This window comes from Tenrec ecaudatus, chromosome 18 (assembly GCF_050624435.1).
Source record: "Tenrec ecaudatus isolate mTenEca1 chromosome 18, mTenEca1.hap1, whole genome shotgun sequence".
NCBI classification, from domain to species: domain Eukaryota; kingdom Metazoa; phylum Chordata; class Mammalia; order Afrosoricida; family Tenrecidae; genus Tenrec; species Tenrec ecaudatus.
In genome coordinates, this window is record NC_134547.1 from 13771313 (window position 1) to 13843401 (window position 72089).

Sequence of the window (72089 nt, forward strand, 5' to 3'; positions counted from 1 at the left end):
AAACTTTTGCTTCATCTGCTGCAAGAGTGGGTTATGTGCTTGGCTGCTGACTGCGGGCTCAGCCGTTGGAAACCACCATGACTTCCGTTTCAGAAAGATGAGGTTTTCTACTCCTGTAAAAACTCACTGCTGTGGAAACCCCAAAAGACATTTTCACTCTATCATACCAGGTTTTTATGAATTTGAGTGTCATGAAGGGCAGTGTGTGAGTGAGCATGCTTAATGATGTTCTTAATATCATCCTACGACGTCTGTGGTCTTCAGCCCCTGGTGTCCAGTGCATAAAAACTAGTCTTTATATGGCTTTTGAAATCACTTGGCACGTGCTCCAAGTTGTATATGGGTTGCCGTGAACTTTCTTTTATTTTGTATCTTGAATTTGCATAAACCAATTCAGGTGTGTCATGCAGTTGGCCCCAGGCCTTGTTCTCACTGAAGATATTGACTTTCTCCCTTGTGTTTTTCCACATATCTGTGGTTAATCTGATTCCAGTCTGTTCTGTCTGGTGAGGTTCACAAGAATAGTCACTCTTTGTGTGACTGAGGAAGTATTTCCAGTGAATAAGTCATGTGATCTCTGGTGTTGTTCTATCAAGGCTTTATTTTCCAATTATTAATGCTTGGTTTTTTCCTCTAAATTTCGCATTGCAATCACCAGTAATTTCCAATGGCTTTTCCCAAATTATTTTATTAGAAGCTAATCCACACATCACACCATTTCATTGTGCAATCATATCAAGCAGTGTTGTAAAATCACTACCACAATCCATTTCAAAGCATTTTGTTTTTTCTTGACCTCTCTGATATCAGTTTCCCCGTACTGCCCTCCACCTCTCACTTGGCTTCCAGGAACCCTCATTCCAGTTGATGTCCCTACAGGGTCCCCTATGCTGGGTTTCATATGCCGAAAAACAGAAGAAAACACAGTGACATAGTACAACAGAGACAAACTTACCCTAGCACCAGAGCCCATGCCCGATGTAAATAGAGATCCGTCCATTTAGAAACCGATTTGTACAAAGCAATAACTCATAATTGCAGCTTGAAGTTGGACTATATTCATATATGCTCCTCATAGCAACAGTATCATAAAATCTATGCCATTGGATAAATTATTGATCTTATCAATGCAATTGCCTTAAACCCCAGGGTGATGATTTAGAAACAGCTTTACTATTAGATAGAGATTATGATAAAAGTGGTTATGGTGATCAAACCACAGAATGATATGATACTTGGCATGATCACCTAATCTGGTGTCAATTTAAGGATTAAGAACGTAGGGGTGGAATCTTGGCTGTCAATCTGGAGATAGCAATGGGACTTCTGTGGGCATGGTCTTCTCTTGAGAATTCTGGGAAATCTGGTACTTCTTTCTTGGAGGCAGAAGATCTCTCTCTCTCTCTCTCTCTCTCTCTCTCTCTCTCTCTCTCTCTCTCTCTCTCTCTCTCTCTCTCTCTCTCTGCTACTCCTTGAGAGACATTACAGAAGACAAGCCACATGGACACAACCAGACCTTGGAAGCCAGAGAAGCCACAGAAAGACCCCTGTCAGCACTGAGATGCTTACAACGCCACTGGACTCAAAGACTTTCTACCCACTGGGTTGTGATCTTCCTGCATTTGGCTTCATTGCATGTGTTTCATGAGTCTAAAGAGGACTTTATAGATTGGTATCGGACATATGAGCTAATATCAGACTTACGGCATTGGACAGGACTGGGTTGGGATGTTTTCTCAATGTTCAAGTCCTCTTGTATGTATCTTGTATGTAAAACTCTTTCTTATACACTTATGTGTGTCCATGGATTGGTTTCTCTAGTCTACCCAGACTAACACACTTGGTTAGGTGACTTCCCTTATGCCAACTGAATTTGTTCTAGATTTAAATATTTCTTCTCATTTGTTCCATGACAGAAATTTCTTCTCTGACTTTAAACATATTGTTGTGGTCTTTCTTACTCTTTGGTTTTATCTTTATATTATTATTTCATCTTTTAGTTTCATTGGCTTTAGTAGTTTGCTTGGTTTATGAAGCACAGAAGAAGTAGATGCATAGGGACAATAAGTGATATAATGTTTTTTCATAAATGGGGAATATGGAGGGTGAGTGGAATTGGGGTGCAAACAGTGAATGCGAGAGTGGGTGGGAGCATTAGAATTGCTGTGGTGGTGTATATAGAACTCTCTTTAAAAGCAACTTAATGATGGGAGCGTATGATATTGGAATTTTATATCAAGAAAAAGAACGAAAATAAAAGAAACCAAAGTTCACCAATGATTACCTCAGGTGAAAGAGGAAAGGGTTTACCTTAGGGGGAATTGAGTTAATGGTGGTGGAATAATTTGCTAAAGGATATCAATAATCGTTTCACAACACAAAGAATGTAATCAATGACTTGGAGTTATATTGTTGAACTGGAGAAAATTTTGTTGTCTAAATGTTGCCACAGTTGAAAAATTTAATTACACGAATAGCAGTGAGTACAAGGAAGAAGAAATGGTTCCAATATTGATTGTGGTGATGATTGTACAACTCTTATTAATATGATTAAACTTATGAATTTTATGATATTGTGGATCAATGACAATGAAACTGTTAGAAAGCAAACTGAGAAAACACTATGTGAAAACACAGAAAATATTAAAATAAAACAGACAGAGTGTATCACAGCACAAAGAGTATCATAAGGGAGATCAAGTGACAAGATTTTCACTCTTGTAGCCGGATTCATCATCCTTTTACTCCACTGTATTCACCTCAGCAATACTCTCTGTGTGATAACCAGGTTATTCCCATCCTTCAATGACGGTTAGAGGGAAATCGCAGGAGGCTTATTCTCTATGTAGATCCTGTGAATGTTTTGGGCTTCCACTCTCATCCATACCATTCTGCACATAAGAATCTCACAATCTAAGCTCTGATAATATTCCATGCTTCCGATTTGGTTTAGGTATATAATTTACAATCCTTGGATCACAGATGTTGGTGTGTTTCCTCCTTGTTAGCTTTGTTGGGATCTCTTTTAGATGGCTACTTATTTTAAAACAAGCTTCTAGAACCCAGTTGCTCTGTTTCTGATAGCTGAGCATGATCTAATGTCTTCACCATACTTTGCTATAACACATATATCGTCTGGGCCATTAGGGCACGTATTGAGCACAGCTGTTACCCCACATATATTTAATAATAGAAATTGAACTTCTCCTTTTGACTGTGCATGGGCTGCGATTATTCTTCAATTTGCCCTCCCTGGCACAGTTGGTCATATGATTATCCTGTTCGAAATGGCCACCCAGTCCATTTCCAACTCAATGCCTACAGAAGAGTCTGAGGCTGTGACCCCCAAACTATGTGTTGGAATCTGCATTAAATGGCATGGGAAGTTTGGGGAGGGCTGCTCTAGACAAAAGACTGTATCCTTACTATAATTTGCTTCTGCATAATGGCTACCTCTTAAATTCCCTAGTAAACTCCCATAATCTTGATTATTGTCCATGTGTTCTGTGTGGTCATTGCAATAGGTTATTGATCCCAGTAACTTAGCAGAGTTCCATGGAAGGAATGTATGGTGTACAAATACAGTAAAAGAAGAAAGGAAGTCGGTGACATATAGGACCTGTGCCTGGTCATGATCCACTTTGGCTGATGTGGAGATGGGCTCTCCTTCCCACTGGAGCTGGAAACGGTAAGACGTGTCCCCTACACCATCGTTACCCTCTGATATGGTTAAAGTTTATTGTGTCAACCTGACCGATAAACACATGTGGGGTTACTTGAGGGGTGGGGCGATAAATGGCTCGGAGAGCATCTCCTATCGAGTTCTTGGGGCTCTTGCTTACTGATGGTCAGACCAGGGTGTAGCTGCCTTCACCAGTTTCCTGCATCAGCTGGCAAGGCTCACTTCCTACATTACATCCCCGAGGAGAAGCCACATCGATCTACCTGGATGCAGCCCTGAGTGCTGAAGCAGCCACGTGGAGACCACTGTCAGGGCTGAGATGCTTACACACTCACTGATTTGGCTTTCCGCCTGTAATCGGCATCATAGTGTGTTTTTTGAGATGGAGGAGGACTTTGTGGATTGGAGTCGGACATATGGGCTAATGTTGAAATTGTGAGCTAGGGAAGCACTGGGTTGGGATGTTTTCTTGATGTGCACTTAACCTTTATATAAAACTCTCTCTTATACATATGAGTTTCTGTGCATCTGTGTCTCTAAAGTACCCAGACTAACACACTCTCCAACCCCAGGCTACTTCAAAGTTAGTTGCAGACTTCAGACCATGTTCCCTAACTATTTCAGCCTGCTTATCACTAATTACATTTCACGATCTATTGATTGTACGTGTACGTTATCATTGCTGCTATTAAATTTCAAGTCATGCTTAGACTCACACATTTCCAAGGTAGAGTGGGAAAGAAAACCAGGAAGAGGGTGCATGAGGACAAATTTCCCCCTCTTATAAGTTAAGGAGTTTGGGAAGCCAGCGCTCGCATACAGGGAGACCAGCAAGCTTGTAGGGTGCAGACGCGTTCCAGTCACATTCTCATCAGTAAAGGTTATTCCCCAAGGTGGGTGAGGACATACTGCCCATTTTAAGGTGCTGATGCAAGTACTTGGTCACTACTATATGCACTTGAAGGCTAACTGCTTGAAGGCTATTTGCCTGGTGGTTGCTGACCATCAAAAGGAGTCAGACCAACAAATCCTAAGGAGTCCCACTCCTTTCTGATAAGGATCATAGATTGTTCCCCCTGCAGAAGAGCTCTGTTGCAGGTAAGGTCGGGGACAAGCAAGGTTAGGCCGCTATTTTAACTCTCCAACCCACCCATCTTGTTAAGAAGGTGCCTTCCTGTCACATGGATGCATCTAGTGCCTACACTTCCAATTGTTCGTATGCCCCTAGCATGTTCCCCTCATGCTCTGAGTGTGTCTCTAACACAACCCCTTCCTGTTACATATATCCTCACCTTGGCTTGCACACCCGAGATGAGATAAGCCCTTGAGGGAACCTCATTCTGGTTCAGGTGCGCTTGGAAGAGGGGAGCCCTGGGAAGTGGTGTCTTGTCTGACTCAGCTTTCCATTACATAACCGACCCTTTTGAACCCATTGCATGGTGGAGGCTGGTCCCCACGAATAGCACTCTCAATGGAGACTAGGGGACGTTCTTCCCAAAGGAGAAATTAACCCACAAAAGGATGGTGTAACCCCATCCAATGGTGGAGTAAATCACGGAAATTGTTTTGAAGTGGGAATCAGGTTGGGTGATTAGCAGACAAACACGGATAAATAATATCAATAATTATAAATAACTATATTCAACAGGACAATGGGGACAAGGTGAAAGGAGGTCTAAAACTGCCTCTATCACTCTCACCCACTTCTTAGAAAAACACGGTGTGACAGTAACAAAGAAAAAGAGGCAAAGTGTTCTACACGTAGTTACACAGTGTAATCCATGGTTGCCTAAGGGTGGAACTTTTGATCTAGAGGCCTGAGAGAAGGTCCTAGTAAACTTAAAGTTCAAAGAGAAGGGCAGTTTGTCCCGATGGAGCCCTGGGCTCTACGGGCACGAGTTACAATGATTTTGGAATCTCTACGGACAGAGCAGGCGAGGGAAGAAGAGGATCTGAGGAAGGGAGAGTCTGAAAGAAGCTACCCACCCTTACAAAAGCAAAATGGGTATGAAGTAGTTGAAAGTTATTAGAACAAACTGAAGAAACGAATGAGGATTCAGCAGAAAGCTTCCTTGTAAATGCCCTCGCCCCATGCAGGAACGCAGCTGGGAGAGGCCCGATAGCCTTGAAACAACAGAAGGAGAGAAGGGAAAGGGGAATACTAAGCAGAGCACAGCGCCTTTACTCTGAGGATGAATAAAGGAGCTGCAGAGGAAGGACACGTGGAGACCAGACGAGCTTTCCCTGTTCCTGTCATTGAAAGACAACCCAATGCAGACAGCCCACGAGGATATCAGGAAGGCCATTACGGTGCCTTCCCCTTTAAGCTGCCAAAAGACATCAAGAAGGAAGTCGGAAACGCTCTAGATCAAGCTCCACTTTCGCGATTAGCTTGACTCCATTCCCAGCTGAAGCTGTGCATTCGATCTCCACACCCTGGAAGGATTTAACTAAGGCTGGTTTTCTCCATCAGAGGACAGACACTACTGAACCTGGTGGTGAAACGGAACCACAAGCCACCACAGCACGCAACAGGGTGAGCCCACGGGGTAGACCAGTTAACGGTGAGTGGGAATTTTTATTACAGCCGAGGGGTAATTGCAGATTGCTGAACGAGTATTCTCCCAAGTACATGAACGGCCCAGCTACACGGCTAACCCCCATTGTAATCATGAGCCACATGTAAATTGTGTATGTCATTTACCGGAAGCAGTTCATAAGAAAGTCAACAGTGCCTAAATAGCAGATAATCTCATACACACTCTAGTTTATGGTCATGCTAACCATAACTGTCAGCTATCTGCCCACATATAGAACAGGGCTTGCTTTAGACTCCAGTTTTGCAGAAAACATGGGTCTGAGGCACATAAAGTGGACCTCCTAGGGGCCACAATGGTCAACTACAGGCCTAAAGGGAAATGTTTTAGCTGCGGAAGGGTTGGGTATTTTCAGAGGGCTGTCAGCATCCACCAGGCAGCCAGGCAGCTAAAAGTGAGCTGCTGTAATAATGGAAATCAGTGGGCAAATCAGCCTCCCTCAAGATTCAAGAGGGAAGGAGTCCTCTTGTTGAGCACTTTCTAGCCGGGAAATGGGGAGTGAGGCATGCTCCTTGTCCACACCATGCCCTTGTGGAAATCCGATCCTACTCAGCTTGGCACATGTGTGCAACCCCAGACAGCCCTATCATTCAGTCCCACCACCAGAGGGAGCAGTTGAGTAGATTTAACCACTGGAGAAGAAGTCTAACTTATACCAGGTGTTCCTCCAGCAATTATTAAGAATGGTATTTCTGTGCCGCTACCTAAATGAACAAAAGGGCTTCTATTAGGAAGGCTAATTTGAATACTCAGGGCATTCAGATTGTTACGGAAATTATTGATCATGAGTATGAAGGGGCATGGATAGCTGTCATTAAATCAGAAGCCCCGTGGGTTTTAGAAAGGGAGGTGTCTCCGAAAACAATTAGCCTTGCTCCCTTATGTTCCAGCTGATAAAATTAACAGCGCTCGAGCAAAGGCAGCAGAAGAATCAGATCTGCCTGTAGGTCATGGGGGGTTTGGAACGCCATGATGGATCAACAAGAGCACCCCTATATGGGAGTGAAGATTGAAGGAAAGGGATTTTCTGGACTTTTAGACTCTGGGGCCGACCTCACTGTTATGAGCCATCAGCTAAGGCCCAGAGCCTGGCCACTAAGAGCCCCTCGTTTTCCCATGATGGAAAGAGGTGAGATTAACCAGGAATAGGTGTGGGAGTGTGGCAGGATCTTAATATGCACAAGGCCTGAAGGACAGCAGGCTTACTTAAACCTGGGATGACTCTTGTCCCAATTAATTTACAGGGGAGGGGTCTGTTACAGCAGTGGGGAGCCAGACTGTATGTCCCCTCACAAACTCCCACAGGAAAGACTTGATGAAAACGATGGGTTATAAATGGCGTAGCCTTGGAAAGAATGGACGAGGAGATCCTTTCCCAATAGAGGTCATTCCTAATTGAAATGTGTTCCTTTCTTTGCTTAGGTTTGCCAGTGGTTTGTCGGTTCTGGTCATCTTTTCAAAGAACCAACTTTTACCCCATTAATTTTTTTATACTTCTCTTGTTTTCCCTCTCTTGAATCTCAACCATGATTTTTATTTCTTTTATTTTTATATTTGTCCAATTGTCCTGTTGACTATGCTCCAATTGTAAGTTTTGTGCCACCATATCGATCATAAGTTGCTCTTCCTTTTTTCTGTGTGCATGTATTGCTATAAAATTTCTATCAAACTTCCTGTGCTAACTGCCTTTGTATGGTCCCAAAGGTTTTGGTACATTGTATTCTCATTCTTGTCACTTTCTAGAAACTTCCCAATTTCATCTCATATCTGCGTCAATACCCACTCCTTTTTCAATACAGTTATTCAGCCTCTAATTGTTTGCCCTTGTTTTCTTAATCATACTTTTGTTGATTACCTGCCTTATGGCATAGTGATCAGAGAGAAGTATGCATGTTCTGTATGTGCTTGAATTTTCACTGACTCGACCTGTGGTCTATCGTCAAGTATGTGCCATGTGGATTTGGAAAAAAGGTGAAATCCTTTGGATTGGGGTGGAGAGATCTGAAAAGATCTATCAGGTCAAGTCGTCTAAATGTAACGTGTCATCTGTAGCCTCCTTTATGGTTCTTTCCTGTGATCGATCTCCCTGGGAGAGTGGAGTATTAAAGTCATCTATAATAATTGTTGAGTCTGTGATTTCTTTCTTCATCATTTGGAGCGTTTGATGAACAAATTTTATGGGTCTCTCATTGGACACTTATATATGTACTATGCTCACTGTTTCTTGGCCTACTCTTCCCTTGAGCATTATATAGTTTATACATTGCCTCTCCTTATCTCTTCTTAGGGCTTGTACCATGAGATCAATTTTATCTGAGATTAGGATTGCAATCCCCACTTTTTAAAAATTGCCAATTGCTGGGGGACTGGCCCCATTACCAAATACTAAGTGGATGCCTGCCCCTCCCCCCAGAAGAATTTATTTCAATGGATGGCAGTGAATCTGCAGCTCCGGGAGAGGGTCATATCTGATTGGAGCACACAGGAGCATATGAAGGGGGAGGAGGAGAAAGTAGAGCACATCCTGGCCCACAGGACCTTGAGGACAATGACCCCAATTAGAGCAGCCAGTCCACACAGAGGACCACATGGCCAGCGCCACTATGAGACATAACATCCCTCACTGACCCATGGCCCTTTGGGGGACAGCATCAGAGACACAGTGTGGGAATTTTGCCGAACTTGACCCGAACACACCGAGGCAAAACACTGGGGGAGTGCAGCAGAACAGCAAGGGAATGGAGGGGCAAGGTCCCCAGGGAATGCTGAAGGTGGACTTTGGGACCAGGGTGTGGTGCCCCAATAGACTGGATTGGAAAATACTGTTAAAGGCCAACAAACGATCCTTGAACTAAATTTTAAAAATAAAAATTGCCAATTGCTAGCTATATTTTTCTCCAGTCTTTAATTCTCAGCTTATTTTTGTCTGTAATCTTGAGAGGTGTCTTCTGGAGGGAGCAGATCAAAGGGTTGTGTTTTCTGCTAACCTCTGCCTTTTAATGCCTCGGTTCAGTCTCTTGATATTGGGAGTTATTGCATCCATCTCTGGACACTGTCTTAGGTGTTTTCCTAAGTCCCTTTCTTAGCAATGCATTGTACATGTGTGTTCATTCTTGCCTTCTTTCCACCATTGGGCCATTGCTATCTTGGGGGTGATTTTCTCTTTGTTGAACACTGGGTGGAGTTGTTCTATGTGGTGGTCTCTTATTGTGCTTAGTGATTGTTGTTCTTCTGCACATACTGAGTCCACAAGGATCTTTTGTAGGGCTGTGTTTCTTTTAACATATTCTTTGAGTTTTCCCTTGTCTAGGAAGACACTTCTCCATCCAGCTTGATAGGTAATTTGGCTGGATAGAGGATGCTGGGGTTATGTTATTTTCCTTCAGCTTTTGGTACAAGTTACTCTACTCTCTCCTCTTCTTCGGTGTCCACTAATAGATCTGAGCCAATTCTTATTTGGGTGCCTTTATAGTTGACTGCATTTTTCCCCTAGTTGCTCTTATGAGTTCTTCCTTTTCCTCAAAGTTGGATAGTTTAACTGCCTCCTCAATGGTTGTCTGATTTTCATTCATTAAGCTGGAGAGGTTTCCCTCTAAGAATTCCCTCCCTGTTTTTACCATTGACTCCTTTATTGTGTCTTATTCTGCTGGGACAATTATTCTGGTGTTTTTCCTCTTCATAACATCATACGTGGCTCTCAGGGTTTCTTTACCTTCTCCGATTATCTTACTTGACTGTCTTTCCCATTTGATGAAGTCTGTCTGACAATCCTCTAGGTCACTGGTACAGCTCTCTGCCTCCTCAAGTCTATTGGCAAAGTCTGTGAATTTGTTACTGGCTATTGTTGTCTCCAACCTAGCTCTTGTATTTCCCTTTGGTGCATGGTCTTTATCTCCTCTATCATTTATCCTCTTTCTGTATTTCTTCCATCATAACCAGTATGACTCCAAGCAGCATTCTGAAAATTTCTTTCTGTGGCAGGTCAACGTCTGCCTCCTGAATGACTGCTGTTAGGGCCAGGTCATCCTTTGTCATTGGTTTTATTTCTTTTGTTTTTTTTTAGGAGGGGGGGGGTTGAGGCTGCTAAGGCAGATTGTTGATTACATGTCATTTTGGACATACTAGGTGCTATTCCTGGGATCCAGAGTGCCCTGGGGTCTCTTAGGGAGGTTTGTATGAATGTTTGTGCAAGCTGCCTTTAGCCAACTTCCCTGAGAGAGTGCGTTACACCTTTGTCCCACTGGGATTTCCCTCTGACTCTGGCCTTTTGGGGACCTGTTGTTTGGAGGGCAGATTTGGTGGCTCTCAGTAGACAGGCTCTGAAGTAAGCTGGGGTTGCACTTCAGCGACCCAAAGGACTTCATAAGAAAGTGCTGGCATGGATTCGGGAGCACCCAGCTATGGCAGTCGGAATGGGATTGGGTTGTGCTCTTCTGTTCCCAACCAGAGGCACTGCAGACAGGTAGGGGTGCATGAAATAGGGCCCAGCTGCGTGTGTTAGAGGGGCAGGGAACACCGGGCAGGGCAGGGAAAAGATAGGAGAGTACTGTTATTGAAGAAGGGCTCTCCCAACTGGCAGGGGAAGTGCTTTGTGCTGTTTTGGGTATCAAACTGGGGATGTACAGGTGGGCTTCTGCTAGTGCTCGTGATGTTCTGCTAGTGCTCAGCTGGCTGAGGCACAGTGGTCCACAACAGCACGTCAATTTTAACCAATTCCTGCAGGTGCAGGTAATGGGGTGGGAGTCAGCTCCTAGTGCAGGGAAGCACCCTGAACTGTCCCAGGAATTGACCAACAGCCTCAGAACCCCTACTCAACCTCCAGATCTCCCGACTCACTGATCTCCACAAAGCTCCCAGTACGACCTGCCTACCTGGTTGCCATCTTGCCCGGAAGCCCTTGTGGAACCATAGCTCAGTGCCTTCTCTCAAAAAAAATGTTTTCTAATTGTACTTTTCCATGAACTTTTTGTAAAAAGGAAATATATATTATATATACATAAATAGAATCATACTAAGTACCATAGTGTCTATCCCAATTCATAATAAGCTAAAAGGGAGATTAAAATGTCTTCTATCTCTCTAGCCGATTGGGTGGTTATCTCAAATCACTGACCTTTTTGTTACCAGTTCACTATATAGCCCACTAAATCATTTGTGTGTGTGTGTGTGTGTATCCCGGTGTTGATATTGGGAAGTGCTGACAGCTAACTTCAAGGGTGATGATTCAAACCCATCAGCTGCTCTGAGGAATGTTGAAACTATGTAAAACCTGTAAAAAATGAAGCTTTAGACATCCTATGGAGGATACTTATGAGTTGAAATAGATGAAGTCACAGTGGGCTGGTTTTGTTTTCAGGTATAGATATACTTATTGTGTCACACCTGTGGCTTGGATTAGAAAAAATTGTTCCAAATACAACTATACAAATCCATACATCCCAAATGTTCCTCAATGGCCTTCCATGCAGGTAAATCAAGCTGCTTCCATTGAGTCAATTCCCACTCATTCTAACTGCCCTCATGTCTAATTCTCAGGAATGCTATTTGAGGTAAAAAATCCTTTTAATTAAAATTTTGAAAACAGAGTTAAAAGGACAACAGAGAATTGGGTGAAGGGTGGGAGATCTCAGAAAGTATAAGACATGACAAAATAATAGTAATTTATAAATTATCAAGTGTTCATGAGAGAGGGGGTGATAGGGAAGGAGGTGAAATAATCAGAGCTGATATCAGTGGCTCGAGTAGAAAGCAAATGTTTTGAGAAAGCTGAGGGCAACGAATGTACAAATGTGCTTGACATACGATGGATGGATGGATGGATTGTGATAAGAGTTGTATGAGCACACAATGAAATGATTTTTAAAAGAAAACAAAAAACTGTCGTTCTCCCAAAGGTCTAAATGTCAATTGCCGGCATCCAGTTTGGCTGCACTGGTCGGTCTGCAAAGTTATTCCAAAATCCACAGTCCTGGGCCAGGATGTTGAAAACAGGAGCGGGCAGACCAGCCCCCACGTCTCCGTCACGCCTTCCCCTAGGCTTTTTCTTTGTAAGATGCCAGGAGTTTCAACATTTCTGACGCCCAGCGAGTGTGAAAATACCAGGAGGGAAGGAGCCCAATCAGGAAGCTCTAGGAAGGAGAAGGGACAGGGATCAGGACTCGCCTCCCTCTTTGGCATCTCAGCTCGCCCACTCCCTGCCCAGCCCAGGGCGGGGGCTTGTTACACCCCCTCCACCCCCAAGGCCAGAGGACTCAGTGCAGGGATCATTCCCCAAGCCCTGCAGCCAGGAACGCACCTGCACCTCGTGACTGAGACACCCAGAGACGTGCGAGGAGAGGCCGAGGGTGTGCACCGCCTGCTCAGCCCAGTCTTGGGGACCTTTCACCAGTAACCCAGTTTCGGGGTTCTTAGTCAAGTTTGTGGAAACCACACCTGGGCTCACGGTCTGCAGGAAGGAGGAGGGTAAAGAAAAGGCGCTTCCCCTTCCTTCCTCTGGGGAGTCCCACCCCACTGGAAGCATCTCACCCACTGGGTCTCTGAGCTTCTTCCCACGAGGCCCCACCCTCTCTGAGACCACGCCCTCCAACTCCCTGCCCACTAGGAGTCCCCGCCCTCTGCTCCACCCGCACCTGTATGGTGACCCCTTCAGAGAGGTACTCAGCGCCCACTGCAGCAGAGAATCTTTGCACAAAGGCCTGTGGAGGAGGAGAGAGAGGGAGGGTCACAGAATGTAAAGCGCCCTCCCCCCTCCCGTACTATCCCTTTTCAGAGCACCCTGCAGGTCAGGAAGCCCCAGGGTCCTGACCACACTGGTCTTGGGGACACCAGATGTCTGCAGGTGGTGACCCCTCCCCCAATCCCACAGACCCACCCCTTTCCCAGCTACATCTGTCTCCTTGTCTTGTCAACCCCACGTCTCCGTCCACTCCCCAGGGACTCCTTGGATCCACTCTGTCCCTTCTCCTGACTCCCAGCCCCTGTTTCTCTTCAAATGCACAGTCCCGGCTCTGCCCTTGACATCTCCACAAGAGTGGGTGACTAGGTGGACTAATAACCACAAGGCCTTCAGTTCAAGCCCACCAGCTGCTCCTGGGAAGACATAGAGCTGTCTGCTCCTTTAAAGAGTGACAGTCTCAGAAACCCACAAGGGCAGTTCTCTCCATACCATAGGGTGGCTGTGGGTCAGAATCCATCCCATGACAGTATCTTTTTGTCTCGATGAATAACCCATAATCAAGGCCCCCTAACCTTCCCTTCTCAAGGTGCTTGCAGTCTACCCTTCAAGGCCTGAGGGAGGTGCTAATGGGAACATTCGGGTGTGGACAGCCCAGGCCTGGACTGGGTATGTGGGCTTTGGTACCTTTGTGGCTGGGTAGATGGCAAGGAATGGCCAGGGGTGGTTTTCGGTTATGCAAGAGACATTGATGATGATCCCTCTGTGCCTGGAGGAGAGAGCATTCTCTGGAGAGGAGTGACAGGCAGGCAAAGGGCAGGGGACAGGGCTTTCCCACCCCCACTCTTGGGCAGAGCCCTTTAACTGAGACACATGGGAGGGAGGGGTGGAGACATGGGCGGGGCAGCTGGAGAATGGAAACAGTCTCCAGGTTGGCAAAGGAAGTGGCCGGCTCCTACCTGGAGACCATCTGGGGCAGGACGATTCTGGTCTTCTGAGGAAAGGGGATGAAGGGCACATCTTCTCCTTTCCAGCCCCCTCACCCTGTTCCCTCCCAGGAGGTCCTCCCCCCAGCAGCTCTAGTGCAGGGTGTTCTGGAAGCCCCCCTGGGTTCTCAGGGTAGTCCCTGAGCCACCCATCGTGGCCAGGCTTCACCTGGACCACCGACATCATGTTGCGGTTCACAGTATTCTAGAGCCCCTGGGGGGAGGGTACAGGAAGTTCGCTCAATCCCTCCCTCCCTTTCAGACCCACCTCCCCTTTCCAGATTTCCTAACTTAGCATTGTTACATGGACATTACTGATTGTGTTGTCATTGTTGAAACTAGACACAATGACACTTACATGACTTCAGTAATTTCTACCCCTGGTGACCTGCCCGACATTCTCCCAACTGTCCAATAATTCTCAACCTCCTTCTAAAGAGACCCCCAAGGATGTAAGGCTCATTTTTAGAGAAACCAGTTCTTAGAAGAAGGAGCCCCGTGGCATAGTGGGTTAAGGATGATTCTGCTAGCCGCATGGTCAGCGGCTTCAAATCCCTCCATGGGAGAAAGCTGCGGCTCCTTGCTCCGGTACCAACTGACATCAACACCCACCCACAGGGGCAGTTCTACTCTGTTTGGAAGGGTCGCTGAGTTGGAATCAACTCGATGACAAAAAGTTTTAATTTCTTAAAAGTTGCACCTCCTTGAGGTAACAAAAAAAGCAGTAATATGTTTTATAGAATCTCCAGTGGACCTTTAGTATTACCATCTTCCTGTGTAATCCCATTTTAAAATGACCAGTAATCATATTTGAATATATATCAGCACTCACACTAGCAACCCCATTGGGTAAGGCTTGAACTGCTAACTGCAAGGTTGGTGATTCAAAGACAGAAGCTGCTCTAAGGAAGAAAGGTGAGGCTGTCAGGTCCCATCAAGATTCTCAGGCTCATAAACCTGATGTCGGGTCCCTATGAATTGGCATAGAATTGATGGCAGCAGGTTGGTTTTGTATTGGGTGACATGTCCATACATGGAGGCTCATACCTATGCGCATATACATACACATGGACTCAAGTAGGAAAAGAATGTCTTCTGCATAAAAATGCACACATGTAAGTTTGTACATCCTAAGTGGGCCGCACTGGCCTTCCTATGCAGGTAAGCCACATCTCTGTCCTCCCGTCAACTCACACTCACACCCACTGCCATCTGTTCTGCTCATAGCGACCTCAGGGAAGGGCTCTGAGACTGTGCATCTTTATGGGAGCAGACAGCCTCATCTTCCTCCCGTGGAGCTGCTGGTGGGTTTGAACCCCTGACTGATGTTTAGCAGTCCTGTGCTTTCCCCAACGTGCCACCAGGTCTCGCTATTCACATACACATTTATATTCCTGGAATCTGAAAGGGCAGATGCATTGTTGGCATTGAGTACATGTGACCAGGAGTAGAATGATTTGGGAAGAATTCTCAGAGAATAAAATTCGTCACTGTCACTGAATTCAACGTGTGGAAATGCCTGCTAAAGTGGTGAGGTCTTTGTTGTGTATACTCTTATTAGGACTGCAACTAAAAAAGATAAAAATTTAAAGGGTTAGAACAGGGCCAACAGTGGTCCTGGTTGCGCACTGCAGAAGCGCATCTGCTACACAGGGTGGTCGGTATCCTCGAGGTCATCACAGGCTTGGAGTTTCCAAAACAGACTTCCTGCAGATGGCGGTAGATAGTATGGTCCTAACAAAGCAAGGGCATTGCGCCTGCTTTCCAACAGAGGGCAGTGACGAGTCAGAGGACCAGGTGATTCTGGGAAGCCAGGGCCAGGTGTCACTCACCTGGGCTGGGTTCTCACAGTCCAATAGTTTCCCAGGTAGTTTAGAGTGATTCATGCCCATGTTGTTCACTGAACCAGAGGAAACACATGGTTTCTGTCACTCCAGCACTCCAGTAAGTGGGGCCATGAGATGACCCAGAATCTGCCTGAGCCTGGGGGTGGTTGAAGACTGGCTTCCCCACTGCCCCCGCCTCACCCAAGCCGCAGAACATACCCAGTACTCCAATATCCAGGCCTTTCAGCCCTTCCTCAATGGCCCCTTAGATCTCGAAACCCCCGTGAAGTCAGCATGGATGACACGCGTGTTGGTACCATGAAGCTGCTCTAGGAAGGGAGAGAGGGAGCAAATCAGACCCTAAGCTGGTTTCTGGCCCCACCCTTGCTGTAGCCCTTGACCCTACCCAGTCCCTGTCCTCATTCATTGTCCATTGCAGACCATATCTGGCCCACCCCCCACTGCTGCCCCAACCCCTCTGCCTCCTGGGTCCCACCAATCTCCTTTGCCACCTTCTCCAACTTGTTCATGTTTCAACTGATGTGGACGATGTCCAGACCTTTCTTGGCAAACTACAGGGGGTGATGGAAGGGTGCATGCATGCAACCTGTGAAACTCTTTCAAAAAACATACTTTTCTACAAATGTTCTTGTTCTAATCCAATCCCTGGTCACTATCAATGCATCTTGGGTACATGTTTGATCAATTTCAGACTGGAAATATTCATCCAAATTAATGAATTTGCTCATCCATAGTTTTAGAGGAAGGAGCCTTGGTGGGGTAGTGGTTGGGGGTCGGGCTGCTAAGTTCAAGGTTGAAACTACCAGCCGAAAACCAGCACACAGACAAGGCTTTCTAATCCTGTGCACAGCTAGTCTCAGAAACTCACTGGGAGCAGCCCTGTCCTGTCCTATGGGGGTGCGGGGAGTCAACATCTACTGTAAGGCAGTGAGTGTTTGAGAGCTTCAGTGGTTGGTGCATAAACTTGAAGAAAGCTTGTGGTAGAGTGGGATTTCAAAATATATTTGTTCTATCCGCGTTTCTATAATGGCCGCTGTGGGTTTGGTGGTGCCAGGCCATGCAAATAGGGTGTGTACACCACTAATAGTGAGGGTTAGACAATTTCAGGACCACTCCTCTAGCTATAAGGATGAGCCATTCTTTGAAAGAATAGCAGAGATAAGAGAACCTCCAGGACCTTGGAAAAGCACATTCAAGGTCTCTGTCTCAATCAACAGACGCTGCCGAGACCAGACACCCTGGGACTCTGGTGCAGAGACTCAGTGCAGCAAGGAGTCTATGGGGCACCTTCCCCTCATGTGGACTGAGACTATGGACTGTGAGACGCAGTAACAAGCAAACTGGCTTCCTGGCTCATGGAGGAAGGGCCAAGGGACCACGTGTCTATGAGACTGAGGACCACAGAGAGAATTGGCTCCCACATGGCTGAGAGGCTGAGAACTAGACAGAGATTGGTTACTGGCAGAGGAGCCCAATGACTGTATCCTTACTGCCTGCTGATCCTGACTTAGTATGCCCTGTTTAATTCCCTAATAGCCCCACTTGTGAATACAGTCTGTGAGATCTGTGTCGCCATTGCAGTGAATTCTCATACCCAGCAGAGATGGAGAGTGGCATGTGTGGAAGAGTTGGTGTCAGAATAGATAAAGGCAGATGGAACATGGAGGCTTGTGTGATCCTCATGGAGCCTCGCGGCAGTAAGGAAGCCAGAGGACGTCAGATGTGTCCCTTAATGGCTGATTATCACAGTTGCATCGACTGGATCTCCTTGCACGTGGATAGGTATTCTGCTATCACACCCACCGAGTCACAATCCAGATTATCGACTGCAATCCTTGACCTTCATCTGCAAATACTTCAAGTCCTCCTCATTTTCAGCAAGCAACGTTGTGTCATCTGCATATCGAAGTCTGTTAATAATCCTTCCTCCAATCCTGATGACACATTCTTGTTCACATAATACGGCTTCTCTGATGATTTGCTTAATATACAGATTGGGTAAGTATGGTGACAGGATAGAACCCTGAAACGCACCTTTGCTGATTCTCAACTGAGCAAAATGCTGTTGTTTGCACAACTGCCTCTTGATCCATATTCAGGTTCCGAATGAGCACAATGTAGTGTTCTGGGGTCCTCGTTCTTCTCAAGGCCATCCATAGTTTGTTGTGATCCACACAGTAGAATGCCTTGGCATAGTCAATAAAAGACAAGCAATCATCTTTCTGATATTCTTGGCTTCAGCCAAAATCCATCTAAGATCACCAATGATATTTCTTGTTCCAAGTCCTCTTCTGAGTCCAGCCTGACATTTGACTAAGTCTGTGAATGTGCTGCCCCGGAAGTTGTTGAGAGATCCTCAGCAATCATGGATGGGCATGTGATAACTATGGCACTATTCAATCATCTGAGCATCATGTTGGGTCGATTTCTTTGGAATGGGTACAAATATAAATGTCTTTCCTTCAGACCAAGAGATTATCTTCCAAATTCTCTGCCATAGACCAATCAATGCTTCCTGCTCTTCCGTCAGCGTGTTGAAACATTGTAATGTGCATTCCATCAGTTTCTGGAATCTGGTGTTTCTTCTTTTCTTTTTCTTTTCTCTCTTTTTTAAAAAAAATCATTTTACTGGGGACTCGTACAATTCTTATCACAATCCAAGCATCCATCCATTGTGTCAAGCACATTCTCAAAGCATTTGCTTTTCCGCTGGAGCCCTTGGGATCAGCTCAGCTCCTCATTTTGTCCCCTCCATCATTGCTCCCTCTCTCCCTCAAGAACCCTTAATAATTTATAAATTATTATTTTGTCAAAACTTACACTGTCCAAAGTCTCCTTTCACCGACTTTTCTATTGTCCATCCCCAGTGAGGTTATACGTAGATCCTTGTAATCGGTTCCCCTTTCCACCCCACCCTCCTGTTGTTTCTCTTTCTTTCTGGGTTTTTCCCCTAATACTTTTACTGGGGGCTCTTACATCTCTTATCCTAAGCCATACATTCATCCAGTGTCAAGCACATTTTCACATATGCTGCCATCATCATTTTCAAAGCATTATCTTCCCACTGGAGGTCCTCGTATCAGCTCCCCATTTCTTCTCCCTCCCTCACAAACCTTGATAACTCATAGATTATTTTTCCATATCTTACATTGTCCAATGTCATCCCTTACCCAATTTTCCCTTATTCTTCCCCACTGAGAGGGGATTCTAGGTTGACCCTTGTAATCAATTACCTCACCCTCCCCTAATCCTCCTAGTATCTTTACTCTCATTGTTGGCCCTGAGTATTTTATCTCCTTCTTTCAGCACCGTTGCTCCTTGCTCAGGTGCTGCCCCCTGAAATGTGGAACGTTGACTAGTTCTGTGTGGTACAGAGACCCTTGTATTATTCCATCTTCTTTTAGTGCTCCTTGCATCGATCAATATTTCTGCCCATACGGTCTTTCAATAATGCTGCTTGAGATTTGAAATGTTTCTTTAGTGCTTTCAATTAAGATATGCTGAGCATGCTCTTTCTTTTTGGTTTTTCTCTCTTCACACATTTCATGATAAAACTTGACAGTCTCTTGAGCTTCCCTTAGAAATGTTCTGTTCAGCTCTTCAACTTTATAATTTATCCCATTTGTCTTAGCTACTCTACGATTATATTAGGGCTTTATATCAAAGAGTAATTGGATATTAAGAAAACATTCAATCCCAGTCCAGATCAAGTACATAAGTCCAATCTTAGCCTACAAATTCCTCTTCAGACTCACAGAACATATGCAGTGATGCCGAGTGCAGGAAGATCACAGGCCAGTGGAAAGTCTTGTGGATCCAGTGGTGATGGAAACATCTCAGCGTTAGCACAGGTCTCCAAGTGGATCCTCCAGCATTCTGAGTGTAGCTCTTCCATAGGGAGGTGAAGCAGAGAGAGGGGAGATTCCTAGAACCCTCATGAGAAAGCCATGCCCACAAGGACGCTATATAAGGCTGTGACCTGATTGACAGACTAGACTCCAGTCTTGCATTCTTAATACCCTCAAGTTGACATGTGATTATGTAACTTACCAGAGTAGCCACTAAAAAAAAGCGACCTGACAGAATGTGCAAGTTACAGAACAGTATCATGGATTCACGTGCAAGTGAAATTTTGCTAAATATCATCCAACTACATCAGCAGTACGTTTACTGGAGCTTGCAGAGGATCGGGCCCGATTCAGAAGAGTACTTGGGACAAGGAATACCATTGCTGATGTCAGATGAGTCATGATGGAAAACAGAGAATATCAGAAAGATGTCTGGTAGCATTTTATTGACTTTGCCAAGGCATTCAACTCTGCTGAACCTAGCAATGGTTAGCCTTGAGAAAGAATGGGAATTCCCAAAACACTTTATTGTGCTCATGAAGAATACGTACAATTTTTTACTGAAGATGTCGGTGGAATTCTTCAGTGTCTTCATCACTCTTTCCACTCCATCATGTTTTCATGGCTTTGATCATGACATGAAGTCTGCCACCATTTTCTTGCAAGACGCCTCAGAAATGGCCCCCTCTCAGGTGGGTCCCAACAGCCCACTATCCAGCTAATAATAGCTCAGCTTTTAACCTTTTGCACCACCCAGAGGCCCGCCACTGAAACCGAGCCACTGAGTAGACTCCATTGAGAGAGCCTACTGGAAAGGGTAGAGCTGTACCTTTGGGGGCTCCAAGGCTGTACATCTTTAAGGGCGCTGACAGAGTGTGGTTCACAGCCCAACACAACCCACTGTGCCACCTGGGCTCCTGGGACCAGCTTGGCAGGTTCAACCCAATTCACAACCATCAAAGAGAATGGAGGGAGGGAGGGAGGGGAGGAGAGTGGAGGATGGGAAAAACACCCCCACATGATGTGTGTTTTGAAGCGGTCTTATTGCCGATTTGATTTGATGAGATCGGCTGTACAACTATAAAGAATATATTTTATTTAAAAACCAGAATAGTAAATATGTTTTTGTTCTTTAAAAAAAAAGGAAAAGAATGAACGTTCACAGACTTAAAGCCTCCCCCGAGACCTTACCTCTCAGGCCTAGTTATTGTTCTGGGTGACTATGAAAGGGGGAAAAGTCAACTGCAGTGGACTTGTGTCCTTTTTTTTTTTAACAGTTTTCACAGAATCCACATATCATATGACTCATAGCTCAATGACATGAAGAAGAATTACACAATCGGTACTACAATCAACCTTAAAAATTTTGGTTTTGTTTTCTTTATGGTTAACCCACCTTTAAAATGAGTTGTGTAACACAATCAGTTCTGGTGTTCTCAAATTCTTTGTTTACTCCTGAAATCCCCCCACCCTCTCCATCTCCCACCCTCACCCCAAATTCCCCTGGAAACCTTTGTTTCAGTTAATATTTCTACTCCTTCTGTGCTTCACTTATTGGAAAACCCAACAGAAACATTAGAAAACAAAAACGTAATAAAAAGGTAAGAATATAATCATAACAATATCAAGATAAAAATATAAAGAATAAGTTTAAAAAATCCCACCATCAATATTTTAAAAGCCAAGAAAGAACATTTTGTCATGGAACAAGCAAGAGATACTTGCACCTAGAACAAATTCAGGTTTTGTCAAGAGGGAGGTCAACTGACCTAGTACCTAGTTCGGTCCAGCAGAACTGAGATTACAATGACCACTGTCTGAGAGTAAGGAAGTTGCAGACCCTTGCTCGGGGCTAGAGGGGCTCTGCCAGCGGCTTCATCTGACTAGATTTGCTGTAGATGGGTTTTGAACTTCGATTCCTTAGTGATGTACAAGTTCATCTCAAACAAATGAGGGGAAAGTATCAGTAATAACCCTAGATGAGCAAGTGACACAGGCTTGCCTGCTGAAAATTAGGAAGACTTGAAATGCGAAAGTGGGTGAGGGAGAGTCTAAGACAGCAGTGTGTAGCGTGAAGTCACAGGGGCAGTGGAAGCCCCAGGCCCCAGCAGAGGGGGCAGAAAGGAGGCTTGCAGGAGCTGTTGGTACAGAGAGGCAGGCAGTCTGCCTTACAAAGGCTCATGCTAGTTGGCGTGGCTGCTGGACCCCAGAAGCTCCCACCTCTCCCAGCTCCGCGCCAATCCCAGCTCACCTGGTGCGCGTAGGCCCTGCCTATGCCATCCGTGGCTCCTGTCACCACTGCGGAGAGAAGGAAGCATGGTCTCAGTGACACCAGCTCGGGCTGCTCCAATTCGGGATGGGGGGGCGCGAGGGACGCTCAGCTCACCCCAGCCAGCTCCCAACGCCCACCCTGTCCCTCCTTATTCCCAGCCTCCTCCGCACCTCAACCCTTATTTCCCACACAAGCTCCAAAAACCGAAAATGGAATGCTCTGGATTCCTAGTGGCACATTGAGTGACAATTTGGACCCTTAACCTGAAGATGGGCACGTCAAACCCAGCAGCTGGTCCTCCACGGGAGAATGATGGGCTTCCAGTCTGGGAAGCCCCACAGAAGCACTTCTGCTGTGCCCCATAGAGTGACCGTGAGGCAGGAGCGACTCCTGCTGGGGAGTTTGATGTGGACTAATTTGCTGTGGGGTCATTTCCATTCAGACTCCGCAATCCCACAGGATGTAGGAGAACTGCTCCCAAGGCTTTCCATGGCTGTCACTTTGTGCTGCTGTTCCTCCCTGTAAGTCTGGGACACTAGGCACTCCACAGGAGAAAGATGAGGCTATCTGTTCCCATAAAGATTTTACCCTTGGAAGCCCCATATAGAGTCACTCTGAGTCGGAATCAACTGGATGGCAGTGGATTGGGCTGTGGGGATTGCCTAATGGAAGGAGAGAATGACTTGCTACAAACCTACAAATCTCCCTGCTTGGGAAAAAGAGTAGGCCCCTGCTCCTGTGAAGACTTACAATCCCAGAAACCCCACCTACCGTTGCTACAAGGCACAATCAACTCAGTACTAGGAGGGCTGGATTGGAGACTAGAAATCTTTACAGAATAGGCCGGTGGCCACATGGGTTGTTAACAACAAGGTCAGTAGTTCAAACCCACCAGCTTACTCAGGGGAAGAATAATGAGGGCTGTGGAAGGGCTCCCCTAAGGATGCCCAGTCTCAGAAACCCTCAGAGCCAGCCTTCGCTGTCCTACAGGGACGGCAGTGGGTGTGTGGGAGTCTGTACAGAAATAGACATCCACTCCTTGGTTCTGCTCAACAGTGAGTGGATTAAAAACCCACCTGTGTGGGTAGCAAAATGCTTGATCCACTACAACACACCTGCTGCTCTCACCTGTCCAGGTTCAGGTTAGGTGGAAGGGGTTGGTGCCTCCTTGCAGAGGGCGGGCCAGCCTTCATTCCTCTTGCTTCATGGCAGCTCCTTCCAACCTTGCCCCCATTCTAGCTCTCCTATTGCCTCATCCCTACATCCACTCTCCCAGCACCAAACTCTCACCTACCTGCCCAGGCTCCATATTCCCGGTACCACTGGTTCCCCCGACGAGCCCAGGGCAGTAGGTAGATGTAGACCACGCGGCACACTCTCCACACTGCTCCAAACAGAAGCCACACAGCTGTGAGAGTGCCCAGTGCGCTGAGTGGGTCCCACATTGCAGCTGCTGTGGCCAGCAGAGCCGGAATCTAGTGGGAAGTCTGTCCTACAGGGCCAGATTCTATTAGGGGAGTGAGTTTCTTTGTGATTAGTTTGCTATCAGCTGTAGGTAAGCCACCTACAGGAATGCCTCATGCTTTCTGCAAGCACACCCTCTGGTGTCACTAAACCCTGAAGTAGCTAAGCCACAGCACCGTGGCTCAGGGCAAAGTCCAGAGCAAGGCCCCCCTGATCTGGGTCACTGTATTCAACCTTGCTCCCCACGGAGGCAGATTTGATACGACCTATCACAGAAGGTTGGGAAAGCAACATTCCAGGAATTGACAGAACCTTTGAAATGTGGAACAGGCACATGGCACCCTAAAATCTTAATTATTAAACAGAAGGGGGGAGACAAAGGGCAATTCTGTACCTGCCAAGCTTCCTTTAAATTTTATGAACTCAGAAAACCCTCTCTCCCCAAAGCTTCCATCAATAAGTCAAATAACAAGTGTCTATTTTTATGGAGAAAATTGATCCAGAGAAGACCTGGTGGAAAGACAAAGGTGTATGTGATCTGGGTTTGCTCACCGCCCTTGGGAGGGGCTATTTGCTTTGTATCTTTTCAGGTGAGGGATAGAGTACATGGCTTCCCCCTAGCCGCAAGTTCGGCCAGGCCCAGGAAGGAAGGACCAGGTGACCCTGTGTCAGGGAGGAAGAGAACGCAAAGCAAAGACTTTGCTTCCTGTTGCTGAAGTTCTCAAAACATGAAGATGACCTTGAAGATTCATGAGAATTAGGGGCTGGGACGTCCATTATGCATGCTCAGAGGTCTCAGCTATCGGCCCATGAAGGAGTGGTATGCCAAGCATGCTCAGAAGTGCAGGTTTCCGGCCAGGAAGGGGTGGTACACCTGGGTGGGTGCTGCACTTGGATTGGCCCAGCTAAGCCAGGTTAATACAATTCAGTCGATGGTGTCGACCGGTGTCATCCAGTGCGCCTCCCCGCAGAATAATTGAAAAAGGCGGGAGCCCTGGGTCGAGTGAGGCTTTCTGAGCAGCTTCTGGGGAGGATACGTGGAGTGCCTGTGTAAACCTGAAACTTCTTCTAACTCTCATAAAACCCACTTGGATCACAAACCAGGCTTCAGAATGAATTCTTACTGGTGTGGAGTCAAGGACCGAGGTCAATCTGTCCCCTGAGAGATCTAACATTCCTGCCATGGCTGATGTTGCCAGAGTGTCACTTTGGGGCTCTATCATAACTGAACATTTTTATACTAATATGATTGGACTATGACAACAGACTGCTCACTCACTAGAAGATCAGAGTGTGGACTTGCAATTTCATTAGTTGCTAAACATTGCTGGTTTATGTAACCCCTTATCCATAGAATGTAACCTTACAAGATTGGGCTTTTAATTAGAAACCATTGGCAGGGATTTAAGTGGAACATTGCATTTGATGTCAATCAACCAAAAAGGAAATTTGCAATCAATGTCTTCAGTGTAGTTAAGATTCAGGAAATATCCCATTAGATATCTGACAGCTCAAAACAGAGATCTTCAATATTTTAGATTTTCAATCATCCCCTAGCTTTGGCACAATAATTATAGAAATTATGCCTTTATATGTATATAATATATAACACAATGGGGCAAAGTGAAAGTAAACTTAAAACTCATCCACTTACTGAAAAAACAAGGTGTAGCAGTAACCAACAAAGAAATGCAATGGTTGTTTTTTTTTAATCAGTGTAAAACAATTTAATCCATTATTCCCTGAGGAAGGAACTTTTGCAGAGGAAGAGGAACATCAAAGTAATGAAAAGTCTGATTTGGGAATCTCTACCAACAGAGCAAGGGAGGAAAGAGGAGGCTTAGAGGAAGGAAGGGTCTGAAAGAAGCTGCCCACCCTTACTGACTGAAACAGGCAAACGTCATGCAGAATCAGTCCACAAGAGCTGAAAAGTTTCAGAAACAACTGAAGAAAGAAGTAGGATCCTAAAGAAAGCCTTATGGTAAGTGCTCGCGCCCATCTAGGGAATGCCGGGAGCAGAGAAGGAGAGAATGTCCCCGAGAATGCTAAGCAGAGCAAGCTCCTTTACGGTCAAGGATAGAAAGAGGAATAGCAGAGGAGACCAGATTCGCTTTCCCTCATCCTGGAATGGGAAGACACTCCAATGCAGACAACCCACAAGGACCTCAGGAACGCCAGTATGGAGCCTCCCCCTTTTAGCTGCTCAAAGACATCAAGCAGGCAGTTGAAAGGGATGGCTCACAGCCCCCTTTCGTGATGACCATGATGAACTTTCTAGCTGAGCGGTTCATCTCTGTGGACTAGAATGCTGTAACTAAGGCTGGCCTTTCTCTATCAGATTACTTGCAATACCGAATCTGGTGGTCTGAATCTGAAGCACAGTCTCATTAGACCCCAGAGCAGGGTGTCCCCCTAGGGGTAGATCAGTTCATGGGGAGTGGGAATTTTATTATGGTGGAAGTGCAATGGCAGATGACTGAGTAATCATAGCAGCCTTTTGGTGTCCTCTTCTTAATCCTTTCACACTTGTTACACCTCTGCTCAGAAAACAGAAATATTCGCTCCCTTTCTACTATTCAAAGGTGTAAAGCAGCCTATCAATATAATCAGTGATTCAGTGTACGGCACAAGTGTGGCCTTTCATTGAAACAGCAAAGCTGAAGCCAGATTGGCATGCGCATGTTGGTAAGTTGTCCATCACCCTACAAAATCAAATAAGTCCACCTCCATTCATTCTCCACTGGGCACACACACACAGGTGCCCGAGCCAATTTCTATGGGAAATGCTGAAGCAGATGGGTTAACTCCAAAGGCATTCACTACTTTTACACTCCAAAAAGGTAAACATCAAAGTCTGCACAACAATGCTGCTAGCTTAAGACAAAGATATCCTATCCTCCAACGTGGGCCCAAACCTGACAGATTGTCAGCAAATGCAATCACGGGCAGCAAACCTCACTTCAGGAGGGTCCTGATGGAGTTAACCCTGTGGAGATCAGTCAAATACACTCTGACAAAAGGATGTCACATACACACCCTCTTTTGGCCGCCTAGGAGCTGTACTCATTACAATACAATAGATACTTTCTCAGGATTTTTATGGGCATCAGGGATGACTGGCGAATGCACCAACCATGCCATCAGCCCTTTACCAACACGGCTCGCTGTGATGGTCATTCCAACATATGTGAAAACCGGCATGGCCCCGCTTACACCAGAAAAAGTTTTTCATAGATTTTATCATGATTGGAAGAATCATCATATAACAGGCATCCTTTACAACCCCTGGGGACAGGCCCTAATTGAATGGGCACAAGGCATTCTAAAATTTCAATTACTAAACAGAAGGGGGGAGACAATAGGCAATTCTGTACATGACACGCTTCATTTAGCTTTATTAATTGAAACCGTTTTGTCCTCCCCCAAACCTTCTAACATGAGGACAGATGAACACGTTCCTATTGTCACAGAGAAAGCTGATCCATTTTTTGTGTGAGTAAATGGATTCTCCCTTGGGGTAAGTTCGGCCAGGCTCAAGAAGGAAGGACCAAATGACAGTGTGACATGGAGGGTGATAAGGCAACCCAATGATCTTGCTTCCTGTTGCAAGAATTACCCAAAACATCAAGAAGACCTGGCAGATGTATGAGAATGGCAATTGGTGCCTTCCTGGCTCTCATAATCGTTCCTACCATTGCTGATGTTCCCAGGGGGACATTCTAGGACTCTGTTGTAACTGAACATTTTTATACAAAGATGATCAGACTGCAATGACTGTTCACTTACTAGAGGATCAGATTCTGGACATTCGATTTCATTTGATGCTAAATGTTTCATTTTTCACCTCTTATCTATATAATGTAAACTTACAGGATTGGACTTTTAATAAGGAACCATTGGAAGAGATTCAAGGGCAACATCTCATTAGAGGTCAATCAGTTGAGCAATCAGTCTTTCGCATAGCTTTAGTTAGGGAAATATCCCATTAGATATTAGACAATTAAAAGCAGATTTTCAATCCATTTAGATTTTCAATCATCCCTTATCATTGGCACAATTAAACAATTGGTGAGGGACTGGCAGAGGTGGGAGGGTGGGGGTGGGGCTCGCTTATTCCCTGGGCCTGAATTCAAAGTATTTCCTGTAGCCTAAGTTATGGTATGCCCATGCCACGATTTTGCTCTTGGTGGTCAGGTTTCTGCTATTTAGAAAACGACTATGTTGCCTCAGTGACCCTTTTGAATTTAAAAAATAAAACCAAGGGGGAAATGTGGGCAACAGGACTGGGAAGAGAATGTGTGTGGACAAGTTCTCTCCTCTCATATGGTAAGTGTAAGGAAGTCGAGAGGCGCCAGAGACCAAATCAGTCAAATTAGAGCAAACAGGTTTTATTGGGGAGAAAGACCCAGCCTAGGCAAAGTCCCACGGTCCACAGCATCTGGGCCAGAGGAGTCGCACTGCAGTCTACAGGGGTGATGCTTATATATGGACAGGTACGTCCGGGTTTCTGGAATGTAAGGTGTCTTCCTGGTTCCGGGTGTATTCGTGCTGAGTGCAGAGCGGTGGGCAAGAACAAAGCAGGCACTGAGGCAAATGCAGGCACTGAGGCCGTACACAAAATGGGCCATGAGTGAAAGGAAGAAAAAAACTGGCAAAGCTGCTGACAGGTTACATAGCCAGCTCTGGTCAGCTCCGCAGGTGTGTGTGGGAGATTCAAGGCCACTTGCTGCTAGTTGTGTCAGCCAGTTCTGGTCAGCTCCGCAAGGATGGGGGAGATTCAAGGTCACTTGCTGCTAGAAGCCAGCCTGTCATTGACCCGGCCATACAGTAAAGAGTCTGGGAAACCTTTGTGGAGGAAGCTAGCTCCCTACAACTAATCATCAGTTAGGTAAGCACAATTGTACAGTTGAGTTCTATAAAGATTATGGTAAAGTCATAGAGAATAGGAAGAGATGGGAGAGAGAGAGAGTAAGATAAAGGAGTCAGTCACATTTCATAGTAGCCTGCTCACCTCCTAGATGGCCATGATCTCAACACCAAGTACACAGACAACTCGGGCAGAGAGGGCAGGAGAGAGGAGAGAGTGATGTATTGCTAACCAAGGCTTATATCTCTAGGGTCAGCATGCCCCCTAATTACATGTAAAGACATACATCATAGGAAGGGGTTGTACAATAGGCAATACAAGCGATAGGAGGGGGGTATACAATGGGCATAAGTGTAACAGGAAGGGGATGAGCTAGGGTGTGCATATAACAGGAAGGGGAGGGTCTATGGGTATGCATGTGACAAGAAGGCCAGGCCCAAGATTCCATATGGCAACCTTACTAACCTTGGTCACCTTTGAGTGGGCTTGACCTCCCTGGGCTCTCCTTAGGGAAACAATCTACTACTATCCTTACCAGAAGGGAGTGGGCCCTACTTATGGTGGGACAGACTATAGAGTTTGATTGCTCTAGAAGACTGACAATCCTTAGGGAGAATAGCCTCTGACTTACTATCGTTTACCTCTAAGTTTCACCTATATTTGTGGAAGACAACTTGGGAGAAATCTTTCTGTTTCCCACAGACTTTCACATGCATAGGTTGGCGATGTGTTACTGTCATATTCTCCTAAGTAAATGCTATTCCCCATCATGTCCCCCCAGAATAATGCCAATTTTAAGGTCAAAAGCAGTCCCACCATGTAACCTTAAGGTTACACTCCCTTCTGATAAAGGTCATAGAGTATTCCCCTGGGGAAGAGCTAAGTGCCACCTAAGGTCAGCCAGCTCAGAGACAACCAAGTTTAGGCAGCCATTGTAAATCTAGAAGCTGCCCATCTTGTTATGTATGTGCCTTCCTGTCACATGTATGCCTCTAGTACGCCCTCTTCCTATTGATTGTACACCCCTAGCTCATCCCCCTCACGTTTCATATATGCCTCAGCCCTTCCTGTTATGTATGTATTTACCATGGCTTGCATGCCCTAGATTATATAAGCTTGTAAGAGAATACATTACTGCTTCATTCTTGTTCCCATCTTCTGGTATGCTTTGTCTTTTTTTTTAATTGCCAATACCATTTATTGCTATTACTTGTTAAAATTTTTGCTTTCTTCTGATGGTGCTTGGCTATCAAAAGAGATAGTGTCTGGGGTCTTAAAGGCTTGAAGGTGAACAAGTGGCCATCTTGCTCTGAAGCAACAAAGCCCACATGGAAGAAGCACACCAGCCTGTGGGATCACGAGGTGCAAAAGGGATCAGGGATAAGGCATCATCAAAAAAAAAAATCTTACCATAGTGAATGAAGGGGGAAGTGCAGAGTGGAGACCCAAAGCCCATTTGTCGGCCAATGGAGATCCCCTCACAGAGAGGTCTAGGGGAGATGAGTCAGTCAGGGTGCGATGTAGCACCGATGAAGAATACAGCTTTCCCCCCAGATCCTGGATGCTTCCTCCCCCCACCCACCCCAACTACCATGATCCAAATTCTACCTTGCAAGTCTGGATAGAGCAGAGGTTGTACACTGGTGCATAAAGGAGCTGGAGGCACAGGGAATCCAGGGTGGGTGATACCTTCAGAACCAGGGGTGAAGGGCGATACTGGGAGAGTAGAGGGTGAGTGGGTTGGAAAGGGGGAACTGATTACAAGGATCTACATGTGACCTCCTCCCTGGGGGACGGACAACAGAGAAGGGGGTGAAGGGAGACACCGGATGGGGCAAGATATGACAAAATAATAATCTATAAATTATCAAGGGCTCATGAGGGAGGGGGGAGCAGGGAGGGAGTGGGGGGAAAGAGGACCTGATGCAAAGGGCTTAAGTGGAGAGAAAATGCTTTGAAAATGATGAGGCCAAAGAATGTACAGATGTGCTTTATACAATTGATGCATGTATATGTATGAATTGTGGTAAGAGTTGTATGAGCCCTAAAATGTTTTTAAAATTTTTTTGCTTTCTTTACATTGATTTCTTTTTTTTTTTTATCCTTGAGGCTTTATTTTATTTTATTTTTTAACATTTTATTAGGGACTCATACAACGCTTATCACAATCCATACATACATCAATTGTGTAAAGCACATCTGTACATTCTTTGCCCTCATCATTTTCAAAGCATTTGCTCTCCAATTAAGCCCTTTGCATCAAGTCCTCTTTTTCCCCCTCCCTCCATGCTCCCCCCACGTTGTCTTGTCTGATGTCTCTTTAATGTACTCCTCAATTGTGGAGGATGGTCTCTATAAGATCAAAAGGAATTCACCCACCTCATTATCTCTCCTTGTGTGTCTCTTTAATTACACAGGAATTTCTGATTCGCTGGGAGGTTTGAGTTGGTGTATGGGGTGAGCAATGGTTTGGCAGCAAGTGGCATAGAGTGGCTACATCTGACTTGTCTCTTCCTTATTGCCATAGGCAGAGGTCAGACATGCCTCCACCCTCCAACTACTTCTAGACGGGGTTTGGAAATTCATCGACTTTCCTCGCAGACAACATGCATAATTCAAGGGGTTTAGTAGGGAAGTTGGCAGGTTACCACAAACTAGGATTAGTAAGCAGTAAGAATGGTTATTGGTCACTGTCTAACTCCTTTACTTAGACAGCAGCCAAGTCTCTTTCTAGTTCGTGGATTCTCAACCACGTGGTCCCTTGACCTCTGCCTCTATGGGACAGAACCCAGGCTACTGTTCCGCCACTCAGTCTCATAGTCTTGGCCTTGCTCCTCTCTGTTCCCTTGCCTCAGCCTCTTGCACCTCTGTTCTCAACTTCTGATACTTCAGAGATCTTGACCATGCTGTTCATCCAATGGTGCTGGGCCTTCTCTCTGTGCCCGAGATGGCTCTTACACATAAAGTACTGGCTTTGATAGAGGATCATTTTATCTTTTACCTGACAACATGCCCAAGGAAACAAATGGGTGAATCGGTTCACAGCCTCTACTATGATCAAGTCCAAAAGCCACCTTAATCCTGTCCAGTAGCATTGCAGGCAGCTCTCACCAAAACAGGATTATAGCCACAGGCATAGAGTTATAACACATTGCATAAGTTATTGTTGCTAGAGGGGCCATATGAATTGATTGCGTCCTTAGTTTCAATTTTATCCTGCTGGGTGTTTGTTATTTTAAAATTATTTTTATTGGTCCTCAGCAAGGCTCCAACAACCAGGAGACAGAAACCTCCCCGGACCTCCAAGGTCACCTCCAGGGACGCCCCTCAGCTCACCCACTGTGAGCCCCTCACCCCCTTTCCTCCATCTCCAGACTCTGTTCTCAGCATGGCAGACGAGAGCAACGATGCGGTGGGGACTCGCGGCCCCCACCCGCCCCGTCTGACGTCGCTCCTCTGCCAACTACCGAGCCTACGCTACCAAACACCATGCCAAGAAAAAGTCTAAGATCTCTGCCTCCAGAAAACTGCAGTTGAAGATCCTGATGCTGCAGACTGAGAAGCAAGAGCTGGAACAGGAGGCGGAGGAGCAACACGGGGAGAAGGGGCGAGCCCTGAGTACCCGGTGCCAGCCTCTGGAGGTGGCCGGGCTAAGCTTCGCAGAGCTGCAGGATTTGCACGCGTGGATAAGGCGGATGAAGAAAGATACGACGTGGAGGCAAAAGTCGCCAAGAACATCACGGGGAGATCGCCGATCTGACCCAGAAGATCTACGACCTTCGGGGCAAGTTTAAGCAGCCCACTCTGCGGAGAGTACGGATTTCTGCAGACGCTATGATGCAGGCGCTGCTGGGGACTCGGTCTAAGGAGTCGCTGGACTTGCAGGCCCACCTCAAGAAAGTTAAGAAGGAGGACACTGAGAAGGAAAACCAGGAGGTGGGAGACTGGCTCAAGAACATCGATGCTCTGAGCGGCATGGAAGGCCGTAAGAAAAAGTTCGAGGGCTGAGCCCACGGGCCCTCTACCCTGGCCTCGAGGATGGCCCCCTGAGAAGTAAAGTCACTTCTCTCTGGAAAAAAAAATTATTTTTATTGAGAAATGACTCCAGGCTCTATAGCTCATGCTTTGAAAGTGTACACCATGGCCTTTTTATTAAAATCACAAAGTTGCGTGTGTAAATAGCTATAGTTATATACATTCCCCTCCAAAGAGCTATGTCCTTGACTCGCTGTCACATGTGAAATGAGGGGTTGAATGATCAATTATCAGGCATCAAAGAACAAATAGTCATACCATTGTGTGCCCACCTCCCTGATATGATCGCTGAAGACAAATGTGTACATAAGCAAATGTGGTGAAGAAAGTTGATGATGGTGTCCAGCTATCAAAAGCTATAGCGTCTGGGGTCTTAAAGGCTTGAAGGTAAACAAGCAGCCACCTAGCTCAGAAGCAACAAAGCCCACATGGAAGAAGCACACCAGCCTGTGTAAACACAGGGGGTCAAAGGGATCAGGTATCAAGCATCAAAGAACAAAAAATCACATCATTGTAAATGAGGGGGAGTGCAGAGTGGGGATCCAAAGCTCATCTGTAGGTAAGGGGACATCACTTTACAGAAGGGTCGCCTGGAGACCAGCCTGTCAGCGTGCAGTGTAGCAATGATGAAACATACAACTTTCCTCTAGTTCTTAAATGCTTCTACACACACACACACACACTATCATGTTCCCAATTCTACCTTACAAATCTGGCTAGACCATAGCATGTAGTGGTACAGATAGGAACCAGAAGCACAGGGAATCCAGAACAGATGATCTTTTCAGGACCAGTGGTGAGAGTGGTGATACCGGGGGTAGGTTCAATGCAAGATAAGGTAGAAAGGAAGAACCGATTATAAGATCTAAATATAACCTCCTCCCTGGGGGATGGACAACCAAAAAACGGGTGAAGGGAGGGAGACATTGGACAGTGTAAGACATGATGAAATAATACTAATTTATAAATTATCAAGTGTTCATGAGTAAGGAGGTCACGGGGAGGGAGGGGAAAAATCGGAGCTGATATCAGTGGCTCGAGTAGAAAGCAAATGTTTTGAGGATGATGAGGGCAACGAATGTACACATGTGCTTGACATATGATGGATGGATGGATGGATGGATTGTGATAAGAGTTGTATGAGCACACAATGAAATGATTTTTAAAAGAAAACAAAAAACTGTCGTTCTCCCAAAGGTCTAAATGTCAATTCCCAGCATCCAGTTTGGCTGCACTGGTCGGTCTGCACAGTTATTCCAAAATCCACAGTCCTGGGCCAGGATGTTGAAAACAGGAGCGGGCAGACCAGCCCCTACGTCTCCGTCACGCCTTCCCCTAGGCTTTTTCTTTGTAAGATGCCAGGAGTTTCAACATTTCTGACGCCCAGCGAGTGTGAAAATACCAGGAGGGAAGGAGCCTAATCAGGAAGCTCTAGGAAGGAGAAGGGACAGGGATCAGGACCCGCCTCCCTCTTTGGCATCTCAGCTCACCCACTCCCTGCCCAGCCCAGGGCGGGGGCTTGTTACACCCCCTCCACCCCCAAGGCCAGAGGACTCAGTACAGGGGCCATTCCCCAAGCCCTGCAGCCAGGAACGCACCTGCACCTCGTGACTGAGACACCCAGAGACGTGCGAGGAGAGGCCGAGGGTGTGCACCGCCTGCTCAGCCCAGTCTTGGGGATCTTTCACCAGTAATCCGGTTTCAGGGTTCTTAGTCAAGTTTGTGGAAACCACACCTGGGCTCACGGTCTGCAGGAAGGAGGAGGGTAAAGAAAAGGCGCTTCCCCTTCCTTCCTCTGGGGAGTCCCACCCCACTGGAAGCATCTCACCCACTGGGTCTCTGAGCTTCTTCCCATGAGGCCCCACCCTCTCTGAGACCACGCCCTCCAACTCCCTGCCCACTAGGAGTCCCCGCCCTCTGCTCCACCCACACCTGTATGGTGACCCCTTCAGAGAGGTACTCAGCGCCCACTGCAGCAGAGAATCTTTGCACAAAGGCCTGTGGAGGAGGAGAGAGAGGGAGGGTAATAAAATGTAAAGAGCCCTCCCCCCTCCCGTACTATCCTTTTTCAGAGCACCCTGCTGGTCAGGAAGCCCCAGGGTCCTGACCACACTGGTCATGGGGACACCAGATGTCTGCAGGTGGTGACCCATCCCACAGACCCACCCCCTTCCCTGTTACATCTGTCTCCTTGTCTCTTCAACCCTGGGTCTCCGTCCACTCTCCAGGGGCTCCTTGGATCCACTCTGTCTCTTCTCTTGACTACCAGCCCCAGTTTCTCGTCAAATACACAGTCCCGGCTCTGCCCTAGACATCTCCGTGATAGTGGGTGACAAGCTGCTAACTACACAGTGGTCAGTTCAAGCCCACCTGCTGCTCCTGGGGAGATGTAGCGCTGTCTGCTCCTTTAAAGAGTGACAGTCTCAGAAACCCGCAGGGGCAGTTCTCTCCATACTATAGGGTGGCTCTGGGTCAGAATCCATCCCCTGACAGGATGTTTTTGTCTGGATGAATAACCCGGAATCAAGGCCCAACTAACCCTCCCTTCTCAAGGTGCTTGCAGTCTACCCTTCAAGGCCTGAGGGAGGTGCTAATGGGAACATTCGGGTGTGGACAGCCCAGGTCTGGACTGGGTGTGTGGGCTCTGGTACCTTTGTGGCTGAGTAGACAGCAAGTAATGGCCAGGGGTGGTTTTCTGTTATGGAAGAGACATTGACAATGATCCCTCTGTGCCTGGAGAGAGAGCATTCTCTGTAGAGGAGTGACAGGCAGGCAGAGGGCAGGGGACAGGGCTTTCCCATCCCCACTCCTTGGGCAGAGTCCTTTAACTGGGACACATGGGAGGGAGGGGTGGAGCCGTGGGCAGGGCAGCTGGAGAATGGAAACAGTCTCGAGGTTGGCAGGGGAAGTGGCCGCCTCCTACCTGGAGACCATCTGGGGCAGGACAATTCTGGTCATCTGAGGAAAAGAGGGGTAGGGTGTGTCTTCCCCATTCCAGCCCCCTCACCCTGTACCCCCCCAGGAGATCCTCCCCCCACCCCTCTACTCAGGGTATTCTGGAAGCCCCCTTGGGTTCTCAGGATGGTCCTAGAACCACCCATCGTGGTCGGGCCTCACCTGCACCACGGACATCATGTTGCAGTTCACAGTATCCAAGAGCCTCTGAGGGATGGGAACGGGAAGTTCACTCAATCCCTTCCTCCCTTTGAGACCCACCTTTGCAAATTTCCTAACTTAGCATGGTTACATGACTGATTGTGTTGTCATGGCTGAGACTAGACACTTACATGACTTCAACAATTTCTACTCCTAGTGTCGTCCACGACATTCTCCTGGCTGTGTGGTTGTTCTCACCCTCATTCTGAAGAAGGGTCCCTCCCCCTGGGTTGTAAGGCTCATTTTTAAGATAAACCATTTTAGGAGGGGAGTGCGGAGTGGAGACCCAAAGCCCATTTGTAGACCCCTGGACATCCCCTTACAGAAGGGTCACGGGAAGGAGACTAGCCAGTCAGAGTGCGACGTAGCAACGATGAAACATACAATTTTCCTCTAGTTCCTAAGTGCTACCCCCCACTCCCACAATCATGATCCCATTTCTACCTTACAAATCTGGCTAGATCAGAGGATGTACACTGGTACAGATAGGAATTGGAAACACAGGGAATTCAGGACGGATGATCCCTTCAGGACCAGTGGTGAGAGTGGTGATACCCGGAGGATGGAGGGAGCATGGGGTAGAAAGGGCAAACTGATTATAAGGATCTACAAATAACCTCCTCCCTTGGGGACAGACAACTGAATAGTGGGTAAAGAGAGGGAGACCTCAGACAGTGTAAGACATGACAAAATAATAATTTATAAATTATTCAGAGTTCAAGAAGGAGGGGAGAGCAGCGAGGGAGAGGAAAAAATGAGGTGCTGATGCCCAGGCCTTAGGTGGAGAGCAAATGTTTTGAGAATGATGAGGTCAATGAATGTACAAATGTGCTTGGCACAATTGATGTGTGTATGGATTGTGATAAGAGTTATAAGAGCCTCGTATCTGAGTCACGGCACCTCTATAAAGATTTTTTTTAAAAGAGTTATAGGAGCCCCTAATAAAATGATTTTTTTTTATAAAAGAGAAAAACCAGTTCTTAGAAGAGGGAACCCTGGTGGCATAGTGGGGGAAGCGTTCAGCTGTTAACCACAAGGTCAGCAGTTTGAAATTCCTGCTCCTGTGAAGACTGACAGCCTCAGAAACCCACAGCCACAACTCTCCTCTGTTCTGAGGGTCCCCCTGAGTTGGCATCAACTCTAGGGCTAAAAATCACAACAACAAACCACCCACTGCCATCAAGTCCATGACGTCTCATCTTGACCTTAAGACAAGGTCGAACTGCCCCTGTGGGTTTCTGAGACTGTTACTCTTAACAGGAGTTGAGAGCCTCGTCTTTGTCCCTCAGAGCAGCTGATGGTATCAAACGTTGGAACGTGTAGTTAGAAGCCCAGTGCCTCAGTATCACGCCAGGGAGCTCCTTTCACTCAATGGCAGTGCGTTTTAATTTCTCCAAGGTAGCGCTTCCTTGAATTTTTTTAAAAGTAGTGTTGTATTGAATACTCAGAATTCTAACATCATCGCGTTTTAAAGTTAAGAATCTTTTTGTGCGCTTTCAGTGCAAGTGTGCTTGGCATAGGAGGTTCCCTTTCTTTGATGGTTTCTGTACAGCTCGCTCAGTGATGAGGGCTCCCATTTTCACAATCTGCGAGCCACAGTCTCTCCCTATGAGCGAGACATCAAGTGAGGAAACTCACCGACATCACACAACCTTGTGTAGAAGCAATCGACTGGGAATATGTTTTGCTCTGTATTCTTTCCCTAAAATGCAATTACACACACACACACACCAGGGGTCTTAACATTATTTTTAATTGCATTTTCCCATGAATTTTCTTGCAAAAAGGAAATATGTAAACAACCTCATGGTCATAGAGTGTGTCCTAATTAATAACTAGCCCAAAGGGAGAGTAGAAAGTCTTATTTCTCTCTAGTCGATTGGGTGGTGAGTTCAAACCACTGACTTTGTGGTTAAGCAGTTCAGTATAGTGTTCACTAAACCGTTAATGACATATATGTGTATATACATATTTATATTGAAAGCACATCCTGGTGTTGCCATTGGGAAGGGTTGAAGAGCTAACCTCAAGGTTGATTGTTCAAATCCATCAGCTGATCTGAGGAAGAATGTTGAGGCTGTCTGTTACCAGTAAGATTTTGCAGCCTAAGGAATGCTATGTGGGATATCTATGAGTTGAAACAGACTCAGTCGTAGTAGGCTGGTTTTGTTTTTACTTATATGAGAATTTATACACATGGAGCCACATATATGGATTTAACTAGAAAAATATGGTTCCAAATAAAGGTGTATAAATCCACACGTCCCAAATGGCACTCACTGACCTTCCCTGCAGGTAATTCAAGCCAGTGCCACTGAGTCACCTCCCACTCATACTCCCTGCTGTCAACTTCATTCCAATTCATCAGCAACCCTATGTGAGACAATAAATCCTTTTTTAATTAAAATTTTAAGAACAGCTTCTATTCAATTTAAGTCACATATCATACAATTCAATAGGTCAGAGATTGTACATCTTTACAGGAGCACACAGCCTCATTTTCCACCAGTGGAGCTGATGGTGGGTTTGAACCTTACTGTTAGCCTTCCAACGATTACCTCACAGTGTCCCTAGGCTTCCATGTGCATATAAATGTTTACATTCAGAAAGTAAAATTAAAAGGGGCAGAATCATTACTGGGCAATGAGTTGATGTGAATAGTGGTAGAATAATTTGCACAGGATTCCCACGACACGAGAATGTGATCAACGTCACTGAATTAGAAGTGTTGAAGTGGTGAAGGTGTTGTGGTGTACACAAGCACTTTCACTGCTATTAAGAAGATAAAAATGGGAATGGCAGAACCAGGCCCAAACTGAACAGTGGTACGGGCTTCACACTGCAGAAGCACTTCCCCCTCAGAGGGCCCTCAGTCACACCTCCAGCATCATAGACATGGACCTTCTACCACCACCTTCCCGCAGCTCCCCTTTTAACCAAGAGTGGGCATTGCCCAGGATTTCCAACAGAGGGCAGGACCGGGAGGACCAGGTGCGCCTGGGGAGCCAGGTGTCACTCACCTGGGCTGGGTTCTCGCGGTCCAGCAGTTTCCCCAAGCGCAGAGAGTAATTCATGCCCACATTGTTCACTGAACCAGAGGAAACCCATGGTTTTTGTCACTCCAGCAGTTCAGGAAGTGCAGTCCCCGGGAAGACTCAGGATCCAGCTGAACTTGGGGGTGATTGAGGGCTGCCTTCCCCTCTGCCCCTGACCCACCCAAACCATAGGACATACCCAGTACTCCAATCTCCAGGTCCTTCAGCCCTTCCTCAATGGCCCTGTAGATCTCCAAGCCCCCGGTGAAGTCAGCCTGGATGACACGCGTGTCCGTGCCATGAAGCCGCTCTAGGATGGAGACATGGAGCAAACCAGACCTTAAGCTTGTGCTGATCCCACCCTTGCTGCAGCCCCTTAACCTCCCGAGCCCCTGCCCCATCCATTGTCCCTACAGGGCTCTAGCTCCTGCCCCATTCCAACCTAGGTCTGGCCCATCCCCCACTGCTGCCCCAGCCTCCTGCCCCCTGGGTCTCACCAATCTCCTTTGCCTCCTTCTCCAGCTTGTTCATGTTTCTGCTGATGAGGACGATGTTCAGACCTCTCTTGGCGAACTACAGGGGGTGAAGGACGGGTTGATTAGTCGTGCAGTCATATGGACTGTGAGTCGTTGTGCTTACCATGTGGCAGGGACCCTGGGTCTGGAGTGGGCAAACGAAAGAATCACCAGCCTGCGGGCATTGAGAAGAACAGAACTGCATTGAGGAGAACAGAACTGGAGGCAGTGGAAGCAGCAGTGCAGAGAGCTTCCTGCGGAGTGAAGTGGCCAACAGAATCGCAGCTCAGGAAGTTCATGGGGTCTGGCTAGGCTCCCAATGCCCATGACAGACTTGGGTTTTAGTTCTCAAGGTCTCCATTAACTTCAAATATCCCTCAGCTCTATCTTTCCTTCATACCTTGATTCATTCAAAATGAGGTTCCCATGCACCTGCTTCTTGGGCAGTGTGGAGGACCACACTCTTGTCAATTTGTCAAAATGTGGTGGCTTGTGTGTTTGTGGACTTGGGCAGTATGACACTGGTATGTCGCACTCATGAAGGATGGGTGTCAGCTGAGCTTCCAGAGAGAACGGATCATGCAGAATGAATAGTTTGTCCGCTTCTGAGGACCTTATGAGTCCACAAAGTGATGAATTCAGCTGAATCCCCTTAGAGTGAGTGCCAGAGAGGAGCCCTCAGAATAAGACTGAGGAAGAGCTGCCGCCTCAAAGCCGAGTTGATCATCATGACGTGGATGGAGGGAAGCTTTCAGGACTTTCATTTGCTGATGAGGCACAACTCAAAATGAGAGGAAGCAGCTGCAAGTGTCCACTAATAATCAGAACATGGCAAAGATCTAGGAAAATCAGATCACCAAGAAGGAAAAGAAATGCAGAAAGATCTGCACAGTAGGCACTGTGAGCGGACAGGGACTGGTAGTGGCCATTCTGAATCAAACAGGCCTGGGTATTATTCTGCTGACAGTGACCAATGGAAGAGAAGTGGGGCCACGCATAAAATCAAGTGAATAAAAAAAAGAATAAAATATATATGTATAAAAAAAGAATTAAAAATCAAGTGAATATTTCAAGATCTGTTTGGAGATAATGATATCAGTGTTAATTTAATGTCTACACACCCCCAAGACACTCTGGTAAACACAATACAACTATCTTTAAACTTTGTACAAGATCCGGTCAAGCTAGTAGTGAACAAATCCGAGCATTCCACTTGAAATCCATCAAACGTACAATCAGGATGCAATAGTAAATATCGGTGATTAGCATGCAAACAGTGGAAACAAAGAGGAAGGGAAAGTGATGAGAAAGTATGGCTTCCATGACAAAAACATGAAGCTGGAGAAGGCAGAGAAAAATTTGCAAACCAACAATGTATTCCTTTCATTGACCTTTTACAACAACATGTACAGGAACTGTCCATGTGGAGTTGGCCAGGTGTAATACAGAAATCGAATGGACGCGTCTGTGGGAGAGACAATACCTCCAGAGTCTGATAATGTCACCTCTACAGTAGGCCATAGAGATATATACACTTTCATTATGAAGGGATTTTAAGCTCTCACTTAATCATAGCCCTAATCTAGGAGCAATTTGTTCTTGTGTTGTGGCCCCTGCTCGATATTAACCCTCACGAAGAAAACACTGAAGATATGGGCATAGAACACAGTGTGGTGAAGAAATCGGATGGTGCCCGGCTATCAGAAAGGATAGTGTCTTATGACTTGTCTTAAAACACGCAGCCATGTCAAGTGAGGTTTTGGCTAAGTCCACATGGAAGAAGCACAAAAGCTTCTTCCAGAGATCAAAGAAATGTTAATAATAATAATGGATGACCAGAGGAGGGATTGTATTAGAGATTGACCCGTGAGCACCTCATTTAAAAGGCAAAGGTTAGCAGTGACAGCCCAGAACCCATTTATTTGCAGGGTCCCCGAGTAGATGAAGCCTCCACTGAATGCCTTCTGATCTCTGACCAAGGATGGAGACAATCTTGTCCTCAGGCAGAGTTTCTGGGACAGTAGATTGCTTCTCTACCTTGCTGGTCAGCCCAGGGAGAGGCAGTCTCACCCTTAGGCACTGACCTAGATGGATTCTTGTGGAGGGCCCTGTACTGGGGACAGTAGAGGGGTCTAATTCTCCTGAGTCATGAGTTGAAAGTGCTTGGTTGAAATACCATGGACCAATCTTCTCAGCCCTCTGTTTCATGTTGTGTGTAATGTTCCTGCCTCTGTAATCCCACCTGTCATTGTGAGGCCTTGGTTGGGCACCAATCGTGCTTTTGTGACAGGTTGCTTTGCCCTCCCGTTCCCTATTGACCTGTCTTTCCAATTGTGACCCCTCCGGTGTCATCTTAACCTCCGGCTAATGGTCTCCCTCTTCTGGATGATGCATCTGCACTGTTGTCACTTTTGAGACATAATAAATGTTCTCCTTAAACAAGCAAGGAAGAGCAAGGGAATGGAGTTCAAGGCCAGGGATCAAGTGTGGAATGGACCATCCATTGCTCATATGCAAGTTTAGGCTGTCTTTTCACACAGTCATATTTCAGGTTCCTCTGTGCCCATTGTAATAAGGTCCAGGGAGCACTTTGGGACTTTCAGACTATACTCTGCTTCTCTATGACCACTGCCCATGGTCATCTCACTCACTCAAATTCAGGATTTCAAATGCTCAGCAGTAGAAGTCTCACATTCCATGAAGGAGATCCAGGTTCAATTCCTGGCTAAGGCAACCCCGATGCAGCCACCGCTTGTCTGTCTATGAAGGCTTGCTTGTTGGTGGAAGCCTGGACAAGTTTCAGAGCAGCTTCTAGACAAACAAACTCTACACGATGCTACCATTATGCTTCAATGGCTAGAAACTGCCTTTCTAAGAGCAAGACCAAGATGACGATGTTCATTCTTCTTACTTCTAGTCCACATCACATTGAAGTTTTAGTCATTGCAATAAAACAAGAAACGGAAACAAAAGACATACCGATCAAGAAGGGAGAAACAAATCTCTGCTCATTTTCACGCACAGTGACCCTATAGAACAGAATAGACCTGCCCCCTCCGGGGAGGGGCTTCAGAGGCTGTAAATCTTTAAGGGAGCAGAACGCCTCATCTTTCTCTCCCAGAGCACTTGATGGCCTCATGGGTAGCAGCCTAAGAAGAAATCCACTGTGTCACAAAGACACCTTCCTGTGCTCACAGATGACGGGAATATCTACCCAGCAATTCCCTTAAACAAACGAGCTGTCACGGAGTCCATTGTGATTCATGGTGATCCTGGTGATCAGAATAGAACTGCTTCCTAGGCACGGTACAATCGGTCGCTTTTCTATGGTCTTCCTAGTCACGGTCTTGTAACTCTCACCAAATAATTGGACTATTACGGTATGATACTTGGACAGTTAACCTCCCTCTGGACCCAATCTGAATTTGCTCTAGGCTCAACTATGTCTCGTTTATTCTACAACAGGACTTTTTTCCCCTAGTTTTTTTTCCCAATCGTGTTGGTGGTCTTTTTGTTCTTCGTCTTTATTTTCATCTAAATATAATGATGATTATCGTTTTCTTTTTTCTGTTTCATACCACTTTTGTTCTATTTTGTTTTTCTGTTAGTTTTACCAGTTTATCAGGCACAGAAAAAGTGGATGCATGGAGACAATGACTTTATTGGAGACGGGGGTTGTGGGGAGTGGGGAGGTGGGAGGGACTGGGGAGCAAACAATGAATGTGAGAAAGGTAGAGGGAGCATTAGAACTGATGATGATGGATCTACAATGCTTTTGAAAAACAATATAATTATGAAAGTGTATGATATATCAATATTATTTCAGATAAATTATTGGGGGGAAAATCAAAGTTGACCACAGGTGAAGAAGGAAGCATTTTTGCTTAAGGGCATTGAGTTTATGTTCATGGTGGTGTCACAATTAGGAAAAGAATATCAATAATAGTTGTGCGACATGAAGAGCCTAATCAATGGTAATGAATTATACACAAAGACGTTGTTGAACTGGAGAATGCTTTCTAGTGTATATTCTTGCCACAATGAAAATAAAAAGCCAATTACACAAATAACGATGAATACAAGACAGAAGGAGATGTTCTCAAATGGATTGTGGTAGTGAGTGTACAACTCTGATTTGATGGAACTTTGAATTGTGCGACATGTGGATGAAGTGCCAGTAAAACTTTACCAAAAAAATGTTTCGTTTGTTGTCCTCAGGTGCCATCGAGCCTGTTCCTATCCGGCGACCCCCTGTGAACAGAATGAAACACTGCACACTCCTGCACCATCCTCAGAATGATTGTTGTTTTTGAGCCCATCTGTGCCGCCAAGGTGTCAATCAGTCTTGTCAGAGGCCTTTCTCTTTCTCGCTGCCCCTCTACGTTACAAAGTCTGATGTCCTTCTCTAGGGACTGGTCTCTTTTGACAACCGTAGCAAAGTAAGAAAAAGCCTTGCCGTGCTTGCTTCTAAGGAGGATTCTGGCTGTCCTTCCAAGACAGATTTGTTTCTTCTGTTGGCAGTCGATGGCATTTTCAATCTTCCCCAGCACCATCATTCAAACGCATCGATTCTTTTCCATTTTTCCTTAATCAATGACCAACGTGTGCATGCATATGAGCTGATGGAAAATTCTTGATCTTGGGTCAGGCCCACTCTAGTCCTCCAATTAACACCATTGCTCTTCACTACTTTAAAGAAGTCTTGTGCAGATTTACCCAATGCAACCCATTCTTAGACTTCTTGATGGTACTTCCAAGCCTAAATGCAGCCTGAATTTCTGGCAGCTCCCTGTGAATGTATGGCTGCAATTGTGGTTGAATGATATTCAATAAAAGTTTTATTTGCATGGGCTATCTATGATATTTTTTATTTTTTTGTTTTTTGATATTGTTTTATAATGTATGCATTCTGTTGGGTCATTGTTCTGTGGAATGGGGAGAGATACTGATCTCTTCTTTGGAGCGGATATAAATATGAATCTCGTGAACAGGTAACTGACTTCCCATTTTCTTGGCATAAGTGAGTGCTTCCAGTGTTTTATCAGCTCCCTGAAACATTGTATTCTGTCAGTTCCTAGAGCCTTGATTTGGCTCAATGGCTTCAGTACAACTTGGGGTTCTTCCTTCAATAGCATCAGTTCTTGATCATATGCTACCTCCTGAAAAGGTTGAATATCGACTAGTTCTTTTTGGTAGAGCGACTCTCTCATCTTTCCATCTTCTCTTGCTGCATTCTGCACGATTCAATGTTCTGGCCACAGAATCTTCATTATGGCAATGCAAGGCTTGAGTTTCCCTCCACAGTTCTTTCCGTTACTGATATGCTCACAGTGGTCTCCATTCTTAGGTTTCTCTCACGCTAGGACTTTGCAAATCTCACTATAATACTTTGTCTTCTCAAACTGCCCTGTGAAGGGTTCTGCTTAACACATTTACGTCATCCCTTCCATTTGCCTAAGCTGCTCTAATATTAATAGCATGTTTCACAGTGTTTCCTGACATCCACTTTGACGCTTTATTTCTTTTCTTTTCTGCGTGTGTCTTTCTTCTCCCAACAATTTTATTGGCACACAATTTACATATTATCTGATCGAATAGTTCAATCGTTCAATCACATCAAGGGGAGTTGTACAGTCACTATCACATCTCTCTTAGAGACTCCCAAACCCCCCACCCCGTGATTAAATTGCCCTTGAGCTGAGTTGCGCAATCACAGTGGTTCTTGTGGTCATTCCCACATTCGTATTGACTCCAGAAATCCCTTCTCCTTCCTCATCACCCATCGCCCACCTGTGCATTCCCTATAACACCTTGTATCAGTTACTATCACTATACACCCACGCCTGTGCTTCACAGCTGGGAAATGGAAAACAATGAAAGTCAGAACGCAGTCAGGAAGTAAGGATAAGCTCCTATTAGTATAAAGAGAAAAATACCAAAAAATGCTCAAGACGGAAAAGACCCTCATCGACATGCAAAAAGCCAGGGAAGACATTTCTGTCATGGAACAACTAAGCAATACTTGTACTCAGTACAAATTCAGATGGTGTGGATTTCCTTTTTAATGACCTTCTGTCTCCTTCATGAACGAGGTTCTTCTTGTCATCTCATCGTCAGGTCTTCTGAATCCAATATATCAAATTTGTCCTTGAAATGGTCTCAAAGTTAGGTGGGATATACTCCAGCTTGTATTTTGACTCTCGTGTATTTCATTTTCTTCCATTTCAAAGGAGCCATTGGCGGTCAGTTCCACAGTTGGCTCCAGGTCTTGTTTTAGTTCCTGATATTGAGCCTCTCCATCATTTCATCACACAGATGCAGTCAATTTATTTTTGTGCATTCCACCTGAAGAAGTCACCGTGTATAATCACTGTTTGGCTTATTGAAAAAAAAATATATTTTTGATGAAGAAGTGATTGGTCTCACAAAATTCTGTCATGTAATCTCCAGCTTGTTTCTGTCATCAAGGCCATATTTACCAACACTGTCCCTTCCTCTTTGATCCCATCTTTTCTGTTAAACTCGCCACTACTTATCAATGCATCTTGAGTGCATGTTGGTTTTATTTCAAGATGAACATGTTGGTAAATTTCATCCGTTTCCTCGTCACTAGGTTTGGAATGACAGTTGTATGGACCGCTTTCCTGGTGTATGGATAGGTGTGGTGTTTTCCTTTCGCAGACAGGGTTGTGCTTCAACAGATCTTGAGGTGTCCTTTTTCCTAAATTTGTCATTCCTCACAAACTGAGCCAGATAACTGTCTGATTCCAGCTGCCAATCCATTTCAGCTCACTAATGCCTAGAATACCGATCTCTACATGGTCTACTTTTGGTGACTTCCAATTGTCTTAGAGTCAGTCTTTGTACATTTTAAGTTCCAATTATTAGGGTTTGCAACGGTCTCTGCTTATTTCAAGTTGTTCCCCATCAGCAAATGAAGGCTCTGAAGGCTTCGCTCCATCCACATCATTAGGGTGCACTGTGCTTTAAGAAGGCAGCTCTTCCTCGGTCACGTTTTGAATGCCTTCCAATCCAAGGGGCTCATTTTCTAACACTGATTCTTATGATGTTCTGCTTCTGGTCACGAGGCACTCGGTGTGTAACAATGTATCACTGCGGTGCATCAGGCTCTCAGTGACTAATTTCAGAAGTAGACCGCCTATTCCTTCTTGGTTGTCTGTTCTTAATCTGGATGCTCTGCTGAAACCTCATCACTTTGGGTCAACCGGATGGTGTTTGAAACACCTGGTGACATAGCTTCCAACATAACAGCAAAGCCCAAGCCACCAGAGTATGACACACTGACAAGTGGTGGAAAGACTGGACAGGGTGATGCAAAGAGGCCTTGTGGTCCGACAGGGGAACTGGAGAGCTCCCTGTTAACTTAAATAAGATACGCGGCACCATGTTTGAGGTTCTGGGATCATGCAAATAAGTTCCATGAAACCCCAGTGAAGGGGTGCTTCATTTTTGTGATCCTGCTAGGCTTATCATGACCTCCCCAAGGTACACAAAAGAACTAAGGAGGGACTTTGGCATAAGTACAGTTGTCACCTGGTTACCCTGGTGGCCAAAGTGGATTACGATTTGGACTGGTAACCTCAAGGTGGGCAGTCCACACCCACGAGCTGCTCGAAGGCAGAAGCTAAGGGCTTTCTGCTCCCATACAGATTGACAGCCTCATAAATCCTTGTGCGCAGGTCTACTCTGCCTTGATGGGTTGCTATGAGTTGAAAGGAGCCCTGGTGGTGCGGTGGTTATGAGTTGGGCTGCCATCTGCTTGGTCAGTAGTTCAAAACCATCAGCAGCACCTTGTTAGAAAGACGGGGCTTTCTACTCCCATAAACAGTTACAGTCTCAGCAACCCACAAGGGGCATTATGACACAGCACTGACTAGATGGCAGTGAGTTTTGAGCTCATGAGTTGGAATTGCTTCCAGGTGTCAGGAAATCAAATGATGTATTTCAGTAGGTAAATCAGTTGCACAAGAACTTATGTGCAAAGCATTAGAGAGCTAAGGTGTCACTGTAGGGGCTAATGTGCATTGGAACTGGTGTGTTCAGTCTCCTTGTATGCATGTGAAACCTGGACAATGAATCGATGCCTTTGAAATATAGTGTTGGTGAAGAATGATGGATGTATACTGTGGACCACTGGACCATAAACAAATATGTACCGGAAGAAATATACTATGAGTGATATGATATATGTATTAAATCCAAATGAATAATAAATTAAAAACAAGTATAGCTGGATTGCACCTTAGAAGTGTGGGTGCTGAGACATCACTTTGGTACTTTGGATGCCTCTACAGGACAGAGCAGTTCCTGAAGAAGGACATTGTGGCAGTCACCTTATCTGGTGTCAATTTAAGGATTAAGAGTGTAGGGGTGGAGTGTAGGCTGTCAATCTGGGGATAGCCAATCAGACTTCTGTGTGGGCATGGCCTTCTCTGAGAATTCCAGAAAATCTAGGACTTCCTCCTTGGTGGCAAAAGACACTTCTCTCTCTCTGCCACACCCTGGGAGATATTGCGGAAGACAAGCCACATGGACGCAACCAGACCTCGGAAGCCGGAGAAGCCACAGAGAGACCCCTGCCAGCGCTGAGATGTTTCCAGTGACACTGGATCCGAAGACTTTCTACCCACTGGACTGTGAGCATCCTGCATTGGGCATCATTGCATGCATTTCATGAGTCTGAAGAGGACTTTATAGATTGATATCAGACATAATGGGCTAATATTGGACTTGTGGACTTGATCTGGACTGGGCTGGATGTTTTCTCAATGTTCAGTTACTCTTGTATATAAATCTCTTTCTTATACACATATGTGGGTTTATGAATTTGTTTCTCTAGCCTACCCAGACTAACACAGACATCAATCTTGATAAAGCAGAGGTCAGCCAATATGAGAGTGGCCCTCAGTGATATACATGGACACGGTGGCTGTAACCACAACTCATACCTCGTGTCTTTGTGAAGATGGAGCAGACTGGACACTGTTTCCTTCTGTGCACCTGGACTTGCTGTGGGCTGAAACCACCTAGACAACATCTAAGAAAACACCAGAAAGGGACACTGGTTGTGCCACGATGAAGTACTTGGCTGCTGGCCAAAGGTTGGAGGTTCAAACACACCCTCTGCTCTGCAAGAGAAACCTGTGGCCATCTTTCTAGTCTATTCTGTTGTGTTCATTCCACTGCATTTAATTCCACTCGACTCCACTATACTGTAAAACACTCCATTGGTGGCGAGCAAATGTTTTGAGAATGATGAGGCCAATGGATGTACAAATGTGCATTACATGATTGATGTATGTATGTGATTTAAAAAATACTCCATTACAGTATAGAGCACTCCTCTCCACGCCACTCCATTCCCCTCTATCCCATTACAATCCACTCCACCGCAGTCTATTCCACTGAAGACAGTACACTCCAGTCCATTCCACTATGTTGCACTTCCCTCCTCTCCATTCGATTCTATACTCCATGAGGTTTGGGGGCTGTGATAATTTGACCCTTTTGGCCAAGTTTACTTGTGAGATGCCAGAGAACAAACACTTATTTGGGTGTGTTACAAGAACCCACCTTCCAGGTAGTAGCTCAGTTTCTTTTTAACCCTTTGCACCACCTAGGGACCCACCACTAAGACCCAGTGTTATAGAGGGGATTCCACGCCTAGTAACCCGATTGGAAAGAGTAGATCGGCTCACTGTGAGTTTCCGAAGCTGTCAAACTTAAGGGAGCATCCCACTCCAGGGAGCATCTACTGGCTTGGAACTTCAGATCAGGTGTGGTTGGCAGCTCAACAGGTAACCGTGAGGTGTGGAGTGGGGTGGGGTGGGTCTATGCATTTTGAGTGACTGTGGAGGGAGAAGGGGCAGTAGAGTGCAGTGTAAGCACTGTCCTCAGTCTAGGCGCTGTAGGAAAGGAGTCAAGGAGAAGTCTGAACCAGACAGGCCAAGCACATAGCAGAGGCTCAGTCATAGCAAAGGTGTGGCTGGCAGACCCCACAAGCTCCCTCTCTCCTACCCTGTGCCAACCCCAGCTTACCTGGTGTGCGTAGGCCCGGCCTATGCCATCCGTGGCTCCTGTCACCACTGTGGAGAGAAGGAAATGTTAGGCCCGAGTGACCCCAGGCTCCGGCTGCTCCAACAGCACGGGGCCCTCTGCCTGGGCTGCAGCTCAGCTCGCCCCAGAACCTTCCCACCATTACCCACGCCCACCTAGTCCCCTCCTCCCTCCTCTGCCCTGTTCTCCTACACAAGCTCCCAAACCCAAAACCCTAACCCTCTGCCGTGGCATCCTAGGGACATATTGGGTTACAATTTGGACCCTTCACCTGAAGATGGGCAGTTCAAACCCAGCAGCTGCTCCTTGTCGGGAGAATGGTGAGCTTCCAGCCTGGGAAGCTCCACAGAAGCAGTTCTGCTCTGCCCCATAGAGTGACTGTGAGGCAGGAGTGCCTCCTGCTGGCAAGTTTGGTTTGGACGGGTTCCAGGGGGGTTATTTCCATTCAGACTCCACATTCCCAAGAGACACAGGAGAACTGCTCCCAAGGCTTTCCATGGCTGTGAGCTTGGGTTGGTGTTACTCGCCAGTAAGCATTAAATGGACAACCTCAACATCAGTGGTTTGAACCCACTAGCCTGGGAGAAGGATGAGGTTGTCTGCTCCTGTAAAGATTGACAGCCTCCTCGGCTCAATATAGGATCACTGTAAGTCAGACTGCACACCAGGGCAGTGGCTTTAATCTTCCTTGTGGGTCAGCCGTTGGGCTGTGAACTGAAAGGTGGACTGTTCAAACCCACCAGCTACTCTGCCGAGGGAGGAGGACGCTGTTCCTGTGTTCCTGTGAATACGTGCAGTCTCACAAACCCCACATTCTGCTGCTTGGAAACAGAATAAACTCCGTGCCTTAGGCTTGGTTTGGAGACTGGAAATCTTTACTCAGTAGGCTGGTGGCCAAATAGGTTGCTCACTTCAAGGGCATCAGTTTCAACCACTGACTCAGGGGGAGAAAGTGAGGCTGTCTGCTTCTCTAACGCTGTACCTACCGTCTCAGAAACCCTAGGTTCACATCTCCTCTGTCCTGTAGGGTCTCTAAGAGTGGTCATCATCTGGCTGGCAGTGAGTGTGTGCGAATCTTGACAGAAACAGAGGCCACCTCATTCTCCCCTGGAGCAGCAAGTGGGTCAAAACTTGATCCACCTCAACTCACCTGCTCCACTCACTGTACAGGTGCAGGTTGGGAGAGAGGGGCTGGTGCCTCCTTGCCCAGGTCCTGCCACCCTTCATGCCTCTTGCTTCATGGACCTTCCCTCCACCCTTGCCCCTTCCAGCTGTCCAGCTTCATCCCTACTTCCACTCTCCCAGTGCCAAACCCTCACCTACCTGCCCAGGCTCCCTGTGCCCGGATCCAAGGGTCGCCCCGACAAGCCCAGGGCAGTAGATAGACATAGACCAGGCGGCCCACTCCCCACACCACCCCCAGAAGAAGCCATGCAGTGGTGAGAGCACCCAGTGCACGGAGTGGGTCCCACATCACAGGTGCGGTGGCCACCAAAGTCGGACTCTAACAGGAAACCTGTCCTACAGGGTGAGATTCCATTAGGGCAGTGATTTCTCCAGAGCTTGCTTTGATAACACCTCTAGGAAGCCTGCCTTACAGCCACGTCCCTTTCACAAGCCACGCCCTGCCTCACTCCCACTCTGGTGTCACTGGACTCCAAGGCCAGGCCCCGAGGGAACGAAGCCACAGCTCCATGGCTCAAGGCCAGGGCCAGAGGAACTCACTCTGCAAGGCCCCCTTGTAGGACTACTGTAGCAGCCTTACTGTCCATGGGGGTGAATTTAATAGGACCTCTCACTGAAGGCTGGGGAAAGCAATTGGCTTCAGGTATTGACAGAACATTCAAGAAAGTTCTATATACTCAGTAAACACTGTGACCTCCCCCTCCACTATTCCAAGGGATTTGGAAGCCAGCTATCCTGCCCAGTGAAGAGATCCATGACTGTGCGCATTCCAAAGAGGGGTCACACACAGAATTCGGAACTCCGTCCGTATTACTAATGGCCTCACACTCATGCAAAATTTTGATGAAGATCATTCTCAAATTGTTGCAGCAGTTCATGGAAAGGGAATTGACAGAAATTCAAGCTCGATTCAGAGAAAGACCTGGCTTGAGAGCTATGGCTGACACCAGATGCAACTTGGCTGGAAGCCAAGAAAATCAGAGGGATGTTTCCTTCTCTTTCACCGACTCTGTAAAGACGATTGATGGTGTGGGTTAAAACAAGCTATGGATAACATTGAGAACACTTCTCTGTGTTCATGTGGAAGCTACATGAGACAAGAGGCAGTTCTAACACAACATGGGGTTGCGGCATGGTTTAAAATCTGGAACGATCTGGGTGCACAGCCGAAAGGATTTCAGAACACAAACGGAGAGACAGTTGCACAGCTAGGTCTATTGTAGCAATTTCTATAATAGCAAAAAGATGCGAACCGCGGAAACTCTGATTGTAGAGCGAGGGATGAACCAATGGTACATTAAACAATGAAATAGTATGATCGGTAAAAATATGGGCACTGCGCACCACAAGACATGGGCAAAGCTAGAGATCCTTATGCTTCATAAACTTGGGGAATCTTAGATTCAATAAAAGTATTTCATGACATGATCATTATAAGGAGAAAAAAAATTAAGAAAAAGAAAAGTAGTTTTCACATCGAAGGACAAGACTCTGAAGTCCCAAAGGAAGCCATTGATGGAGAGGGGACAGGAGAATGCAGGGACAGGAAATCATGGATGGGGGAGAAATGGGGCAAGGGGGGTGGGGAGAACCACACAAGACCCTTGAAAATACCACCACTTGGGTCAAGTGCATTTCAGCCTTCACAGACACATCCTGTTCTCCTTCGGTGACCCTACTGGTATTTGAAATACTGACAACAAAGCTTCCAGCATCACAGCAACACACAAGGCACCATAATGAGATGCATGGACACTCAAGTGGGGGTCCTCTATCCATTGGGCTTCCCTGAGTTAGCAACAAACTCTCCAGCACTGGGTTTGGTTTGAATTTTGCTTCTCTGTCTGAGATACTGTTTGGACTAATACCGGAAGCAGGTAGTCTGGCAAACATTGCTGAATGTTCCCAAGACACTCACTACCACTACCTATTTTTGCTTCTAGACCAATAAGTAAACTTAAATGTGAGAGAGCCTTACAAGGTGGGAGCCAAGAAGAGGTATGTTGTTGTTCAGCTCTGAACCACAGTGACCTTATGCACAACACACTGAAACCCTGCAAGGTCCTGAGCCATGCTCACCATTGTTCCTCTGCTGGAGCTCATTGAAGCCAGGGGTACGACCCTTCTTTTTGAGGGCTTTTCTGGGTCGTTTTTTTTTCCCCCTCTACTTTACCACACATCATTCCGACAGGTCTCACCTGACAACATGTCTAATATATGTAACAGAAAGTCTTGCCATCTTTGCCTCTAAGGAGCACTCTGGCTGTACTTCTTCCATGACAGATTGGTTTTTCTTTTTTGCAGTTAGACACTCCTAGAATTTTTTAACTTGTGTGAACAGAAAGGCAGGGAATATGTGTGAGAATAACTTTTAAGGGTGTGGGATTGTGGTACAAGGAACCTAAGGCTTGGTCCGTCTACATTTATTGATCTGGGACTTTAAGCACAGATTCTTCGTTCAATGTTTCATCTGGAGAGGGTAGGAAAGGACCTCATAGCTTATTTGGTTGGTTCACGGAATCATGGACTATGTGGTGACCCCCACCTCACACGAAATCAAGTTAAAGTACTAGACTTGCCCTGGATACTCACTCACTGCTATTGAGTCAATTTTGACTCATAGAGACCCCGTAAGCCAAGGTAGAACTGCCCCTGTGGGTTTCCCAGACTGTAATTCTTTTTTTTATTTTTTAATCATTTTATTGGGAGCTCTTACAGATATTTTCTCCTCCTGTACCTTCAGGGAATCATTACTCCCATTACTGTTTCCAAAGGGTTTATCTATCTTGGATTTCATACATCAACGATCTTAATTATACAAACGAACATAAACAGGTCTAATAATATTAATGAAGTAAAACTAGCATCACAATAGTACAGGAAGGAAATATTAAAGACCTAGAGGATAATAGTTTTGTGTATGACCCGTGCTATACTGTGCCCTGGATATAGCATCCCTTCCCTGTGGCCCTTTTGTGAGGGACTGTCCAATTACCTTACAGGGGGGATTGGGGTCTCCACTTGCTCTATGCTCCATCAGATCAATTTGGTTTCTTGTTCTTGAACTTCTGACACCTAGTCCCATTGACACCTCATGGTCACACAGGCTGATATGCTTCTTCAAGGTGAACTTTGTTACTTCCCTGCTGGATGGCCACTTTCCTTCTGCCCCACTATCATGTTTACCTGTCGTTCACCTCTCAGTAATTCCTCTCAGATACATTTCACTTGATCAGACATGACCAGGAATGCTACACCCTCTTCACCATCAGTTTTAGACCTCTTGCTATTCCCCTGCCCCTGTCGTTATTGGCTCACCGATACCCTCCCCCACTGCCTCCTCTCCCATGTCCCCTCTGCCACCAGAACTGTCGGTCCAGTTGGCCTCTTCTTGAGATTATTTTTACTGCCTCTCTTATAAGGCTAGACACCAAAAGAAAGAAAAAGAGAAAAAAGAGAGACTATACAAATTGTTCCAGGTCTAACTATTGTCCTGACTCAGGGTAGATGAGCATCCCTCTGTTAAATAGCAAGCAGGCCCTCATATAATCCATGAGTTCGATCCCCTTTTCGTTCAGGGATCCATATCCCAGAACTCATTTGCCTAACAGAGCTTATACCCTTTTACTCCACAGAAGTTGTGACCCAGGGGTGTGCCTTCCACAAGACCCCATTGTTCTTCCTTCAGCCAGAGATGCAGGAGTCTAGTGACCCCCAGTGCCCATCCTGTTACACCCTTAGACTTTCCGTGTGACCCCTTGTGAGTATCCCCCAACCATTTCAGATGAGGTGTAAAGTGCTGACCCCTGGAATCAGAAGTTTACAATCAATTGGGATTCCTCAGGGACTTCATGGCTCTGCCCCCATTGCTGGTCTGTTGCACCCCCCTCTGAGTTTGCCCCATGTGGGCAGGTCAGACCTACCACACTCTCTGAACTGCATCTTCATTGCTATTCTCTGCCGGCCTGTCATCTGTGGATGGAATATCATGTCTTCAACTGAGGCTGGGTCTGCAATCCTCTTTAGGTATGAGCTGCCCCAAGCAGGAACATCGCCCTCAAGGCTTGGTGCGCCCAGAAGGGAGTCTTCTCTCTCTCTCTCTCTCTCTCTCTCTCTCTCTCTCTCTCTCTCTCTCTCTCTCTCTCTCTCTCTCCCTTTCCTGTGGAGACATAAACAATAGAGTGGAATAGTGCTTTGTTCCCCTCACTGCTGCCTTTTCTTCTTTCCCTATCCCTCTGTGGCCCTTAAAGACATATCAGGGTGAGGGAGGGGGGAATCTGTTAGCACAGGTGCTGTCTGCATCTTTTGCACCTTTCTTTCTTTTCTTTTTTGATGACATAGGCACCATTGGGTTTGTTTGGGCTCTTGCCAGAGTCTCTGGTCCTCAGCCCAGGAACTATGATATGAACGTTTCCCCCTAGGCCTGTTCTGTTATTTGAACATTCCTCAGTGGGTTCATGTTGTACTTGTCCTTTGAGCTTGGCAAACTTCACTTAGCATAATATCCTCCAGTTCTTTCCACGAAAGGTGGTGTTTCATCTTTTCATCGCTGCTTTTTAGTAATGCATAGTACCCCGTTGTGTGTGTGTATATACCAGAGTTGGTTGTTGGTTTTTTTAACCAAGTCATCTCTTGATGGAAATTTAGGCTGTTTCCAATTCTTTTGTGATTTGGAACTGTGCATTCATGAACTTTGGAGCACAAATGTCTGGTCGTGCCTGTTGCTTATTTCTTCGGGGTGTATGCCCAGTAGTGGAATTGCTGGTAGACTGTAATTCTTTAGGGGAGTAGAAAGCCCTGTCTTTCTCGGGCCTTGTATACTTCTGTACTGTAAATACAGGTATTCAAAGGCTTAGGGAAATTCAAAGACGTGTCAGAATGGAGTCATCAACTTAGACCCACACATGCAATGCCCAGAGGACCACTGGGAGCAACAAATGTGTGAAGAGAGGCCCAGCCTCCTCAAAGACACCTGTGATTGACACTTTGTGTAAGATTTAGGGGGTGGAAATGGCTTTCGTTGACATAAAAGACCTAACTCTAAAGGGGCTAAATGCATCCGCTGGTTGAGTAGGGGCCATGGGGCGACGTTGAATGGATAAACAAGAGGTGGCCTTATCTCCATGATCTGCAGGGTCAATGCAGTCTCAGAATAGTCTGACTCACACGGATATTTGGAGGCAACCCAACTGGACATTTGGAGGCCACCCAACCAGACATTTGGAGGCAACCCAACCCTCATTGGGCTGTGTTTCTGCAACCTGTCTCTCCAGTGGCTTGAAGAGGTGTCCTTTTTGAGAGAAAACTGTACCACAAGTTCAGGTTGCTGGGCATGTCGCTCTGCCCTTTGGCCCAGAAGGCCCAGTTGCTGCAATGGCATTTGAGGCATCGGTGGTAGACAGAGAGACTGTTTGGAGTGTTTGGCAGGTGCCTGTTGGTAAATCACAGTACAGACCCAGAGGATTTGGAGGCAAACCTTTGTGCTACCCTCTGAAGGTAATTCCTGTTTTCTGAGAAACAGCTGCTTCCTGGAACTTAGTAGAGACAGAGATGAATACCCATGAGCCCCCAAGTCTCCATGGGGCTTGAGCTGCTCTTCATGAGCTGGATGCTCTTCAGCCCAGAGTCATAAACGTTGGGCATTCACTCTGTCATTTAATGGAAGTGACATATACTCTATATACAAACTCACTGTCATTCCTTTAGCCTCATAGTGACCCTAGAGGGGAGAGTACAACTGCCCTTTTGGGTTTCAGAGCCTTGAAAACATTACAGGAACAGGCAGCCTCACCTTTCTCCCTGGGATTGACTGGTGGGCTTGAAAGATTCACCTTATGGTTCACAGCTCAACGTGTAGCCCACTATACCACGAAGGCTCCTTAAAGGCTATACAAGTATGTACATATTCCATTGCTTTTGTTTTTGTTAGGTGTCATTGGGTCAGAGGTAGTAACTCACAGCAGTAGTAACCATCACAGAATGAAATATGTCTGACCCTGTGCCATACAGACAATTGGGATGCTTACGCCCATTGGTTTCAGCGACCATGTCAATGCATTTCCTTTGCTCTCTCGCTTTTTTTCTTTCTCTTTTTTCACTCACTATATAGATGTATCTATACATTTGGAGATAGAGAGAGCCTCTATTAATTGACTGAGGAAGAGAAAACTCATGCCTGGTTTACAAATGATCCTGTACAACGTGCAGGCATGACTTCAGAGTGGGCAGCAGCAATACTGCTGCTCCTTTGTGGAACCCATGTGAAGGGCAGGTGTAAAGAGAAGTATTGCCCATGGACAGAACATGGAGCAGTACACTTGGAGAAATGGTCAGATGTGGAACTGTATGCTCATTCATGGCTTGTAGCTCTTGTCTGACAGGATGGTCAAGAACTTGAAGGCAACATGATTGAAAAATCAGTGAGTGAGGTGTGAGGAAGTCACACTTGGGTAGATGTCTCTGATTGGGCCACAGAATTTGCGTGTCATGTGAATGACTACTGGAGGGTGACTGAGGAGAGGAAGATTGTAACAATCCAGTGGAAAGCATGGCTGCGTTCTGTGGACTCCACTCCTCCTCTGTGCCAAGTCACTCCTCTTATTTCCAATGGGCTCGTGAACAAAGTTGCCATGAAGCCAGGGATGGAGTTTATGGATGGGCTCAACAATAGGGAGTTACATTCAACAAGGCTGACCTGGGTATCGTCCCTGCTGAGTGTCCAGTCTTCCAACAGCAGAGACCAACCCGGAGTCCTTGATGTGGAACCATCCATAGGACAATCAGCAAGCAACATGGCAGTGGGTTGATGAAATCAAACCTCCTCCATCAGAAATGGTAGTGTTCCCCCCCCCCCCCAACTACCATGATCCGAATTCTACCTTGCAAGTCTGGATACAGCAGAGATTGTACACTGGTGCATATGGGAGCTGGAGGCACAGGGAATCCAGGGTGGGTGATACCTTCAGGACCAGGGATGTGAGGAGCGATACTGGGAGAGTAGAGGGTGATTGGGTTGGAAAAGGGGAACTGATTACGAGGATCTACATGTGACCTCCTCCCTGGGGGATGGACAACAGAGAAGGGGGTGAAGGGAGACGCAGGATAGGGCAAGATATGACAAAATAATAATCTATAAATTATCAAGGGCTCATGAGGGAAGGGGGAACAGGGAGGGAGGGGGAAAAAGAGGACCTGATGCAAAGGGCTTAAGTGGAAAGCAAATGCTTTGAAAATGATGAGGGCAAAGAATGTACAGATGTGCTTTATACAATTGATGTATGTATATGTATGGATTGTAATAAGAGTTGTATGAGCCCCTAATAAAATGCTTAAAATAAATAGATAAATAAAAAATGAAGAAAAAGAAAACATGAAGTTTCAAAAAACAAAAAAAAGGTAGTGTTTTGTTCTTCCTGGATTAGATATTACACTAAATTCATTTCTACCTTCCCTGCATGCAATGCTTCTGCCAAAACTGTGCCTGTGGAGTCATGGAATGCCTTATCACCATCATGGTATCCCACGCATCATTGCCTTGGCTTGGGAAACTCCCTTCACAGAAAATGAAGTGGGGCAATGGGCCCTGACTCATGGAATGCAATGGTCTTATCTTGTCCCCATCATCCTGAAGAAAGTTGATTTACAGGATGATGAAAATGCTTTATATAGATGCAGTTAGTGTCCAGCCTGGGTGAGTTAAGGATCTCTAGGACATTTCTTCAACAGCTTGCATTCATGAGCACAAGAAGGTAACTCCAAGGTCCTGTCCCTGTGACCCTATGCTTTTGGGAGTCTGGAACTTGCTGTTGTGAAAGGAGAAACAGTCCCACCTGGAGACACAATACTGACTTGACAGAATTGCAAGTCACCTATGGCCCAATTGTCACTCTGGACTGCTCGTACTTCTGAATCCATAGTCAAAGGCAGTTGCTGCATTGGCTGGTGTGATTGATCCATATTACCAAGGGGAAATTGACTTGATGCTGCATACTGAAGATGAAGGAGGATACACCTGGGAGACAGGAGATTCCTTAGATCATGCCTTCATGCCACCATGTGCATGATTACTTTAAATGGAAAACCACAGAACCTCAATTCTGTTACGACTACTAAGGGCCAAGACCCTTCTGGAATAAAGGGTTGACTCACAGCATCAGGCATAGATGTGTAACCATGCCTGTGGAGATTGGACAATGGACCAGGAAGGCCAAAGGAGAGTTAATGTGCTTGGTTGACTGTTGGCGAAGAATATTGAGAGCAACTTGAATTGGGAGAAAACAAGAAATCTGTCTTTGAAAAGTACAACTAGAAATCTCTTTAGAAGTGAGAAGAGGCCAGCAGCCTGTTGTCTGACCTGCTGTCCTGGGTGCATGAGCTGTTGCAGCCACATGAGTTCGGACAAACATCCAGGTTGACATCTGACCTCCCGACATGGTGAGAGCTTCCACTTGGTGACCCAGGTCATTTCCTTGAGCTAAATCTTCTTTGTGAGGACGATGCAGAACCGACTGCTGTTCAGTTCTGTCACACCTCGGTTTGTGGTGAAGGTGAACTCACTCGATTTCCCCTAACAAAATCAAGAGACACAGGCTCCACTGTGGGAACCCGAGAACCGGGAAGAGAGTGTATGTGGACAAAGTCTCCACGCTGATAATTAAGAGTGTGGGGGGCACAATCTTCCCATTCCTGAGCTAGAGATGAATCCCAGTCACATTCCCCTAGCTAAAAGTTATCCCTTATAATGCTCCCCCATTTTTTTAAAAATGCCAATTTTAGGATACTGCTTAGTAGCACGTGCCTGCTACTGGATGTTTAAAGGTTAACTGCTAGAAGGAAATCTGTCTGGAGGTTGGTTGTCTGCCACTTGCCATCAAAAAGAATCAGACCACCCCACCCTAAGCACAGCCCACTCTTTTCTGATAAGGATCATAGATTGCTCCCCTGGAGAAGAGCTCAAGGACATTTAAGGACAAAGCTGCTGCTCAGAGGCAACCAAGGTGAAGCCACCATCTGCACTCTAGAACCCACCTATCTTATTCTGTATGTACCTTCCTGTTACGTGTATGCCTCATAGCACATCCCCTTCCTTTAATATGTGTGCCTCTCACACATCCCCTTCCTGTTACCCATGTGTTTGACATAGCTTCCATGCCCAAGATTACATAAGCCTGTGAGAGAATACATTCGCTCTCCCTCTTGATCCTGCCATTGGAAGAGGTGGGTCCTGGCATGCCTTGTCTGAGGTCTCCTTAATTTACCCTTCAATTACACAGTTGCCCCTCAGGTCCCATTCAGTTGCTGAGGTTGGTCTCCCACAAATGGTTCCCCGAAACAAGGACTAAGAAAAAGCTGCCTCCCAAAAGAGTGCCCAGTACACCGGTTGTGTAACCCCATCGGAAGGTAGAGTTACTCTGGGAAATTATTTAGAAATAAGAATCCTGTTGGTGGATTAGCAAATTATATGTATACACACACACAAAAATGCAATTTTAAATATATACAATTAGAAAATTATATATATGATTTTCTAATATATATATATGTGCAGGATAATGGGACGAGGTGATAGTAAACCTAAAACTTACTGTACTACTCTAATCCACCTATTGACTTTGTTTGTAGCAGTAACAAACAAAAAGATCCAAGGTTTTCTGCAACTCGTAAAAAGGTATAGTTCATAGCTCTCAGAGGAAGGAACTTTAGATCTAGAGATGGGAAGAAGTGGATACAAATTGAAGAAAGCACAGGGAGGGGAGGGGGATATGCCTGTAGATACAAGGACTGGGAGCTTAAGTTAAGATGGGTTTAGAACCTCTGCAGGAGGAAAAGAGGATTATCAGTTTAGTAAGAAGTCTTGTGTGAGATATCTGAATTTACAAAAGCAAACTAAAGTCTCTTTGAATGAGTATGAATTAGTTGAAGGTTTCAAAACAAAACAAAGCAAAAAACACGAGGAAGCAGGGACTGTTATCTAAAGCTTCTGCTTGTAAAGAAAGCCTCACGACCAAAGCCTCTATGTCCCCAGGGAACTGAAGCTTCCCTAGGCTCAAAGGTAATAACTCTTTAGAGGAAATTAGTTCTTAAAACAACAACAGGCTATTGCACAATGTCACAAAATGCCCTTGATTTCAAGAGTTGGGGGAGGAGTAGCAGAAAGGGAAAATGTAGAAATAGAACCTAAAAAATAATGTTTTGTTGTGGAAAGATCAGACATTTTCTAAAGGAGTGCTGACAATACCCTGTGCCAAGGGGCTGGTTTGAAACTGTCTCTGGAGGGCCAGGCGATAAACTCAACTAGGAAATAAACAGTTCAAAGCCCGACCTGGAAGTCTGTTAAAAACCAAAGAACAGGGGCCTCTGTGGGAAAGAGAGTTAGAAATTTTATTAGGGAAATTTAGCCTAAATGCTCAAGGCATTCACATCGTTACTGGAGTTACTGGTCAAGATTATGAAGGGGAATTTTAAACCATAATTAAAAGCCCCTGGGTTATTAAAAAAATGAGATCACTTAGGCCAATGACCTTTGCTTACTTATATTCCTATTGGTAAAACAAACAAACAAAGCACCTGCTGGGGAAAACCTTCCAAGGACTGACCTCAAAGGGCATGGAATATTTTGGGATGCTATTATGGCTAGGCAAGAGTACCCCCATATGGAATTAGAAATTGGGGGAGAAAAGTTTAAAGACTTTTAGATTCTGGAGCTAAGGCCACAGTTATGAGCTGTTGACAGTGGTCTAGGGCATGGCCACTAATTAAAAAAAAATACTCCTATTGGGGGCTCTCACATCTCTTATATCCATACATTCGGCAGCTAATTTTAAAATGGCCTCCTTATTCCAATGTGGAGGGAGTAGGAGGAGGTATCTAGTGTAAAATAAAAAGATCACACAGTGTACAGATCCTGAAGTGCAGCCAAGTTTAATGACGGTTATACACACGCTGACTACCCCTGGTTTCAACTTGATATGTTAAATGGGGCATAAAGGGAGGCCAATTTGGCTGCTCTTAAATATAATTATTATACATTAGAAAATTCACAGCTTTTAGGTGCGGGGGTGGGAGTGAGCTAATACCAAGGGCTCAAGTATAAAGAAAATATTTTGAAAATGATGGGAGAAACATATGTACAAATGTGCTTGTCACAATGGATGGATGTATGGATTCCGCCAATAAAAATAGTTTTTTAAAAAAGAGGAAAAATCACAGCTTTTAATCAGGACCTCTGTCATAAGACTTGCACCCATTCAACTGTCTTGAGCGACCATTCAACTGATAAGGGTGGACCAGCGGTTCCTTATCATAGTGAAATTGCAGGATTTGCATGAATTAGTTAAAGAGCTGCTAAGAGAAGTCGTAACTGAAAAACTGTCAGCTATTGGAATTCCCCTATACTTGTAATTAAGAAGAAATCTGGTAACTGGCATAAATTTTAGATTTTAGAGCCATTCATTTGATCATATAGCCCATTGGGGCCCTCCAACCAGGCCTCTGCTTGCATGGGCCAATCCCCAAAAGGAGGTTCTCTCATAGTCATTGATTTGAAAGATTGTTTTTACACTATTCATTTATACCCTGCTGACCGTGATACATTTGCTTTCACCAGCCCCAATTTAAACAATAGGGCCCCCAACAAAAGGATTTTCATAAAAACCTTTACTCGGGGCATGATGAACACCACCAAAATGTGTCAATGTTTTTATAGGCAAAGTTCTTGAACCAGTCAGGGAGCTATTTTTTCTGAGGCGTAGATCATCCACTACATGGATGAGGTCTTCATAGCTGCACCTAATACTGAAATGCTACAAAAAAGTTAGATTGACACCAGAGAGGCCCTCTCACAGGCAGGGTGAATAATTGCTCCTGACAAAATTCAGACAACAAGCCCTCATAATTGTCTGGATGGGAGAGGGACAGCAAGGGCTGAACACCCCCACAGGACCGAAAGCAAGCCAGAACAGATTGTGCCAGATAGGACAGCCAACACCAGGAAGACCAGATTCTCTGGGTACAAGAGACACCGCAAGAAGTCAACAAACAATTCTCAGAGTGGCCAGACACCTTTTGCTAATTGCCAGACATTTCCAACATTCTTCACCGCTCCTTTAAAGACCTGCATGCCCTGCTGCTGGGTGAGACTTCCCCGGGCTACTTGCTCGCCCACAGAACCTCATCCGGGAGCTTCTTTTCTTTTCCAATAAGGAGCTGTTACAGCCTCTTAACGTTTTCTTTCTTTCTTTGTCCTCATGCCTCAGTTTACCTCTCAATACTTACTTAGGAACAGTAGTGGATCAGACTGCAGTTAGGCCACAGAAACCTGGCACTAGAAAAGCCCATCTAAAAACATTAAATGACTCTCAAAAGATACCAGGAGATATAAATTGGACATGTGTAAATGGTGAAACTGGTGGTTTTGTTGTGCATATGTATATGTTAACTGCTATTCAAAACACAAAAATTAATAGATTCTCACCTGCAAAAGAACAAAATAGCACCCATTCTTCATACCATATACGAAAACAAAATCATGATGAAGAAAGACCTAAATTTAAACATCAGAACTATAGTGATCTGATGGTGCCCAGCTATCAAAAGATAAAGCGTCTGGGGTCTTAAAGGCTTGAAGGGAAACAAGCGGCCATCTCCACTGGAGATCCCCTTGCAGATGGGTCTCAGGGAGGAGACAAACCAGACAGGGTGCGATGTAGCAACAAGGAAAAATACAACTTTCCTCTAGTTCCAAAATGCTTCCTCCCCAACCCCCACCCCCACCCCCACCCCCCACACACACTATCATGATCCCAATTCTAACTTGCAAGTCTGGCTAGACCAGAGGATGTGCACTGGTACAGCTTGGAAACACTGGAAATCCAGGACAGATTATACCTTCTGGAATAGTGCTGAGAGTGGCAAAACTTGGGGGGTGGAGGTAGGGTGGGGTGGAAAGGGACAAACGATTTCATGGATCTACATATAGCCTTCTCCCTGGGGCATGGACAATAGAAAAGTGGGTGAAGGGAGATTTCGGACAGTGTAAGATATGACAAAATAATAATTTATAAATTATCAAGGGTTCATGAGGAAGAGGGGAGTAGGAAGGTAGGGGGGAAATAAGGAGCTGATACCAAGGACACAAGTTGAAAGAAAATGTTTTGAAAAGGATAATGGCAACAAATGTACAAAGGTGCTTGACACAATGGATGGATGTATGCATTGTGATAAGAGTTGTACGAGCCCCCAATAAAATGATTAATAAAAAAAAAGAACTATAGTGATAATCAATGAAAAAGACAGACAAAGTGAAGTGCCCCAATTCCAGGCATATATACACTAACAAATATAATGAAAAAAAAACACACACGACAGAAGACAAACTAGAGAATTGAAGTTGTTTTAAAATATAACAATTATGTACATCAAAATACTTCAACAAAATATTAAAAAGACAACCCACAAATTTGGGCAGAATATTTGCCAATGAATATCAGATGAAGGGTTAATTTCAAATTTACAGAAAACTGTAACACCTCAAAAACCACAGTTCTCAATCTGTGCGTCAAACGACCCTTTCACGTGGTCACCCGATTCATAACAGTAGCAAAATTACAGTGATGAAGTAGCAACAAAAATAATTTTATGCTTGGGGGGGGGGTGTCACCACAACATGAGGAACTGTATTAGAAGGGTTGCAGTATGAGGAACATTGAGAACCATTGCCCCCATAAGAAAAACACTAATAATCCAATCAGAAAATGGGCACACAAAAATGTAGCATCTTATTTGATTCTCCTTTTGTTCCATTTAATGTTGTGTCAGTGTTTTTTAAAGAGCAAAGGGGGGGAAACAAGAAAACTATGGGAAAAAATATTGGAGCTAAAAGTTGTTTCTTTGAAAGAATTAACAGAATTGATAGACCGCTGGCAAATCTAACCAAAGAAAGGAAGGAACGAACAACAGTTGCAAGGATGAGGGATGAAACAGGGGAGATTACAATGGACCCTAATGAAATCAAAAGGATAATTACACAGTACTATGAAAGCCTATGCTCTAACGAATTAAATAATTTGGAAGACATGGACAAATATTTGGAAACACAATCCCTCCCTAGACTACCCCAGATGGATGTCCAGAACCGCAACAGACCCACACCAATGGAAGAAATAGACACGGTTATTAAGGGGTTACTAACCAAAATATCCCCTGGGCCAGATGGCTTCACAGGAGAATTTTCCAAGCACTCAGGGAAGAACTGACACCAATTCTACACAAACTCTTCCAGAACATAGAAAACGACAGAAAACTCCCAAACTCTTTCTATGAAGCTACTATAACTCTGATACCCAAAGCAGGCAAAAATCCCACAAGAATTGAGAACTACAGACCAATATCCCTAATGAACATTGATGCAAAAAATCCTTTTAAAAATCCTACCAATAAAATGATTTTTTTAAATCCTGGCCAATAGAATACAGAAGCATATTGAAAAAATAAGTCACCGTGACCAAGTGGCATTCATACCAGGGATGCAGGGATAGTTCAACAAATGAAAGATAACCAGTGTTATTCACCACATTCACAAGAAAAATTATAAGAACCACATGATAATTTCAATAGATGCAGAAAAAACATTTTACAACATCCCACATGCATTCCTGTTTAAGACACTCAAGAAGATAGGAATTGAAAGGAAATTGCTCAATATTATACAAGCTATATATGAAAAACCAACAGCCAATGTGGTAGTTAATGGAGAAAAGACAAAAATAATTCTACTGGAAAGGGGGACTAGACAATGATGCCCCTTGTCCCCACTCTTATTTAATATTGTACTGGAGGTCCTAGCTAACAATGTAAAGCAAGGGAAAGACTCAAAGGCATTCATCTGGGGAAGGAAGATGCAAAATTATCATTATTCACAGACGATATGATTCTATACATTGAAAATCCCCTAAACTCCACAGGTGGAGTGTTGGAAGCAATAGAGGAGTATGGCAGAGTGGCAGGATACCAGATCAACAAACAGAAGTCTATCGGACTGCTCTACACATCAGACAAGATCACAGAAGAGACAAGTAAAAGGGTAGTGCCATTTACAATAGCCAAGCACAAATTGAAATATCTAGGGATATACTTGACTTTTAAAATGAAAGATCTGTATGAGGAAAATTATAAAACACTACTACAAGAAACCAAGAGTGACCTCAACATATAGAAGGACATCCCATGCTCATGGATTGGCAGACTCAATATACTAAAGATGTCAGTTCTGTCCAAGGCACTATATAAGTTCAAGGCTATCCCGATATAAATACCACCATCCTTTTTCAAAGAATTGGAAAAATTGATTCCCAACTCCATATAGAGGGTGAACAAGCCTGGAATTAGCAGAGAACTCCTCAAGAAGAAGGAAAAAGTGGGAGGGCTTGCTCTACCTGACTTTAGCACATATTATACGACCACAGGAGTCAAAACAGTGTGGTACTGACATAATGACAGATATTCAGACCAATGGAAAAGAGCTGAAGGCCCAGAAATAAAAGCATCAGCATACAGGCAACTGATCTTTGATAAGGTCCCCAAAAATATCAAATGAGAAGCAGATGGCCTCTTCAATAAATGGAGCTGGGAAAATGCATATCTACCTGCAGAAAAAATGAAGCAAGACCCTTACCTCACTCCATGCACAAGAATAAGCTCAAGGTGGATCACAGACCTTGAGATGAAACCCCAAACAATTAGGTCCATTAATGAGGGAATTGGGACAAACCTGAGAACCTTGGCACAGGAATACATAGGCTATCAGAAATAAGAAAGGATCCCAATACAGAGGAGTCACAAATAGACAAGTGGGATATACTGAAGATAAGACACCTGTGTACATCACAAGAATTCACCAAGAGAATAATAGTAAGAGAGCCCACCGACTTGGAAAACATCTTTAACAATGACACATCAGACAAAGGGCTTATTACTAAAATCTACAATGCTTTGCAAGCTTACAATAAGAGAAAAACTATCTGACCCCTGAGGAGGTATGCAAAGGAGCTGAACAGAAGTTTCACAGAGTCTGAAATCCGAATGGCCAATAAACAGATGAGAAAATGTTCCCAATCATTAGCCATAAGAGAAATGCAAATCAAAACAACTATGAGATACCACCTAACACCCTCAGAGATAGACCAATTCAAAAAATCAGAAATCAACAAGTATTGGAGGGGCTGTGGTGCAATAGGAACTCTCAACCACTCCTGATGCACCTGTAGGTATGTACAACCCCTATGGAAATTGATTTGGCGATTTCTCAAACAGATGGAAATTGAGTTACCATACGACCCAGCAATCCCCCTACTGGGCACATACCCAGAAGAGGCAAGAAAAAATCACTGCCAGACATCTGTGCTCCAATGTTCATTGCGGCACAGTTCACAATTGCAAGGAGTTGGAAACAACCCAAAGTTCCATCAGCAGACGAATGGATTTAAAAACTGTGGTACATGCATACAGTGCAGTACTACGCATCGCTAAAAAGCAGTGATGGACGCATGAAGTATATTGCCACATGGGAAGAACTGGAGGAAATGATGCTAAGCAAAGTAAGCCAAGCACAAAAGGTCAAGTAAGTTTATTAAAAAAGAAGAAAGAAAGAGAAAATAAAAATGCAAAGGGGGCACAAGGAAAAAGTTACTGTGTACAACACTCCAGGGGTGAGGGTCAGGTAGTATGGCAGGGGTCAGACCAAATCCAGGGATACATATGGTAGCCAACTGAAAAGGAGGGGAGGTGGGAGGAAAGAAAAAAAGAGAGAGATGTGTGGCAGGGTGATAGGCCACTGACACACCCAAGGGGAGGGTACTGTTTTTGTCTCCACAAGGAAAAACGGACCAGACTTAAATCCGGTGTTCCGGAATGCCAATGAAGCATGCCGGCATGGAAAGGGGAGCCAGTGGAGGGGCCTGAGGGCTAGGCCCCCCATACCAGCCACGTGGACAGTTTCCCCTGGCCCCCAAAGAATTTAGTGGACGACACTGAAGCTGCAGGTGGGGAGAGGGACATGTCTGATCAGAGCACATGGGAGCAAATGAATGGGGAGGAAGAGAGAGTGGAGCACATCCTTGACCATAAGGCTTGGAGGACGATATCCCTGTTCTGACCAGCCAGTGCACAGAGTGGACCGACCATATGGCTGATCCCACTATAAAATACGACGTCCCTCGCTGACCCATGGACCTAGACTCAGTGTCAGGATTGGCCCAGTCTGACCCCCCTCACTGAGGCAAAACACTAAAGTTGTGCATGTCAAAACAACAGACGGATCAGAGCAGGGAGCCCCTGAGGGAGTGGTACCCCATCGGACTTGACTGGAAGACACGCATAGAGGTCAAAATCCAGACCTTGATGTATACATAGGCTTTTCTTTCTTTTTACATTTTTAAAATTTTTTCTTTCATTAATGTATTCTTCTCTGGGTCATTGGTTTTCTTTTTTATTGTTGCATTCTTTTTTGTTGGTTTGTCTTACTATGCTTTGTTTTTTGATGCGTATAATTCTCTCTGCAGCTCTATCTACATCAGTTAGGCTGGATGAACAGTCTGGAGGAGAAAACAACTAGACCGATGGGTCCAGGGGGTCAGGGGAGAAAGGGAGGCAAGGGAAAGGTGATGTTGACCAACCCAGGGACAAGGGAGCAATAAGTGACCCAAAATTAGTGACAAGGATGGTGTGAGAGGCCTGGTAGGAATTTAGCAAGGATAATGTAACCGAGAGAAATTATTGAAACCCAAATGAAGGCTGAGCAAGAGGAAAGTAAAAGGAAATAGATGACAGAACTAGGAGGAAAGAGTATTTATAGAGGTCTAAATATAAGCGTGCACATATGTACATATATTTATATAGGATGTTGTGAAACAGATCTATGTGCATATATTTATACGTTTAGTATTAAGGCAGCAGATCGCATTGGGCCTCCACTCAAGTACTTACTCAATGCAAGAACACTTTGTTCTATTAAATTGGCATTCCATGATGCACACCTTCCCAACACGATCCCTGAAGACAAATGTGTGCATAGGCAAATGTGGTGAAGAAATCTGATGATGCCTAGCTAACAAAAATATAGCATCTTGGGTCTTAAAGGCTTAAAGATAAACATGCGGCCATCTAGCTGAGAAGAAATAAAGCCCACATGGAAGAAACACACCAGTCTGTGTGACCACGAAGTGTCAAAGGAAACAGGTATCAGGCATCAAAGAACAAAAAAAATCCTATCATTGTAAATGAGGGTGAGTGCAGAGTGGAGACTCAAAGCCCATGTGTAGGCAACTGGACATCCCCTTACAGAAGGGTCATGGAGAGGAGATGAGCCAGTCAGGGTGCAGGGTAACAATAATGAAACATACGACTTTCCTCTAGTTCTTAAATGCTTCCTCCCCCTAATAGCATGATCCCAATTCTACCTTACAAATCTGGCTAGACCAGAGGATGTACAGTGGTACAGATAGGAACTGGAAACACAGGGAATCCAGGGTGGATGATCCCTTGAGGACTGAGAGTGGCAATATCTGGAGGTTGGAGGGATGGTGGGGTAGAAAGAGGGAACTGATTACAGGGAGCTACATATAACCTCCTTCCTGGGGGGTGGACAAGAGAAAAGTGGGTGAAGGGAGTCATCAGACAGTATAAGATATGACAAAATAATAATTTATAAATTATCAAGGGTTCATGAGAGAAGGGGCAGGGAGAGGGAGGGGAAAATGGGGAGCTGATATCAAGGGCTCAAGTAGAAAGCAAATGTTTGAAGAATGATGATGGCAACAGATGTACTGATGTGCTTGACACGATGGATGGATGGATGGATTATGATAAGAATTGTACAAGCGAGAGCTGCTTGTGAGAAGGCTTTGAGCAAAATGGCTGCTGCGTGTCGGAGTGTGAAGGGCCTGGTTTCAGTGATAACTGGAGGAGCCTCGGGTCTAGGCTTAGCCACGGCGATGCGACTGGTGGGCCAGGGAGCCTCTGCTGTGCTTCTGGACCTGCCCAACTCGGATGGAGAGGCCCAGGCCAAGAAATTAGGGAAGAGCTGTGTCTTCGCCCCTGTCGATGTGACCTCAGAGAAGGACGTGCAAGCAGCCCTGGCTGTAGCAAAAGCAAAGTTTGGCCATGTGGATGTTGCAGTCAACTGTGCAGGCATTGCCGTGGCCATCAAAACATACAACTTAAAGAGAGGCCAGGTACATAGCTTGGAGGACTTCCAACAAGTTCTCAGTGTAAACCTCATAGGTACCTTCAAAATGATCCGCTGAGTGGCCCAAGAAATGGGCCAGAATGAACCAGACCAAGGAGGCCAACGTGGAGTCATCATCAATACTGCTGGTGTTGCAGCCTTTGATGGCCAGGTTGGACAGGCTGCATACTCTGCTTCTAAGGGCGGCATAGTAGGCATGACACTGCCTATTGCTCGGGATCTGGCTCCCATAGGCATACGGGTGATGACCATTGCTCCAGGTCTGTTTGGCACTCCACTGCTGACTAGCCTCCCAGACAAGGTACGCAACTTCTTGGCCAGCCAGGTGCCCTTCCCCAGCCGACTGGGAGACCCTATGAGTATGCTCATCTGGTCCAGGCCATAATTGAGAACCCATTTCTCAATGGAGAAGTCATTCGACTAGATGGTGCCATCCGAATGCAGCCCTGAAAGGAGATGGCAGAGAACAAACACCCCCTTTGCCATTCCTTTGGAATGCTGGCGTCCACTTTGAGAGGAATCCCAGTGGCTATTTTGTAATTTTGCCTACATGTCACTCTGTGCCTAATAAAGTTTGCATTTCTCAGGGAAAAAAAAAGAATTGTACAAGCTCCCAATTAAAAAAAAAAAGGCGAAGGGGAAATACACGTGGATTAAGCAACCAGTGAATTCCCTCTGAACATAGAACAGGGATGTCAACTGCCTTGCTCTCATGTAGAATGCAATGGAAAGTGGATTGTGGCAGATGTAGCCAGGTTAAAATTTAACATCTTATCATTTGACCTCCCCTTTGACCCATTTTGATCTGGCATCTAATATTTTCAGCTTTCTTTTCCTTTGAAGTTTTTCTCTGCTTGATTGTTTCTTTGTTTTTATATGTTTTTCGGTATATAAAATCCAGAGTGGGTAAATCGATAAAGACAGTAACTGGATGAATGCTCCTTGGAGGTATGGAAAGGAGACATTCGAGGAGAATGAGGAGCTATTAACAAAGAGTACAAGAAAGAAAGAAAAAAGTTCTAAACTTGATTGTGGTAATGATTGCACAAATATTCTTGATAGGATTGGACTATTGAATGTTATGGGCACTTTCCAGGTGTCCTTGATCATTCATCCAACTGTACCCTCGCTGCACCGCACCATTACCTGCCCAGGCTCCCTGAACCCAGATCCAAGTTTCCCCTGGATGAGCTAGGGCAGCAGGTAGATGTAGACCTCAGCAGCCGAACCCCCACCCCACGCTGCCCCCGGCAGAAGCCCCAAGGCTGTGAGAGCGCCCAGCACAGAGTGGGCTCCACATCGCAGCTGTAGTGACCAACAAAGCCAAACCCTAACGGGAGATCTGTCCTTCAGGTTGGAATCCAGAGGGTACTGAGGAAACGTGGGTTTGGTTTGATTTCACCTCTAGGAGGTCTGCCCACGGCCACGCCCCTTCCACCAGCCACGCCCAACTTTGATGACAACCTATAGTCCACATGTTTCAGCCCACCAGCTGGACTTCGCACAGACTCCTGTGGCTCTTGCTAAATCCCAGGGGTTGTCCGAGTCACTGAGTCACTGAATTGAGCCAGCCTGCCAGACGGTGGCCTGATTGGATACAGCCTGCAACAGAAAGCCTTGGGAAAATCAACGCTTCAGGGACTGACAGAAGATGACACACGTTCTGCTGAGTGGGTAATCCACCATCCCAGTGTTGTCGTCCATAGGAATTTTATTGGCTGCATTTTGGCCATCAGGCCTTTCTTCCGGATCGTTTTAGAATGGAAACCCATTGAGAGCTGTCCACCATGGGTAACCCTGGTGGTGTTTGAAATACCAGCTGCGTGGCTTCTGGCATCACAGCAACATGAAAGCGACCACAGTAGGACAAACTTACAGGTGTTGACAACAACCATGGTGGTGATGGTCAGGGGCCATGGAGTCAGCCTTGGTTCATGGTGACTCATCTGCACCTGGACAAGCTGTTTCAGGTCATGCCTGTGTGAATTGTACAAGCAGTGGGCCATAAGACTGTTGTGATCCACAATGATCTACCTATAAGCCCCTCCCAGGGGAATGGACAACAGAAAAGGTGTTGAAGGGAGACATCAGTTTGTGTAAGACATGAAAAAAAAAATTAATTTTCATAGGGAAGGAGGGAAGGGAGAGGAGGGGAAAAATGAGAATCTGATACCAAGGGCTCAAGTAGAAAGCAAATGTTTTGAAAATGATGATGGCAACAAGTGTACAAATGTGCCTGACATAATGGATGGGTGTATTCTAAGAGTTGTACAAGACCCCAATAAAATGATTTTGAAAAAAATACTTTTGTGATCTAGAGGGTTTTTAATTGAATGGTTTGGGGAAGCAAATCGCCAGGTCGGTGTTGCTAATCTGAGAGTGCCAGTGAGACCTGTTAGGCACCCTAGCAACACACAGGCCACCACTGAGAGGTCAGGTGGCTAGTGCCTTTGCGTGAGGTACTTTGAGAAGAATTGAACCTGGGTCACCTCTGTGAAAAGGGAGAGTCTACCATGAAATCATCAGTGCATCACCACATGCCTTTCTTCAATTTCGTAGGAGAGTTACGTACAGGGAGATAATTTAATGTCCCCAAGGTCCCACCGCTGA

At 45.6% G+C, this 72089-nt stretch overlaps 1 protein-coding gene and 3 pseudogenes across 1 annotated transcript; 2 read left to right on the plus strand and 2 right to left on the minus strand.

Moving 5' to 3' along the window:
* Positions 1-10935: 10935 nt before the first annotated feature.
* Positions 10936-23350, minus strand: LOC142431593 (very-long-chain 3-oxoacyl-CoA reductase-like; annotated as a pseudogene).
* An 8274-nt stretch (positions 23351-31624) lies between these two features.
* On the plus strand, positions 31625-32244 carry LOC142432322 (troponin I, cardiac muscle pseudogene; annotated as a pseudogene).
* Positions 32245-33136: 892 nt separating this feature from the next.
* LOC142431594 (very-long-chain 3-oxoacyl-CoA reductase-like) lies at positions 33137-50528 on the minus strand. Its single transcript, XM_075536616.1, has 11 exons — positions 50378-50528; positions 49037-49083; positions 38960-39035; positions 38662-38772; positions 38448-38515; positions 35389-35433; positions 35195-35229; positions 34923-35004; positions 34204-34269; positions 33870-34019; positions 33137-33154 (listed from the first exon to the last, which is right to left on the minus strand). Exons 1-11 carry the CDS (start codon positions 50526-50528, stop codon positions 33137-33139), a joined length of 849 nt encoding a protein of 282 aa, XP_075392731.1.
* Positions 50529-69123: 18595 nt separating this feature from the next.
* Positions 69124-69952, plus strand: LOC142431547 (3-hydroxyacyl-CoA dehydrogenase type-2 pseudogene; annotated as a pseudogene).
* The last annotated feature ends 2137 nt before the right edge of the window (positions 69953-72089 follow it).

Bases quoted from the DNA above. Each gene is read 5' to 3' on its own strand.
- LOC142431594 (XM_075536616.1), bottom strand. From the start codon at position 50,528: ATGTGGGACCCACTCCGTGCACTGGGTGCTCTCACCACTGCATGGCTT. The intron at 49,084-50,377 runs GTAGGTGAGGGT...TTCTCTCCACAG, and splicing joins GGCACAGGGAGCCTGGGCAG to TGGTGACAGGAGCCACGGAT. The intron at 35,230-35,388 runs GTGAGGCCCGAC...TCTTTTCCTCAG, and splicing joins ACATGATGTCCGTGGTGCAG to ATGACCAGAATTGTCCTGCC.